The sequence below is a fragment of the Rhipicephalus sanguineus genome, unplaced genomic scaffold (assembly GCF_013339695.2).
Source record: "Rhipicephalus sanguineus isolate Rsan-2018 unplaced genomic scaffold, BIME_Rsan_1.4 Seq272, whole genome shotgun sequence".
Lineage (NCBI taxonomy): Eukaryota > Metazoa > Arthropoda > Arachnida > Ixodida > Ixodidae > Rhipicephalus > Rhipicephalus sanguineus.
In genome coordinates this window covers 1-60,001 of record NW_023614914.1, presented here as the reverse complement: position 1 = coordinate 60,001, position 60,001 = coordinate 1, and the positions used below count along the sequence as shown (strand labels likewise).

Genomic DNA, 60,001 nt, shown 5'->3' with positions numbered 1-60,001 from the left:
ATACGTTCCTGCGTTCTCTTTCCCACATTATTTTACTGCGTTCTTTATTTATCACATGATGTGTTCATTTTCCTGCGTTATTTATGTCCTGCATTAATGCGTTCTCGTACTTTCGTTATTTTCCGGCGTTCTTTATTTCCAACAATGTAAAGCGGTCTTCTGTGAGTTGTTTATTGTTGCTTGAAGCAACATTGAACAGACGCTGTCTAATGATACAAACCTAAGCAAATGGGACGCAGTCACATTAGTAAGCCTTAATTAATGAGATTTCAGTGCCCGAAAACAGAATAACAAATGCTCAGCTTGTAAGGACCTTATCAGTGCACACAGTAATGAATGTTCCGTTTAAACCGCTTCTCATTATGTTGCGGTACTTAGTGTGAGAAAAAAGCTTTTATACACAGCACCGTGCAACTAAAATTATGAGCAAGATCGAGAATGTGTCAACAGATATGTTTATTTATTGAACTCAGTGCTTATGAACATCGCGCTAAACTTGTGTTTTGCTGCTGAAGGTTCATTTATTTTGGTGACTCGTTTCGCCAGCTGCTTTCCGCTTTCATGTAATATATTTCAAAACCGCCTAGTCCAATGCCTTAAACTACTGAGTTTCGAGACCGCGTCACTGCATGTGGGCTTTGCTGTGAACACATAGAAAAGACATGCATCAGCGTTCGTTCACCGCGTATTCCACTTTTATAAGTGCAACAAAAGGAAAAAAAAAGTCACAGTTTCGCCATAACGGCGAAGCAATGAATGCGATAGCAACAATTAGAATGTCACACGAAGAACGGCAAGCAGCTCGATACTTGCAACGCGCCGCTCGAGCGCAAAGGACTGGCGAAAAGAACACACAAAGGACGGCCGCGAACTAACAACGGTGACATCTCGACACTTGTAGCGCACTGCTCAAACACAAGGAAGGACACTCGAAAAGAACGCGCATGTACACACAGCACTAGCGCGAACTGACTGTTACGGTTGTTACTTGGTGTTTGAGCAGCGCGCTACAACCCAACGCTCTTAGACTTCTTTTTCATTGAAACTGCGGCGCGCGGAGTGACCCCTCTGCGTCTCCTGCCGCGCGCGGCGGCGTTCGACGCATCGTTTACTCGGTATTCCACAAAGGGTACAGAAATGGGCCACCTTTTGGTGCGCGTCTGAAGAAAAATGTAGAAGCGTTGTTTAAAGCGCACCCTTCGGGCAACCTTGCGGTTGGTACTACACACATTGAGGCACCTCCGAGCTCTGCGTGCCGTTGGCGTCAAATGGTGCATATAAATAGCTCGCCGTTGTGAAGCGAAACTGCCGGTGACGCGTGGCCGAGTTGTCTAAAGGAGTCCTGACACAAAAATTTTCTCCCCGCGTTTTTTTGTTGCAATGTGTTGCTGGGGGCCTGTTATTCATTACACGGCACATCGTTTGCTGCAGCGCGACAGATAATTAATTACAAGCTCCTCATTACCGACACAGCCGCAGTTTCGATTTGACAGAGCTCCAAAAACGACAAGCCGCCGGGTGCAACTATCACCACCTAGCGAGTGAAACGCTCGGTCACGTGAGCACACAGAACAGTGACGCATATCCGTGCGGTCTGTCGTCGTCGGGCTCATCGTCGTCTGATGGCGACGATTTTCTTGCGGCGGGGATGGAAGGAACTTTCGACGTGGCGAATCACTTCAGGTTTGACCCGCTGGCGAGGAGCAATTCGTCGGGAAGCGCGTCAAAACAGAAATGGCGGCTATGACATCACCATAACTTGTACCGGCTGCAGCGGTTACGTAGGGGAAGTAGGGGGGTCACCTCGGGTCACCTCCGAGGGTGTCAATGCACTAGGTACGGCCTATAATGCTGGATCGCGCTCACGAACTTCAAAATTCATATAAAATACCTTCCAAGCTTTATTCGCTGTCAATATTTTGCAGATGGTACAAGCACGTACACGGGAATCGATCCAGCAGGCTATCCCGGCCGCGAAATCTTATGTCAGTACACCTTTAAAGGAGCGCGCTGCGGAGCGAGGGGTCGACGTTTCTAGTTTCTAATCCCGGTGGCGCATTCGGATTTATTTTTCTTCTGATTTATTTGTCTTTATGCCTCTTATTTATGTATACATGCATATACATATCCGGGGCATCACGGCGACCGCAGCAGCGACGGCAAAAACCAGCCGAGAGTGTCCTTATAAATGCTATCCCAATGAAATATGTAGGTACTAAGTCATGAGTTTCCTCGTAAATGAGCACACACCAGTAGCACGAGCTTACCATCAAAATGAAGTTATTCTAGCGTAGCCGCACCCCGCAAATAACAAAAGGAGAATCCCACAGCTCAAGTCACCGGATGGACAGATACTGTGAGCATCACCTTTAAAACGGGCCATTGTTCTTTCAGTCGCCAAGATCAATTTTCATTTCGGCATAATGGCTTGCCTGCCAGAATGAAATATATTTTTCTAAAGAAAAAAAAACAAGGCCTCAATTCATAGCTAAAAATTTACTATAGAGTGAAACTTGTTTTCAAGAAACCTTGTTTTCCGCCCTTACTCGCCGCATTTTCACCACCAATACTCTAACCGCGATTTACTGATTTCTGCCGCAGGCACGTTCACATTCACCACGCGATCGATGACACCCAGGACCTCATGTAGGCTAGTGCCCTCACATAATTGCCGGTGGATATATTCACATTCACTTAAAGCCTGCTGCATCGTTCCCCAGCTTTCTGACAGCAGGCGCCAGTCTGAAAATTGGAGCATCTTACTTGATACTATTGTCTAAGGCAAGTCGAGCTTCCTTTGGACAGTTCAACGTTTTCGTTTGAATTGTCATGGAATACTTTTCCCTGATTTCCCCTCTATGCTTATGTAAATAGGTCGAGCTGGTTTGGTTTTCCATCCCTATACTGGCTAATGTTCCCTTCTCTGACTTTACGCTTAAGAATTTTTGATGCACCGGTTGCACTGCCGGCCGTGTAATTGCTGGTGAGCATCTTCGTTCTTTTGCTGCGCTCTATGTCAACGATCCTCTTATACAAATGCGTGAACATTCGCGCTAATTCTCTGCTCTCCTCCAGATTCATTACTCGCCCTACAAACGAAACTTCGTTCTGAGCATCTTTCACCAGAAAGCCAGTCTAACCCATTTCGACATTTCAGCCTTCTTTGTGCATTTCCCATGAGCGTTGAAGGTGATGTGTTCCATAGTTGTTTCGTTCACATTGAGTCCATATACCACCTCTAAATTCATGAACACCACTGTGTTCCCGAACGCAAGTCACGGGACTATGACACTTTGACACTTGTCCCGTTAATGGGGATGGCAATCGCCGGGCGGATTCCAAGGGCTGGCGTCTCGGCCCTCCGAAAACGCACCACGCAAGCTCGGACAATATAGAATTGGTCTTTTTAGTGCGCCAGCGAACGCCGGTTGGGGTCAAAATACCGAGTCCGAGCTGAGAGTCGATGACACAAACGAAATATATTCTCAGTTAAGGCAGCACAAACATCACAAACACGTCCACACTCGGCTGGTACCAGTTACAACTTCACGATCTAACACAGATGGTGTCAACACAACGGGAACTAAACGAACAGGTCAGGCGCTGCAAATGCAATCTCATGCATTACAACTATTCAAGAACAGTTAAAATCCTGAATATTCAACGGCGTGCCCAGTCCACAATTCTTGGACAGTACTTCAATGCTTCTAGGAAGCACTCACGCCAACTCCAGCGCTGTCTGTCGTTGCGTTCTTCCCATCGTCGTAACTTGTCACGGCTGACACGGCGTCGTCATCCGATTCTTCCAGCTCGACAATCGACTGACCGCACAACCTCATAAACACGTCTACTTTGGCTGACGGAGCCACACTCAGCATAACTTCACCATCTCCTGACCAACTGACTGATTCCATGCTCGCTGGTCGTCGTTGCACGCTTTTATCTCCTCTCCCCCGGGTTCTAGAAGCGTCGGGAGTGTTCTCCGGCGTGTAGCGCAGCCAAGGCTAGTGAAGGATCGAGATTTCTTTCGCCGGTTCTACTCGCGGCGGCGTCGCGTCACGCTTTCCCTCTAGAAACCTCTAGCATTTGCCGGGCGTTTGATCTGGTTGTCTGCGTCTGGCTCGAGTGGGTGAGGGGGAGCGCCGCGCCGGCGTCTTTTAATACTTGTTTTTTCGTTGTTCGCACTTCTTGGGCGAGCGGCAGGCGCCGTGCTATCTCGCTGCCGTTTGAAAGCGGCCGCGCGCGTGCTTTATTGACGCGCTCGTTTGTGACACACTTTGGGAGAGAATGCAGTGCACGCCATGCCTATTACAACCACGTAGCGCTCAATCCTCCATTATGTAAGCGTTCCTCTTTCCTTTTGTTCGCATGGTTTTTTTCGTGTACTTAACGTATGGCGACGAAATGCTGCAGACTCGTGTACTTAGATATAGGAGCACGTTAAAGAACGCCACTTGGTCAATATTTCCGGAGCCCTCCACTACGGCGTCCCTCAACCTAATCGTGGTTTGGAACGTAAAACCCAGATTATTATTATTATTATTATTATTATTATTATTATTATTATTATTATTATTATTATTATTATTATTATTATTATTATTCAACTTATCGATTCCCCATTTCACTCAAAGTTCAAAATACTTGCACTTTGCCTCTCTATTTCATTCCTGGGCGCTATGCTGGAAATCCTGTGTTTACCGAAACTCGTAATCATCACGAGCTCACGCGAAACCCCACGATGAAAGGCCTAATGATACCTACACACTATTCCTACATCGGTACGCCTCTAGTTTCCATCGTTCATCGAGACCATCTTTGGGGCGGTGATTGTCTTATGGGCAGTCGACAAATTGTCATCACGTGGGAAAATCGTCGGCGCCTTCTTTCATTTGTCGTTCCACCGAGTGGAATACCTGGAAAAATTAAAGTACTGTATGCTACTGCTAACATTAAATGCGAAGCATTTCGTAGCGAACCTTTGGCACTTTGAGCGTTTCTATCTATCTATCTATCTATCTATCTATCTATCTATCTGGCCGCCTACGTCTGGGCGCTCTCAGGATCGCCTCCGTAACGTGGTGTAGACCAAAATTGGCATGGGAGCGTAAGGGAACTTGACAAATAGGACTTTCGGTTCATGACATGAATAGCGTGAAAATTCTGTTGCGTACGTCGTCAAATTCTTTCCTCCAGACACGTGTGGCACATACAATTTACCACTAGCCGTGGTGTACGGGTATGCGCCACAGGTGATTGACAGTTTATATCTACTCAGGAGCGGCGAGAACAGACATTGGTAACTTAAATGCGAGAGCGTGAAGAAAAAGCGACATCGGCAGTGTCGACCCGACCAATGTAAAGAATGAAAATTAGTATCCCAGCAGGAATCGAACCCAAGCATTCTGCGTGGAAATCAAGTATTCTACCACAGAGCCACGCCAGGTGTATAAAGTGGTTTGGAAAAACAGCCTATGCAGGCGTTATGTCGGTGCAACATCAATTGTAGTTATGGTGCTGGGTATGTAATTTTGCTGGAAAGCAATAAACATTATATGATACTCGTACGATGTGTACACTTACGATACAGACGTCATATCAGATTAACGTTTGTGGTTCCAGTGTTGGCTCCGCTTTTATAGCAGTAACATTACACTTGTATTCCTATGATTCAGCAAGCTATATTGAAGCATTGCTTGACCACGGAGAAATACGTTAATGAAAGTTACGTATGATATTCACATCGTGACACCTTAAGGCGCACTTAGTCCGCCAGAACGATGCCGTGTCCCCTTCATTCCTTACGAGGCTGGGCGATGGCCTCATGGTGACCGAGGATGATGCCAAATTGATTGGCAGCCGCTCTGTAGGCTACACTACGTAGGCCACATACGCCCAGGTAGTGCACGAATACGACAAGAGCCATGTACTGATGTTGGTTTAAATAGCACTATCCAGGCTTTCCAGTTTCGACGGCCTATGCCTCACCAACATGAAGGGTGACTTCATGTTCCGCAATGTCGCCGACTCTATCCACAGGCAATTTGTCAACGAAATGACGGAGGCATCCACGATTTCCAACAGCTGAACTCTACCTCATAATTCACTACACATGGACGCCTCGTCACCGCGATCACGCCCGAATCCAATAACAAGTCATGATCATAGGCGTGCGCACGGGGGGGCAGGGGGGTCAGCCGCCCCCCCTAGTAACCTAAGAGGGGGGGGCTCACAATCTACTTCATACATTTACCCCCCTAGTCACCTAAGAGAGGGTGGAGCGCAAAATCTCCCTTGTTTATTGAATTAGTAGAGGGGGCGCTGCGATGAACCTTCGCCCACCATGATGGGGAACCCTGCGCACGCCTTTGGTCATGACCAGCTGCTGGTGCTCACTAAGCACGGTGATGATGACCTTGTTCAAGAACTGTCAAAAAACTCTTCGACACAGGCACGCGTGTTCGTGAAACGTGCGTGCATTCTCCATCATAAGGGACAAGTATAAGCACTACATATCAGCTTACGCTTCTGGTGTTGGTAAGACTCACGTTGCCGTTGGCAGCGTTACCCAATTGTATGCACTGGTTATATCACACATATGCGGCTCTTCAGCATATATGTGTAAAATTTATACAAATATTTAGCGTAATTTTGTAACGTTTCGCTCAGTAAAAAAATTACGCCACAGTCACCTCTAGCCGCATGCTTCGCATAACATCGATTCCCACGGTACGTAGCATCTGCCGAATTTTTTTCTAGGATATTTTTATAACTAATTTTAAGGCAGTTTTTCAAGTCTTCAGATCGCGCAAGATGTTCCCGCGATGTGGTTGTGAAGTAATCGTAATTTTATTTATTTATTTACATATACTGCCAGCTTGCATAGCAAGATATTGTATGAGTGAGTATACATGTATACATAAACTAGAAATACAATATGAAAAAAAAAATGTACACAGTGAAAAAAGAAAACTACATCAGGAAATATTCGTACATTTTCTATGAACCACGAGGAAACGCTGTCGTCGTAAAGAGTGCTAATGCGGGCTTGTTGGTGCATACTGAACTACGGGTTAACAATGCTACAACGGGACAAAGAAGATACACGACCAAACGCCTCCTTCGCCTGGCTAAAGTGGCAGGAAACAAAATATACTGCAAGAAGCAAACGAGACTATACCCCAACATAGCCTGTTTTAATCCGGCTGGCGGATTTGTCTTATTGCGAATGGTGACCTTATACCTAGCTAAAACTGGGAAAATTTCTTACGATTGTAGAACTTGAACAATTGTAGAACTTGAAAAATTTGTTAGGTCTTCCGATGGCAAAATAAAATCTATTCTTGCAACCTTCTCGGTTGCTTCGTGGGACATCCGTGAGTGCGTCAACTGTGCGGGGATGAAAATGCGGCGGGTTTTCCACATACTTCGTGCAAAAGGGGCACAACATGTCTACTTCTGTTGCGAGTGCAAGCAGCGCTTGCACTCGCACTTGCACTCGGCTTGCAGTTATCGAATGCAACTTGACGTGTTGATGCTGCCTTCATGCAGCCTTATGAATTTGCCTCCTTGAGTGAAGCTGCAAGTTTGCGGTGTTGCTTTCTTTGTCTTCTTCTGCGCTTAGTGAAACTTGATAAAATGATTCAGGCATAAAAACATACAAAGGTGCACTGTTTATCCTCGTCGTTCGTATTCCTTTGCGTCTTCTTGTCAATAACTTTCACTCAGCGAAGAAGAAGACAGATTTTCAGGCTAATCATGCCGCAATTCTTCTAGTTGGTTCATACTGAGTTGGTAGTCTGTTCTCTTTCCTGTCTCCCTCCTTTCCTGCTGGTTTCGCAGCAAGTCAAGTTTAAAATTTACAAATTGCAGGCTGATGAAAATGCATTAGGTAAATTATGTAGTGATACCTCTGATGTACGATAATTTCATTGTGTTTCGTAGTTTTTCTATCTAAAAGTAATTTTCGGCTATTACATTTACTTCATTTCTTGTACTTTTTCTGCCACTCAAGCTTTCGTAAAATGAAGGTGCGGATTGCCTCGTAGCAGCATGTGACAACCACTGGGATGTAGCATCAAAGCCTCGTACAAAGCAGTGAGGGTATCGGCATGACTACCAATTAGTAATAACAGCCGATGTGCTACTTTCGATGCCAAGCCACAAGCGCCGCGAATTCATCCAAACGGTGAGGGACGTACAAATTTAATATATTCAAGCGATAGCGTTAAAGAGCTCGTTTCGCAGAAGTTCCGGTGTCGGCGACGGCGTCTTTGGTTGTGAAGGAAAAACTGGCGTTGTCCGTGAGAGGAAATGAGAGGGAGATGGACATAAGTAAATAATATAAAACATGGTTGGTCCCTGCATCATGCGATCGGTATCACACGAAAGTAAAGCCTAATCGCAATGCCTATAGAGTGTCACTCCACCAAGCGGATTGCAGGAGGGTTAGCATACGAGAAACCGAAAGCCGCGATTGTCATCGCGTTGTTTGAAAATTAACATTACGACTTCGCATGCTTCGTGAATTCGTGAACAAAGCGGGCCGTCCGTAACATCAGCATCATCATCAGCCTGTCTACGCCCACTGCAGGGCAAAGGCCTCTCCCATGTTCCGCCAATCAACCCGGTCCTGTGCTTTCTGCTGCCACGTTATACCTACAAACTTCTTAATCTCATCTACCCACCTAATTTTCTGTCTCCCCCTCACGCGTTTGCCATCTCTTGGAATCCAGTCAGTTACCCTTAATGACCACCGGTTGTCCTGCCGACGAGCTACGTGCCCGGCCCATATCCATTTATTCTTCTTGATTTCAACTGTCATGTCCTTAAACCCCGTTTGTTACCTGACCCACTCTGCTCTCTTCCTGTATCTTAAGGTTACACCTATCATTTTCCTTTTCATCGTTCGCTGCGTCGTCCTCAATTTAAGTTGAACCCTCCTTGTAAGTCACCAGATTTCTGCTCCGTAGGTAAGTACCGGTAAGATGCAGCTGTTATATACCTTCCTCTTGAGGGATAGTGGTAGACTACCATTTATGATTTGATAATGCTTGCCGAATGAGCCCTATCCCATCCTTATTCTTCTACTTATTTCACTCTCATGGTTCGACTCTGCGGTTACTACCTGTCCTAAGTAGACGTACTCCTTTACAACTTCCAGTGTCTCGCCACCTGTCGCAAAGCGCTGTTCTCTGCCAAGATTGTTCCACATTACTTTAATTTTATACATATTAATTTTCAGACCTACTCTTCTACTTTCCGTATCCAGTTCAGTAATCATGAGCTGTAATTCGTCTCCCGCGTTACTAATCAATGCAATATCATCAGCGAATCGCAGGTTACTGAGATACTCTCCATTAACTCTTATCCCTAATTCTTCCCCATCTAGGGCCCTAAAAACCTCTTGTAAGCACGCGGTGAATAACATTGGAGAGATCGTGTCTCCCTGCCGTACGCCCTTCTTTTTTTTTTTACGGACGTACGCCAAACAAGGGCGTACGTCCGTAACAAGATAAATTTAAGTCTTTCTTGCGACACGTGATGTTTTCGTGAAAATACGTGGTGAAGCACCCTGGCCAAGTCGTACTGCCAATGATGGCACACAGCGTACACATTTCAGCTCCGCGAAGTTTTCTGTGGCCACGCAGGTTAGTGAAATGTTAGTGCATGACTTTTTTTGTCAAAACTCCCGCTATTTCGCTTGTATATAACATCTGTCGGTGTTTTTGTACTTTATGAAACCCATAACAATATACGCGGGGTGTCGAGTGAGCGTGCGATGTCATCTTCCATAACTGAATACTACCAGGGCCTTCGCGATAAATAAGTAATACACTAAACTAAAACACGCGTACCTTACAATTTGTCAGAAAAGAGCTGTATGAATCTTGCGAGTGACCAGCCATTCGGGGCTGCGCTCGCTCCACGCCTACGGTGAACTAGGACCAAGTACCGGCCGCGTTGCGGGCTCAATCTAGTCCTCAGCTGACGTATTCCGACGTAAGTTAAACGTGATTGATAGATAGATAGATTGATTGATTGATTGATTGATTGATTGATTGATTGGTTGATTGATTGATTGATTGTTTGACTGACTGACTGACTGACTGACTGACTGACTGACTGACTGACTGACTGACTGACTGAGTGACTGACTGACTGACTGACTGACTGACTGACTGACTGACTGATTGATTCATTCATTGATTGACTGATTGACGCAATGTGTCTATATCCACGTTAGTGGACCCCAGCTGCCAAAATTTGATCGGCAGCCCCGCTCTCAACCCCGTCCTTCACCCATGTGTCGGTTTCATAGCCATGGGTACGATGGCGGAACGATGCTGTTTCCTTACGATTCCTTTACTTTTCGTGATTGGCGAGTGGTCAGAGCGACGGTCCGTCCGCTTTATCAACGCAATCAGCCAGCGAGTAGTGGATAATAAGAATAGCATATAATATGGCATAACGCCTCGCTCCGCGAAAGCCCCTTTCAACATTGCACTGCATGTTTGTTACTTTTTTATTGACATGATGTAAGGACATGTTGGCGCACAAATAAGGCGCCGGCTATTCTTTAGCTCTTGGAGTACATAAGGTCCATAAACATAAAGTACATAGGGTCCAAATTTCTAATCACAATTAACCCGCAGTACATACAATATACAAGTTTGCGTAACAGTCAAAACATAACATAACAGTGAAACAACATATTCAACAATCACATATATGTGTACGCACGGCGATGTTAAAAAAAGAACAGCAACTGTTGCATAACATAACCAAGACAAAAATAGCCAACACACATAAATATACACTCTGCCGTTAGTACAAAACAAAGCTTAAATGCGCTAGTAATAGCCAAGGATGCCACTCTCTTCAAGAAAAATTTTCAATGCTTTTATAGCATACTTCTGTAAACCTCTTCTTGGCCACGGGCCCAAAAATTTCCTTAAACTTAGTGGTCTGCGGTCTAATGTTATTAACGATGATTTAATCCGCGGACCATCCATCTATCGAATGAGCTTGATGGGTCTCTGCGCAGACTCTAACTCGGCGTCTTGGTGCGTCGTGCTGTGGGCATTCTAGAAGTAGGTGATATATGTCTTCATCTATGAATCCACAATCACACTGAAGGGTTTCAGCGCGGCCAATTTTGTGTAAAATATGATTGGTGTAGGCAGTTCCTAGCCTTAATCGGTGAATAAGGGTTTCCACACTTCTGTCTAAAGATAACGGAATTTCAAATTCGATAAGTGGATCTACATGACATAAATCACAGCTTCTAGAATTTTGGTGGAACCATGTATTCCTACACATATTGAAAGTTTGTGTATTTAAAATGCTTCGCTATTCATTTTTCGATATTGGGATAGAAACAGTATCGTTTTTGCGGAGTGCTTGTCGTGCTGCTTCATCAGCTGCTGTATTGCCAGAAATATTGCAATGTCCCGGTATCCACTGGAACATTATTTCATGATGCTTTTGATCGGCCTTGGTGAGCTCTTAAGTGTCTCGTAGGTTAGACTATTCTTAATTCTTTCTGGTTTTGTGCTACAGAGTGATGCTAGTGCCGCCTGCGAATAACTGAAAATTACCCATCTCTGAGCATCTCTTACAGAATTGATAAATTTTATAGCACTTACAATAGCGAATAGTTCAGCTGTTGTAGACGATGTAACGCGAGATAACTTAAATGAATCTTGTACCTAGAGGTGCGGTATAATAAATGCTAAAGTTGAAGATTTTGGTACACTGGAGCCATCTGTACAGACATGTACGTAGTCCGGATATCATATATATATCTGGTAAACCGCTAGTTGTTGTTAGCCTAAGTAGCCAGGGAGGATAATCAACGTCAGAGTTAACAAATTCATTTCTTGGCAATATACTGGCTATTTCGTTAATTTCATTATGAACATGGCTTCTATTCCTTTGCAATATCTCCAGAGCCAATGGGTGGTTTTTATGTTGCGTCTGAAGACGAAAAAAATGCCGACATGTTTCTATACTTCTCATGACTGTGAAGGGAGATTGTCGAGTCTCTGCTATTACAAGGGAACTAGAAGTCGCTCGTGGAACTCCTAGACATATGCGTAATCACCTAGCTAAAAGTCTTTGAAGTCTCTGCTCCGACGTGGGTGAAAGGCCGCGTAAGATTGCCGCGGAGTACGCATTTATTTGTCTTATTAAAGCATTGTGAAGTGTTAGTAGGGACGACACTGATCCACCCCACGACGTACCAGCAATTCTGCGAAGCATATTTACTGTTGCATTAGCATCATTTTCGAGTTTTGTTTATGTGTGGTGTCCAGGATAGCTGCGATTAAGTACTATACCAAGAAATCGATGCTGTGTCACAATCAATAAAGGTCGTCCTTCCAGACTAAGGTTGAAATTCTTTAACTTCTTACGGCTGAAGGGCAACACAGCTGTCTTCGCATGCGACAGAGCCATCCCTCTCTCTATTAAAAAGTTGTTGATGGTATTTATGCCCTCTTGTAGTGCCGTCTGAATCGTTGATGAGTGGCAGCACACTGCATGCAAAGTGTTCTCTGAGCCCAGAACACGAAGATGGCGAGGCGGCTCTCGGGGGAGGAAATTCTTTATATTTTTTTTACCATGATGTTCAAAGAGACCGTGCACCTTGATGACGAGGATTTTTCACTGGACATTGAAGGCTGTTAAAGCACCAAAAGCGACAGCGTCGGTGAAGATGCTGCAGAAGCGATTTTTTTTCTGGTTAGCCATTTGCACGGCAAGCTTTTCACAATCGTAAATATATTCGCAGAGCAAACAAAACCAAGGTATTGCTTCGCAAGCTTTATATAACCGGGTACCAGTACGTCGATCTTTTATGAACCAACTTGAATAAGTTATGCTGTTTTTGGCAAATAAAATGTATATCCATATTACCTCCGAAGCCCAGAGTACTACACTGCAAACAGCTTTAGACAAGTCTGAGTAGCTTGCAGGTATTGTTTGGTGCCCCTATGGAATGGGTAGATCCCACTGTTCCATAGTAGATGAAGATATCACAATTATTTAGCAATGCGCACCGCTCTATTCTGCTTCATTGCTCTTTACTATTGGCTCTTGTAAATCTTCCTACAAACTGATAAATGCGCTGCGGGTACGTCTCGCATCGTATACTGGTCGGACATCCAATCAAGATGTATTTCGTAGTAGCGAGCTAGCGCTGGAGTGCGCGGACGTAAGCACTCAAAATGTTCCACCATTCATAAGAATACCATCGAAACAGGCGTAAACATCGCACTTTTTATATACAGTTTGCTTGTAACATGGGTAAAAGCTGCTACTGAATCAATGGATATCATAGGCTTGTATTTGTGCGCTGCATGCGCTTAATTTTTGACGAGCGATTGTCTATTGGCAAATGCTGCAGGTCGTTCTATGGCCGTCCGGCTGTTCTACAGCAGCAACGATTATCCAGCTGCATTTTGCATGCACCTGCACGTGTGAGCTCAAACAAGAGGTTATTGCATTTCAGAGATACCTGCCTGGCTGGCAAAGCATGGATCACAGGCACCAACAAAATACAGCAAAGAGAGAGAATAAGAATAAAAGAAAGGCGGGGAGGTTAACCAGGGCTGAGATAGTATTTGACATCTGTCCGTCATGGCCACGCGAGCCATTGTCGTGTTTTGCAGAGCACCTGCTCTTAATATGCAATCAGATCTGTGCTACGGATCGACGTCACACCGTTGCCCTCTGGTTTACAGGTGGACTTGACACAGACTAGTCTCCCTACAGCACATCGATGTAAACTTTCTGCAGTGTCCATGAAAGTCGGTTGCTGGAAGGCATTCAAGCCGTGTTGCCTATTTCTTGCGATCCAAACTGAAGGTACGTTTTCAGCGTGGTGTATTTTATCGAAGCGGTGACACACGCCTTCATAAGGTATTGCTTCTTGTGCACAATACTGTCACGGAATAATTATCCAGGCTCGTCGCCCAGGAGGCCACAAAATGGATACCGTGATGTCAAGCATTTTGAGTTCATTTATGGTATTATATGTACCTTGTTACGAACGTTATAAATGCATTTGCTTTTTATTTTTAGTGGCAATATTGCGACGGAAGCCATCAGTTAATCGAAGGAACCAATGCTGTGCAGTGCTGTGATTTTGCACATTATTATAGCATTAGTTCTTTTTTCGTTCCCGGGCAACCTGCTCTTCGTTGCGCAGTGTTGATTTTGTCCCACAATGACTCTTCATCATATGCTTTTTTTAAGAACAAATATAGGAGCTTTTTACACAAGAACTGCAATCACGATGGTCGATAACCGTTTCCCAGGAAGCGTCAGTATCTGCAGTATTGCGAAAGAGTTACAGGCGTACATAGATGAAACACCTCTCGCAGAGACATAGAAAGTAAACCACTCGTCATATTCTGTAGGCGGCGCATCACAATCAGTTCGAAGCTGTTGTATGTCATAATGTAGAGGTGCTTTTCTGCCCCTGAGGACTACGAGTTTTCAGCGTGTCGTGAGGCGGCAATACCTAGAATGCTTTCATGCATGAATATTTTTTTTTATGATTCGTCGCGCTCAATGTAAAATAAGCTACGTCATAGAGACAATTATGCGGAAGTTGGCACTGGTCCGCGTCCATTACATTGCACCGCTTAAATTTTCAGCAAAATAAATAAGTAAATAACAATAAATAAATAAATACATACATAAATTGGCGTAGCTTCCACTGCAGGAGCAATGCTAAATAGACAGCCGAGTTGACTGGCACCTATGTAGTCCTGCCTTTTGCTGTTTTGCTAAGTTTTGAAACTTTGCTCTTTCCTTATTCCCTATTTCTTTTTTTCTTCTCTATTCTCTGTTTTTTTTTCTGTCTGTTTTCTCTTCTTATTTCTATTTGTTCATTGCTGAAGGCCTTCAGTATGAGAGAGGAACACCTAATTTCATATTTATTTGCGCTGAAACACCCCCTCCATCAAAATTTTGGAGAGGGGGAGCCCCTTTCGGCACAAGGGCGAAGGAATGAATGCTATTGCAAGAAAATGGAATGTAACGCGACGAACCGAAGTCTATATTGGTTGTGTGTATGTGTGTTTGGGTATTTGTTTATTTCTGCATATGCTATGGATACCGAGTCTTCTACACTGATTAAATTCGAATATCGATAGATCATGGTGCAAGCACACCTAATTTTAACGCGATAGCGTTAGAGAGCTCGTGTCGCAGAAATTCCGGTGTCGGCGTCGGCACCGTTGGTTGTGAGCGGAAAATCGTCCGTGACCGAAAAATCGAGAAAGAAGCAAAGAAAATAAAGAATAATATGTTCGGTCCCATTGAGGATCGAACCCGGGCCGTTCGCGTGGCAAGCAGGTACCCTACCACAAGCCACGATGTTACTTACACCTACTTCGGAAAAAAACACTACATAAATGCCCTTTAGTGAAAGGAGTCCACTTAACGCATTTTGTTCGGCAGGTGTCACGACGAAAACGAGCTCATTCGGCGATTTGTAGGCGCATTCGCGAGGCCATCAAACTACGTCGAAAAAGGCCGGGATAGTGCAGCCATCGCCGCTAAATACACGCACGAACTTTCAAACAGCTCTAAAAATGGACAACTATGTCCATCTAGCGGAAAGCATATCAAGCCAACAACAGCAAACGTTAGATAATGTGCTTCCATCTGTGAGGCATTGTGAGAAATGTGTCTCGACTCTTTATAGCCTCCGAGATGGCGGGTGTGCAGCGTGTATCTTGGAGGCCACGCGACCCTTGCTTTAGATCAAAAACCTGTACAATTCGCGCGCGCGCGTGCGTGTCTGTGTGCGTGTGTATGTAACAATGCACATTAATAAGTATGCACTTAGTGGTTGAAGTGCGCACTAGGGGACGGATGTCGCTATCGCGTTCAACTCTTAAAGGCGAAGCTTAAGGGTCTGCCTTTTTTTGTTTTTTAACCACCAGAAATAGCTGCAAAAACTGATCCAGTTATTGGAGTAAATAAATACTGCTACATCAGCCACAAGAAACTGTAGACCAAGGAATAACTCTCAGAAATCAACGGGAATACTTTGAAAATGCAGTAAAAAATTACTCTTACTGTACTCGCTGAAAACCTCAGCGGGGTAAATATTTACAACCGTTTCTACGTTCAGAAACTCCGTTAGTATAAGAGTAAATTTTTACCTCGACTGGTACATAGAAAAAAAAAGCCAAAAAAGGGAATGCGCTAGAGGACAGGCAGTTTACTCCCTTTTCTGCTTATTTTTCTTTAGTGTGAACGTCGTCTAGTTGTAGTGCAGGGGCCAAGAGAATCTGTGTGACCCTTCCCAGCAGTTTTACAATGTTCAGACAATACTGCGCGCACAACGCAAGTAAAGAGCTTATTCTAGAACGAAAGTTTACAAGACCATATGTTTAACCACTGATCGAAACAACAACAACCGACGACCGTACTCGCCGCTATCATTGCTCTGCAAGCGTTACTTGCTTGTATTTTTACTGTTTTTAATGCGATAGCAATTATATGGACAGTCTCGGCTGGAAAATGTCCGTCCCCGTCATTCACCGTATATGTATAAGTATGTATATATACAGAAAAGCCACAAAGCATAATAATTCAGAAATTCTTTCCGACGCGGGGAATCGAACGGGCGAGCTCTCGCTTTGCAGCCCGCCGCGTTAGACATTAGGCCACGACAGCACCGTCTTTCTGCCTGCTAACGGCGAGCTATTTATATACACCATGTAATTCAGCATGCTTTCTTAGTGGCCACATAGATGGCGCGAAGTGCGCGCGTGTCGCCCCGCTCCTGCGAACGTTGTTGCTCTTTGCTCGACAGGGCGTGGTCGCTTTCGTGCGCTTATCTCGAGGAAAGAAGGGGCGGCTGTTGGGGTGCTTCGCTTCGCTCGCTGCAGCGGCCGCGTTTGCGAAAGGAGCGCGCTGTTTAAACAGAAATAAGTAACAGCTGTGACAATTAGTTCGCGCTCGTCTTGTGTGTACCTGTTCGTTCGTATCGTGCGTCCTGCTTTATGTTTGAGCAGTGTGCTTCAAGTGTCGAGCTGTGACGCATTAGTTCGCGCTCGTCCTGTGTGCGTTCTTTTCGTGCGTCCTTTGGGCTCGAGCGACGCGCTGGCAATTTTGAGCCGCTTTCCGTTCTTCGCGTTACATTACAATTTATTGCTATCGCATTCATTGCTTCGCCGTTGCGGCGAAACTGTGACTTTTTTATTCAGGACGCAAGTTCCGGTTCTTATGCATGACCAGGTCTTACGCTGGTCTACCGCAGCTGTACACCTCACTGAAGTTTTTGTCATCGGTAGTACAGCGTTCAAATCCACCTAATGGTTCAATTTCTTTTCGAAATCTCAGGCTACCCCCGACGTGCACATGACGGCGTTAGAGTGGCCGGTACTTCTCATTGCCGTCATTATCATCGGGATGCTGTGGATGTTGCCATGGCGGTTTAGGAGGACGCCAAGGCCGCCGCCAGGTTCACGGCTACCGCCAATGCCTCCAGCATCCTCTATCATCGGCCATCTTGAACTCTTGGATCCTCGCTTGTACAAGAAAGCTATGCTGTTGTCAAAGGAGTATGGTCCAGTGTTTAGGTGCGTTCTTTGAATATACCCCATAGATCGCCTGAATAAGGGTCACAGAGACGGCCTCAAGGAATTAATGCAGACTTGATAAAGTACGCTTAAAGCAATACAAGCTAATTTAATGCGAGCTGAAACAGTTTGGACTAAATAGATCCCACTGGAACTATTCATGCACTCGTGGTGACTGAGCCTTTTACCACAAGATTAAAAACATCCTGTTTCTTCTAGCTTTATTTAATCAGAGTGGTCCCTAGGGCAATAAAGTTTGTGCAATGCTGTTATAGAACAAAATATGGTCAGGTTTTACCTGATTTAACTTATTTCTGTGTTTGCCATAAAAGCAATGGTGGATGCGTAATACATACTACCTAAAAAATCACAGCATATTCACGAAGTGAATGATGACGAGTGGGTGAAGCTACGGGGGATCATTAACCGTGAATCCCCCTGTACATTGCCCACTAGATCATGCAAAGCTGGGCAGTCTTCTTTGTTTCTCTTCCGTTCTCTCTTTCTTTCCTCCTCTCTTTTTCCTTTTTCGTTTTTTTCTCTTTATTTATCTTCATTTCTATTTTTGCTCCTACATTTTTATTTCTTTCTCTCTATTTCTCGCTTTTTTTCCGTTTTTCAATTCTTATATGTGGTTTTATAAGTGGCTATTATCATCATCAAGGCGCGCGAAGCACAAGAGGAAGAAGACTTCTCTTTGGCGCGAGCACCAGAGTGAGCACTTCCAGTATACTAGCGTGGCTACAACGCACAACCTCGACCCTAAGGAGCTTCGCCCCTAAAATCGCCAGGCCTGGGCACAACACGCAGCACAGTCACAACGAAAGCTGGAAGAGCGGTCTTTTTAGAGCCCGTTGAAGGGTGTCTCGGGGCAACTAATACAAGTACACATGCAAGGCACCCACTACGTCATAAATCATCCTAATATTTAAGTAGTAAGGAGGCCCCCACTATGGCATTATTCATGATTGTGCGGAGAAGCGTGGTACCTGCTACGCACCTGTGAGGCAGTATGTTCACTTTTTGCTGTGGCTGATGACAATGAATAATTCCGGCTGAGCCCTTTGTAATGGGTTGGAAGCATTCAGCGACCCACTCTTTGCGCAATTCGCATTCCTCATTTCATTTTTTTATTTTGCGTGATAGCGGTTACGAACACTGGCGGCGGCGGACAACTATGGCACCATAACCGGCTGTTGTTGTGACCTCATAATAGTTTTCTGTAAAAGTCGATGCGAATTAAGAAGCAGCTCGCACTAGAAACGTCGCAGCAGACAGCTGCGTGTGCTCTCACAGCAGCACAGTCAGTCATGCCACCACGAGAAATGAGTACACTGACTGCGGAATGTTTAACGAGGAATGAAGAATTTACAAATAAAACAAACGCTATAAAATCTGCATTACAAAAGCAAATACGTTTGCTCCTTCGCAACAGCAAAGCGATACATTGAGAGAGATGGACTGAGAGAGATACAGCTCAAAATGCGGTGGGCGAAGGTACGGGGGATCATTAACCGTGAATTCCCCCGTACATAGCCCACTCGATCATGCAAAGCTAGGCAGCCTTCTTTCTTTCTCTTGCGTTTTCTCTTTCTTTTCTCCTCTCTTTTTTCCTTTTCGTTTTTTTTCTCTTTATTTCTATTTTCGTTCCTATTTTCTTATTTCTTCCTCTCGATTTCCCGCTTGTTTCCTGTTTTTCAATTTTTATACGTTGTTTGATATGTGGCTGCTATCATCATCAAGGCGCGCGAAAGACAAGAGGAAGAAGACTTCTCTTTGGCGTGAGCGCGAGAGTGAGCGCTACCAGTATACTAGCGTGGCTACAACGGACAAGCCTCGACCATAAGGAGCTTCGCCCCTAAAATTTGTGCCTGCAGACACTTGAAGTCATTTACCTCTATAGTGACCGTATTCATCTCTTCCCTTGTAATGTGCCATGTAGGTCACGGTTTACGAAAATGGTGGACCGGGTGCATTTCATTCTTTGTTACGTGCAGCGTCGCGTAGAACGCATTGCTAAGGGGATACCATGCAGGATCTTTACCTTGGGGGGCCAAGACGTCAGCTTAAAGAACAAAAGGAAGGAAGAGAGCGTCTTCGGAAGAGGGACCGACAAAATTGCACCATCTCCATCTAAAGGGAGCCATGTGTGGATGCGAAGCAACGGGGAAATGGTCAGCTTGAGCGGGAGAAGGTGTAATATTATTGAGAGGACGAAGGAGAATGTATAAAAAAGAGACAACGCCGCTCGACATTGACGTTTCGATTCGGCTACGCGTTGCCGCGCCGCCTCGTCATGTTTTGATTCAGATTCCCGAGCACGGAATTCAGGGTCCGCTTGCCGCCGTTCACGTTTCCTTTCGGCTTCGCGAGCCCGAAGTTTGGGATCGCCACGTTGCCGCTCCCGTTTCGCGGCAGCGGCCCGAGCGCTCATCGCGGCGCTGCACAGGAGAGAGAATGAGGCGCGCGCGCTCCGTCGTTTTCATACCGCGGAACTACCGTGGCGCCCCCAGCGGAGTATGCAGCTGTCGCACCACCTGTCGTGCGCGCCGCTCCGCAGAGTAGAGGATTCCTAAATGAGAGGGCGGGGGGAGCATAGGAGAGGACAGAGTGGGGAGGGACGCGCGCGCCGCTCCGTATTCCTAGAGGAGAGAGAGGGGGGAGCGTAGGAAAGGACAGAGAGGGGGAGGGGATGCGCATGCGCAGTGGGGGGTGGACGCCGCGGGAGGCGGGAGTGAGGAACAAAGCCTCCGCCATAAGCTGCTTCGCATGTAAAAACATATAACAATATGATAACTGCATAAAGAAAGGCTCATGAAGGCTTAACGTAGGCGGTGTGAATTTACTCCAAATCCGCCGCGGTTGCTTAGCACATAGGGTGTCGCGCTGCTAAGCTGCAGATCGCGGCTTCCGTTCCCGGCCATGGCAGCCGCATTTAGATGGGGGCGAAATGCAAATACGCGTGCACTTAGATTTAACAGCACGTTGAAGAACCCCAGGTGGTCGAAATTAATCCGCATTCCTTCACTACGGCGTGCATCCTAATCACAACATGGTCTTGCATGTAAAATTCCAGCAATTATTATTATTGATATTATTATTACATTTAATCCAAAATAATTTAATCGTCGTAGTATGCATAGTTTAAGAAGCCGCGATCGATTGGTCCCGTAAACAATGGTTAAAGTTGGGGCATAGGCAGTTGGGTTACAGTTGGGTCCGGGACCCAACGGCCGCTCTTCCATTCCTGATAAGTGACCGGTCGTATGAGATTCTTTCATGCTCTCCGCTTCCCACTATCTCCAACTTTGCGAGAAGAAAAAAATTGACAGTGCAATATGCATGACGTACAAGGCCGCTATGTGCCTTTCGTATTACGAAGTTACAGAGAAGGTCACTCGTGGTTTATAACAAAATATATGAAATTTTACCAGACGATGAAACATTAAGAATGAGATTGGTGTTTAATCGGAAAGGGGTTGACAAATCCTAGAAAGTTGAAAGGGAATAACGAGCACTCTGAAAAGGACAAAGTGGAGACGGCGGACACGGCGCTAAGAGTCAATGCTTGTCAGAGTTTATTGCAAATCAACGGTCAATTCTAGAAACCAGACACCAAAGCGAAAACAGAATGTGCACATGCATCTAGAACAAGCCATACAACAGTGATAACAATCTTGATTACCTTCTCAGGAAGCTGCCGTGCTACTTTAAGGCGATAGTGTTAGAGGGCCTCTCTCCAGCAACGTGTAGCGTCCGTTTCAGCGGCGTTTGTTGTGAGCGAAAAATCGGTGTTCCTAAGGGAGCAAGACTTCGCGATTGATGCAAATGATAAAGCTCATGCGTTCCCTTCTGATTTTAACCTAGACATTCTACTTGGTAATTGGTGCGCCACCAAAGAGCCACGCCAGTGCTTGAAACAGCTCCGGGCTAAAAAAAAAAAAAACAAACTGGAGTCATGTATTCTGAGGAGTCGTGTTAACACTTGTAGAATAGCATGGTAGTCGCACCAGGCGTCGGGCTATGCCCATCGTGCGACGAGCGGGCGGTTTAAAGGCCTGTCAATGTGGCATTTTTGGGCTAATTAGTCACTCATTACAATGATACATTGGTTTTGATGGGGATTCCAAGGCCCACGCGTTACAAAGCACTCAGGCATAATTAATCGTCATCATCAGCAAACGCATCAACAATGTGTGCAGCTGCGTAGGTGGACCTTTTGCCTTACGGTCGCAATTTTACTAGTGCTAGGTATGCATTCTAGAACAGCTTGACAGGCCCAGATTACGAGCACAGGCGTTCTTTTTCTCGCGGCTTGGTTGAGGTCCGCGCTGGGAAGCGAAACCTGGCGCACGAATGAGAAGGCGATGCGAACAGGGCCTGATTGCGCATTGAGTTCCAATCTTGAAGGCAAAACTCAAGCGTCCTTGAAGCTTTCCATTAGGAGACAGGTGTGATAACAAATTGAAGGCACGCTTACACAAAAATCACAGTGTTGTTGTGTGTGGAATGCTTTGCTTATCTAGTGCATACATGCTGCCCAATACAGCGGTCTATGACCAAGCGAAAAATTGGCTAACATTCGCAGTTTTTACAATGATCAGTGAAATCGCTCGGGACAAAGCCTTTGATGGAGTAAGCGCGGTCTCCTAAAGAGCGATTTACGCATTGTCTGTTTCGCCGATACACAAGCGGTCACACGTAAGCGCAATCTTACGCATAGTCGCACGTATAGTCTCTACAACGCGATTTGCATGTTTCTTCACACAGGCTTGCTTTTCGGGGACTACATTGTTCACCACACTGCCTAGAGCAGAGGGCTTGCAGAACGCGCTGAACGCATCCTGTACGCACATTTTGTAGCTAATTGATTTCGCATAGGCGAACCTTATACACGTAGGGAATTACAGCAGCGCTGGAATGAGGCCTCTGTTGTTGGCTATTAATGCGTCGGTCAACTTCCTACATCACGATACCTTCCACCTGTTGATGGAGTGAGCGTGTTAAAGCTGCCTTTAGGCAGGACTGCGCAATGCTTCGCGGACGTCAAAAGGCGGACATTTTTTTAGACCGAGGCTCGTAACGCCAACGAACATGGTCAGGTCTAAAATGAATTTCGTCGTAAAAAAAAGCGTAGCTTCTTGTCACAAGCAAACTCAGAAGTTAATATGCGAAGCTTCATTTTATACAGAAAAACGTCCAACACTTCACTTTCGGTTAGCCGTGGGTTAGTTTGATAAACACGATACAAAAACTAATGAGCAGTGAACAAAGCGATATATAAACTGTGCTTGTCTCGTGAAGGCTAGCTATGAGACTTCTGTCACATGGCGCGAGTAAAAACTCACTAAGTACAGGTGCCAAGCATTAACAAATGTACACTCCTTATCGCTGGATGTACAGTACGGTCCACTGTTAAAGGGAACACTTGAATGAGCACCTTTCATATTGCTGGCCCTCTAGCAGCTAGTGGATAGGGGAACATCGTTCATACACTGAACTAGTCTGGTAAAAGAACTCAGAACTGTCATCCACCAGGAACCTTATGGAAATCTAAGCCACTATGCTTTTGCAAGAGAACGAAATCCAAACATGCCATGCGCGCAAGTGTTCCCTTTAACAGTGGACCCCTCGGTACATAGGCGATGCTAAGAAACGTGAACCACCGCCACCGCACATATATTTTCGTCGTGTTCTTACATTGGTGGCAATAAAGATAGAACAGAAACGACTTTCATGGAGGTAACCAATAAGACCCATAGATATTCCTCCGCTAGGAAGACCATGGCCATCTGGTCGGCGAATGCAGCCGAAGCCAACCACACACGCCAGTGCGGAGATGGGGGTTCAGGATAATGAGCGCATTGAAGGGATGCGAGGCGTGAGACCAGCTCGGCTCTCACCCATCCCTGCGCCACTAGCGCAAGCCGCTGCAATTTTTCTCACCCGCGAGCTTAAGTTAGCGAGTAGTCGTTTGCTGTGAGATTCATTCTCGCAACTCAAGTGCGATATATAGGTAAGGTAATTGCCGCGTGCTAGCAATTATGATGACTTATACGCAGCCAAAAGTATATAAAAAAACTTGGAGGACGCTTGTGCTTCGCCTTCGAGAGTAGAACGCGATAGCGTAATCGGGCCCTGTTCGCATCGCCTTCTCAATTGATAGCCTCGCTTCGCTACTCGGGAGACGCCTATACCGCGCCGCAAGGGAAGGGCCGTCTGTGCGCCTTTAAAGTGCCCCTTTCAAACTATCCTAGAATACCTGCTGCAAGTACACTTGCGAAGTGCCCTCCACGACCTAATTATTCCTTTTGCGAGTTGGCGAGGTACCCACTCCGAGCCCGTAGGGCAACATGCGGACCTGCGCAGCTGCGCACGTTGTTGATGCTTTTGTTGATAATGATAATTTATTATGCCAGTGTGCTTTAAACCAACCGTTCATTGCGCAATTCAGACATTTTGATGCCTCGTGCGATTCTGCGCTTCTTCCGCGCTATATTTGCGTGTGTTAATGAGAGCCCTCGCAATACATAACATTCATGTAGTGTTTTTTTTTTTTTTTGGAGAAACTTCGAGCACGGGCGTGGCTCTGTTGTAGAACGCCAGGTTGCCACGCAGAAGTCCACGGTTCGGTTCCTACTCGAACCAAATATTTTTAGTATTCCTTCATTTGCATCTATCTCGAATTTTCGCTCACGCACAACGCTGACATTTTGCTCACAGCCACTGACCGACGCCGACGCGGACACCGGGATTACTGCGAGACGAGCTCTTCAATGCTATCGTGCTAAAAAAGTATCCGCAGCCCAGCTCTGGGTTTTTTCCAATTGTAATGTTGATTTTCTCTCATTTTTTTTATCTCGTTGGTTTATGGCCTAGGCATACGAAATATGTGCATTTCTATATTTATTGAAGGAAAAAAGAGAAGCAAAATAAAATGTGAGGACTCTCATAAATTATTTTGTATGAGTGCGACGTTATAATATTATCATTTCAGGCTGCAGCTATTTTCAAGGGAAGTAGTGATTGTCAACGACCATGAAAACCTTAAAGCGTTCGCCACCGCGAAGGAGCTACTGAACCGCCCACAGGAAATGACCAGGGGCAGCGACTATTACAACGGTGAGTTCGAGTAACAAGCGCCGAAGTTACTTCTCCAGCAATATGCCTCCATTTAAAATTCGGAAGAGTGGAAAACCATTAGATCTACTAAACATAACTTAAAAAATTTGCCTACATTTCACACACATTTTTTAGAGCTTTATCTCAATGTTGAAAATGACGCGCAACTCTGTATTTTCGCTGGAGAAGTACAATATTACCAGTCTGTGATTAATGCCATTAAAGCTACTAAGCTATGTCTCGTTCTTAAATTTACGTTTGTAAACTTCTTAAAGCACGCTTACAGAATAACCGGGGAAAAATTGTCTGGCGTTTTGCTGCAGATACTATAATTAGCGTGAACTCTTTTCATGGCAAATATTAAACAAGCATACCGATAATAGACGATGACATTTCGCGCTAGGTGCGCTAGTAGCGCTGAAAGAGCCCTACGAGAAAGCTAAGCAGGGGCAAAGCCGCAGTGACCCTCTTTTAGAGCGCAGCTGTTAAGCGCCCATTGCTGCTTTGAGCGGCGTCGTCGTCGCCATCGGTGGCGTAACCGATAGACATGACGAAGTTATAGATAGACATGAAAAAATGAAATGAGAAAAAAAACGCAGGTGCTTGAAACTCATTCGCAAAAAAGACCCTATGCAGGCGTCATGTCGGGCAAGTAATCGCGTTAACCTACGCAACATAACGTGGCAGAAGAGCAAGATAACAACCAGTCGTCACACAATGCTAATTGCGCAACGAGCGTGTGGGTTAATGCTTCCCACCCACTGCAAAGTGCTCAGCCATAATGCTTCATCGTCATCAGCCACACGAAGCATCAAAAAAGTTCACATAATACATTCTAAAAAGACAGGGCGTGCAAACAAGGACACAAGAAAGAAGTCAGGACACCACAAATGCCGACTAACAACTGAGGAGACGCACAACGGCTGAAATGAAAGAAGGCACGAAAACTTATCTGCGCATGCCCATGCAACAGGCGAACCTATCAATCCGGCAAGCGTGGCGGTCTACGTGGAAGATAACTGTTAAGGCATTTGATTTCATCTTTATGGAAGTTAATCGACGGTTGGCTCACGCATGCGCTACCACTATTCTCGATATGCCATGCTTCAATCATCAGGCGCGTTTCTTCATTTCTATGCCGGTACAACACTGCGCATTCATCAAATTTTGGCGTGCACTTACAATCTCCACGTTTGTGGTGTCCTGACTTCTTTCTTGTGTCCGTGTTTGCACGCCCTGTCTTTTTAGAATGAATACTTGCCAACTAGCTCAGCTCTCTGTTATTCTAAGTCACATAATACCTCACAGATGTGTAGCGGTTACCTCGCTTTTCCACACAAAGACGAATATTGGTGTAGTGGGTGCTGTCCTACTTCAGAAAAAGTATCATTTATGGCCTAGTCGATACCTTGCGGAAATCCAAAATTTCAAAAAACTGCAGGCCCGCGCTGAAACCGCAGCACAGTGACAGCGAAACTGGAAGAGCGGCGTTTCTAGAGCCCGTGGTAAGCTATCTTGGGGCTACTAATACAGAACACTAGCAAGGTACCCAATACGCCATATGTCACAATTTTTGTGAAGTTGGAAAGCACCTAGTAAGCCATTATTACGGGTGAGAAACAGCGCTAAAAAGACGGGACAAGAAAGGACACGAGACGACGGCGCTGACTAACAACCAAATGTGCTTTATTCCTTCGGTCAGCATAAATATACTTCACCACTAACGTAATGAAAAAACAGAAAACTCAGCCTGCGCAGAGGCAGTAAGGCGATCAACGAGACAAGAATTCTATCTCCTTCGGAAGGAGGGAAATCGAGGGGAAGCTTACAAATGCCTCGCCGCTATTGTAGATGTGATAAGCTTCTGAAATGAGGCGCGCGCGCTCGTCATGGCATTTTGACAAGAAAGCGGTATCGTTAAAAGATGGATGGCAACCGCAACTGTTACAGTGAAGAGATAACTGACTATCTGTAGCTTGTTTTTGAACCTTGTTCAAATGCTCGCGCATGCGGTCATTAGCGCACCGCCCCGTTTGCCCGACATAGTAACGCCCGCAAGAAAGTGGAATCTTGTATACAACTTCTTGACAACATTCAACAAACTTCTGCCTGTGCTTCTTAGTGCATCTTCTCTTCTTCTCGGTTGACTTGCTGGCACAGGCTACCAACCTTATTTTGGGCAGAAAACGTTTCATTACGTTAGTGGTGAAGTATATTTATGCTGACTGAAGGAATAAAGCACATTTGGTTGTTAGTCAGCGCCGTCGTCTCGTGTCCTTTCTTGTCCCGTCTTTTTAGCGCTGTTTCTCACCCGTAATCATGAACCAACCAGCCCAAATGCGTACCCTTCTACAAGCCATTATTCGTCATTCTGCGGGGAAGCGAGGCACCAGCTACACGCCTGTAAAGCATTATGTGCACTTTGTTGACGCGACAATTGATGACGATGAAGAATTATGGCTCAGCCCTTTGTAATGGGTTGGAAGCTTTAAACGGCCCACCAGTTATTTCCCTCTCCCGCCATGCTGTATAACATACGTTGACGTGGGAGAGAGGAGGGGGGGGGGGGGGCGAAGAACCTTATTGAGACCCCAAGGAAATGGATCATGCGCTTATGTGCTTCCTTGGCAACCAATACAAGTGCACATGCGAAGAACCCACTACGCCATAAATCATTGCAATTTTTGAGAAGCAGGGAAGCAGGCACTATGCCATTTTTCTTCATTCTACGGACAGCCGTGGTACCTTCTAAACGCATGTAAGGCATTATGCGCACATTGTTGATGCTGTGCCTGATGACGATGAAAAATTATGGCGGAGCCCTTTGTAATGGGTTGGAAGCATTCAACGATCTACTCGTTGCGCAATTCGCATTGTGTGACGCCTGGTTACAGAATTCGCGTTGTGCGACGCTTGATGCTTATTTTACTCTTTTACCACGCTGAAACATTGGCTGAACTTCACTTCTAATGTTGATGATGCTGTCAGTAAGCCATCTGAATCAAACTAAAGACAGGGACATCCCTTAATCTCTCCGCCTAAGTCCTCCAAGTTCAACATGCACATTATGCCATGCTTCGTCATGGCTAAAAAGAGTGGAAATTGAAAGAAAATGAATAATATATCACAGTAATGAAATAGCGGTGTCTTGAGGTACAGAAAAAATTGTGTCGTAGGAATCGCTCATAAGCCCTGACAAAGACCGGTCCACCGGTCGAAACCGTTGCAAATAAAATTACGATAACTACTTAGTTGTCTCTTCTCTTCCCAAGTACGTTTGGCCCATGAGAAAAGCTGCTCCAGTACATATATATATATATATGTGTGTGTGTGTGTGTGTGTGTGTGTGTGTGTGTGTGTGTGTGTGTGTGTGTGTGTGTGTGTGTGTGTGTGCGTGTGGTGTATGTTTACAGTACATACATTACGATACGCCATAATCAAAACTGATGGTACGTGCACTTTGAGGCATCAGGCATTGATGGTATTCTAAATACCGTTATTGCGCTAAATTAATACAACATTCCAAATGCGTAAGTATATGTAAGTCTATACTTAACCTCTGATCCGGCAGTTTTCGAATAGATCGCCGTTTATGTTCTATTCACGGCACTGTTTGCCTTATTCACGCAGGTGTGATGACGTTAAATGGGGAGCTATGGTCGGCGAACAGACGCTTTTGTATGACTATGCTTCGAGACCTCGGTTTTGCGAACTGCAAAATGGAGGAGAAAATGATGGTGAGAATGGCAAAATTTTCCATATACCGAAGGATTTTTGTGATACAATTTCAGTTCATGTCAAATTGTGTGGAATACTTAATACGTGAAATGAACTCGGCTAAAACACGTCTTGAGGCTGGTTGGTTAGCATGTCCTTATCTGTTTCTACGTGTTTGTCACGTCGCGCTTACTCACTCTACCTCATGAAATTAAATTATGAAAGCACGAGAACATAAATCATACCAATCATTATGGTAACACGTCGTGCTCTAATTCATCGCAGAGTAATTATGGTAAATTCTTCGTACGTTGCCAATGCGCTGCAATGATTGCTTTGTCGTGCTACTGCTGCCAACGGAATATATAACGCGTTGTTGCCGGACTGATCTGTTTCTCTTAGACACGAAACCAACCTCTCTTTTAAGACGCAAGAAAAAAAAAAACTCACTTGCATCACATACTAACATGTATTCGTGCGCCACTCGTCGCGCCCAAGAAAATCTAGTCGTATGAACATTTTGACTGGGTTATTGTTTTTAAGCACAAAATTCTATTAGCTCCATTTGTCGGCGCCTTTCAGATGGACTTCAGCCAAATGCCAGAGCCGCTATCCGGGCTCTCAAGCGAAAACATTGGGGCAGCGTGACGTGAACATAACGAGAACGTCCTCGCAACGAGTGAACATTTGCGGAAACTCGGCCTCCAGTCCCAGCGTTTGGACAAAAGCTCAACAGATACGCTAGTTCTGCCCGAACAAGTTACACAAAATATTTCTTCCGAATCAATACAGTTTTTTTTTATGATATCACTAAATCTGTAAATTCTGTAGTAGGCGGAAGTTTAATTTGTGATTTCCAATAGAGCCGTCACAAGGAAAGATACGGCCAACCATACACTTCACTTCCATGTTTTGGGGCTGAGATAGGGTTGCCTGTGCTCGCCACAATTTCACCGGTCTGTGAGTTTAGTGATGCATTTTCGCGCCGCCTCCTTCGGGAGATTACCCCACGATCCGTGAGCAGCCTTGCAGCGCGCAGTGTGTTGTGCTGTGGTAGAGCGGGTGGCGAACAACATGCTCAATACCCTTTTTAATAGTATGGGTAGTATCTCCTCGAACTAGCAGCCTTTGCCGGCAGCAATTTCATGCTTAGAACTACTCTTGCTTGCGAGATATTCAGAGATTTGTTACTTAATATAATGTCACGTGAAAGCATTAGTTTAGGGAGGCTGACAACACAAGTAGCTCGGTATTATTACCTTTAAAAATAGTGGCGATAGAATAGTTAATAGAAGAAAATGCAACGCTATGGAAACAGATATACTGATTTCTAATGGGCTAAACTATGGAACATTTGAATAAATTGAGTAAACAAGATCGACTCAACTTGCACACTAACAAGGATTCAATATTCTCAGCAGATGGTAGTTAACACTGCCTGTCACAATGTCCCTGTAATAACGAGGTTTCACTTCAGGGACCGATGGTTTTACTCAATGCAGGTGTTTCGCTGCCGCTGACTTCACTTTTTGAACTATCCCACGTCACCAGTGCTCAGACTACATCAATTGCAACAGTTCCTGTCTAACGAATCTTTCTACTATATATATATATATATATATTAAACGCCCCCACGTTTAATCTACATATATACCCTATAAAAAAGTGGACGGGGGGGGGGGGGGATGGCCGCCGCGGTAGCTCAGTTGGTAGGGCATCGAACGCGTTATTCGAAGGTCGCAGGATCGGTCCCTGCCCGCGGCAAGTTATCTTTTCGTCCACTTTTCTTTCTTGACATTTACCCTACATTTAACACTAATAACATCCCCTATGCTTCCTTGGCATTATTGTCTGTTAGTGCTCATTAATATTGTATGTAACAAAGAAAAACGAGCCCTTAAAATTAACACTTCTTTCCTATATATGTATATCGAACAGTAGGGTAAGGCGGGGTAAAACGAGACGCGGGGCAAAACGCGACATTTTGACTTTGATGCCCTCTATAGCTAATACAAAAAGTACCTTTTTCAGCGATAGGTGCCGGTAGTTTTCGACATTTTATGTGTAAAAGTTGATGATTGCTCACAGCGTTCACGCGGTAAAAATTGCGCGGTTGAGGTCAGTGTGTTTCTGACCCGCCAAAAAGGGGCGAAATTCTGCTCGGCCAAATTTTCGGATCCATGCGTGAAGTTACACCGGCATCAGTACAACAATGTAAATATTTATGTTGTTACTTTATACCGCTAGCTACAGGCCACCAAAAGTTTAGTTCATTTGGTGCAGTGGGCCAAAGGTGAAATTTTTTTTAACCCTTTGCGGTCCGTTGTCGGGCAGCGCCCGACAACGCAACACGGCCGTAGCGGTCCGCTGTCGGGCCCCGCCCGACAAGGGTGTTCGTGGTTTAAATTTTGCTGTTTTCTCACCGCGAGTCGCGCGCATTTTTTGTATACATGAAGGGCCATCTCTTGAGGAATAAGTGAGCTTTGTTTGTTGAGGTTTTACTTTTTTGACACTAGGGTGCAGCACTATGATCAGCACGGGGCCTAGAGCGTACCCACTCGCGCGCGCGGTTCGCTGAGAAGCATGGCCAGGTTTTCACCGCGTGCGTTTTACGGCGGTGCTTTTAGCGAAAGCGAGGATGACTTTAGTGAGGAAGAGAATTACGTGCCTCCACCAGACAGTGATGACAGTGATTCGACAGAAGTGAGTGACGAAGACGACGACGGCGGCGGTGGAAACCTGCAGTAATAACCCTGGCCTGCACACAGGGGAATGCTTTGAGCGGTATCATACGTTGCCCAAATATCACTAAAAGAGTTGCCTGCAGAATGCAGGAGCAAAAATAAATATCCTGTGCGTTTCTCTTCCACAGCTTGTGTTTTTATTCGCGGCGCCAGAAACTGGCGAAATAGTTTCGGACCACTAGAGCCGGAAAGTGGGTAAAGGTTTTGGACCGCAAAGGGTTAATTCGGGCATTTGTTTCAAGGAATTTGAGAGGGTATTTGAGAGGGTCAAAACGCGACGAAAAGGCATTGAATTGCCTTAGAGAGTTTCTAGTTAAGTGAACCATTTATTTACGCTCATTATAGCACATATTGTTTTGTTAAGTATCGTGCGGACGTACAAGAAAATATCATCTAGAGTTTCCTGGGAGGAAAACGACATGAAAAAAGCACTGAACGCTTCTCAGGAGTTTCAGAGCAGCACAGCGCCGGGTTCTGTGTGGATTCAATGCGTGGAGTGCAAAGACTGGGCGCATGAAGACTGCGTGGCTGCCCACGGAGTGAATTCGAAGTGCTTGTACTGCAAGAACTGAAAGGATCAAATTTTTCACGCTGTCTCGTTTCACCTCACGCCGCGTCTAGTTGGCAAAATGAGACATGTGGTGCATTTTTTGTTTCTTTTTTAAATAATACATTGATTCGTCGCAGCATGGCCATATTTATGTAGCACATACCTTGTACCCCCCCCCCCAAAAAATGTTAATGTGTTGTCATGTTATGGTAAAGAGTGAAATACAAAAACATATTCACTATTTTAAAATTTTGTCGCGTTTTTCCCCGCCTTACCCTAATCGTGGAGGAAGGGATTGTACATAAAGCGAAAGGCTTGCCGTTCTACGATATTTGTGGCAGATAATCTCAAGTGCACTGGCACGCGATATTTCACGGCAAACATAAATGCCTAGCTATGTGAGAGTGGAAAAACACTGAGACAATAAGTGAGGTACATGCTGTGAGCACACCAGTAGCATAACGTGAAACCCTGCTCCCTCTAGGGCTTCAGAAAACACCACCATTGTTCCCTGAGAAACAATCACCTCAAAGTGTGTTCAGCAACAAAAAATGACAAAGAAATTATGGTTGCGAGTTTCTGTGACTGCTTACTTCGATAAGCCGGTTCATGGGATGGTAACCAAGGGGCTTTTTTTTCTGTAACCGTAGCAGAATTAGCTATGGATCATCACCAGGTCAAAAATGTTATATTCACTTACTTTGTAATGTCGATGCACCGTTTGAAACATGCACTTGTCTACCTCGATCCATAAGCTCCCCGTTATCTCTTTCTTGTGCCTTCATTGAGCACAAGCTTATTCACTTCCTATCGCTATTGACGCTGGGGCAGTGGAAGTGACATAACGATGAACATGCTCCTAAAGAACCCACTCGCTGTGCTAAAGAAGCCTAGTGTAATTGCGACACGTTGGCTCTGGCGACAGTTTCTGTTACGGACTTCATAATAACCTGAAGGCACGCAACTTTTCTTTAACATGCCGCCGTGAAAGTCACTGGTACCTACATGATGATGAACGTGCATGGTAGCTCCTTTTACAGTTACCTTGATATTTCTGAAATACCAGGTAGACAATGCAGTTTTGGCTCGTGTTGCCGGTGCAGCAAGATTGTACAACATGCTCGAACGTAAGAAAAAAGGCGAACTGCTTTTTATGACGCAATTTCTATCTCACTCATGGTTCACAGCGTAAAGGACAGGGGAACAAAACGGACGATGCATCGTTCTCGGTTTCTTGCTTAAGTCTGACACCGACTTTAACACAGGTCACCCATTTTTCTACCGTTATTCAGAATGCAGTGAGTCTTATTCTTCATATTTCTCAGCACCCCGCCTTCTTTGCGTAGTTACTGTACGAGCATTCAGGCTACAGCACTAGAAGGTTGGGCGCGGTGGTCTTGACTCATGACGTGAAAAGGCGCATAAAAGACGGTGACACAGAATTAAAAAAAATACAAAAAGAACAGGACGACCCCTTTTTCTATTCTGTGTGATCGACTCTTTTCCTCCTTTCCACGTCGTTCCGTGTTTTTTTGTTGGGCATCTTCAGCACGCATCATTATTTTTTTTTGTTTCTCACACACCTTCCGACGCGTTTCATGTTCCCGTATTTAATCCACCAGACGGAATTCAAGCTCCTCAAGGAAAAGATAGACAAAACAAACGGGGAGCCGATGCCAATAGGTCGATATATTCCGGAATGCCTGACATGCAACATCGCAGCTTTCTTCCATGGCAGCTGTATCCCCAACAACTCCACCCTACGACTCCAGTTCAAGAGCTTGGTTAGCAGGCTCCTCAAGGTATTCGGCGTTGCAGATATTCTCGTGTTCGCGCCGCCATTCATCCAACGGCTGCTCCGATACGTGCCCTACACGAGTATCGGCAAAGGACATGCTCTCATGGAGGAATTAGACCAGTTTATAATGTAAGTAGCACCACTCAACTGCCATAGAAAAGCGCACACATTCACGATATGCAGCAAGGACCTAGACTTTCTAGGGCTAAAGCCTTAGGTCTTTCTATATCAAGGTCGCTTATGAGGTGCAGAAAAGATCACGTGAGCCGCAAGATGCGCGTACACTTCGTCTTTGCAGCGTTCGCTTGACAAGCAGCGCTGTGGGGGCATTGAGGGCAAGCGAGGAGGTGGCGCTGGGGACGAGGATAAAATGTCAGCAGTGGTGTACGTAGAACGTTCTGGAAACAGTGGCACCACGCTCGCAGCCCGCATGCGCAACCTGTGTAAGTTGCCGCGTGGGCTTGCGGTACCGTGGCCCATAGATTTGGGTCCAACTACGCTATCGACTGCCCATACTTAGAAATTTATGAGCATATCCCGTAATTAGTTTTCCAGCATTTGTCTGTGTGCTGGAGAGCTTAAGGTTTCACCGCTCAGTTAACATTTGCGGAAGCTGAATGATTCTGCTTCGCTAAGAATATTTAGGTGGTGAATTACTGCTTCAATTACAGCTGCAACTCGTAGGCTTCTTGTAAAGTTTATAAAACATCGGCTTCCGCCGAATTCCTAAATAAGCTGAGAAAGAGTCCACTGGCACTGTTGCATTTTATATGTTGTTGAATGCGTACACATCAGTATAAAATTGTCCGTATAGTATTATTAAATTCAAATAATTTCTTAGGGTACCTTCATCACTTTGACTATCTATCTATCTATCTATCTATCTATCTATCTATCTATCTATCTATCTATCTATCTATCTATCTATCTATCTATCTATCTATCTATCTATCTATCTATCTATCTATCTATCTATCTATCTATCTATCTATCTATCTATCTATCGACCGACCGACCGACCGACCGACCGATGATACAAACATCACCACCATTGCACTACAAGTTTTACTTGCTTGTCATTCTTTCGCCCAAGCCCACCCAATAGATAACGCAATCTTTATTGTCTGACTGGTTAGTTCTTCAGCATCACAACCACGTGATGATATGTCTGTTCAAGTTTGTCTCGAAATTATTTGCCTTCCTATGACCATGTGCCATTCTGTATGATGAGCCGCTTGATATATATGGCTTGTCACTTCAATGTAATGTGCGAACTCAATTATATAAAGACCGCCCAAAGCGATGTTCATTTACACAGTGGAGGATTATGACATCGCTGTAAACAAGACGTTATATTCGAAGCAGTAAGTGAGAACTATGTTGAAACAATTGCTGAACACTGATGTATTTTCTTTTTCGAAGCGACGAAATTTTGACAACACCGTCTACGAACATCGACGACAGAAAGCGAAATTTCGTCCGACGTTATATCGAGAAAGTTGAAGAATCAAAAGAAGATACGAATTCCAAGTTTAAATGTGAGTAAATGTGTAATGCTCTCGGACGAAATATTAATGAGTGTCTGTAGAAAGTAACAATGCCTAAATTGTTTCGGTGAGGAATTAAGAACGCCATTTATTTAGTATAATTTACGAAATGTGCATCTCAAAAACGTTTCGGGCACTTCACATAGCAAAGTGGGTTACAGTGATAAATAACAAGTTTTGTAATAGTAATACAGTTATAAATGGCTGAAGGAGGCATTAGACTTGCACGGCGCTTCCGTTTTATTGAAATTGTAAAACTGGCATTCTTTCCATTAGACTGCGTTTTTTTCTGTCAGTATACTTGGCAACTTGTCTTAATTTCGCAAATATTTCTTTTGCAACACGAGTGAGAATTCGGCTGTGTAATAAATGAATGAAAACGTTAGGCCGGAATATTGGAAGCATCGAGAACGCCGGAAATCTGACCAGTGGCATGTCTCTATTCATCACATGCACTGGTATTGAACGAAGCCTACCCAAGACAAAATGCCAAGGAAATCATGAACCACAATTGATACCTACAATCGGCGTTGACCGTTTTGACAAACGCAGTAAAGACTCCGGACGTAATGCGAAAGACTGGTGCGATAGAAATATGTAATTTAGTCTATTCGTGTGCGAGCGCTACAGCGTAACAGATTTTCTTGCAAGAGTTCCTTTGCGTCCAAGGATACAGTGTTGAAACAAGATACAAAATTCTCGTGGCATATAGCGGCGGAAATGTATTGTGGCCTTTAAATTATAGCGAGCTGTTCTGCTTCCTCGATTATACGAAGGAAGGGCTCTTACACTGTGGCGATCAAGCTATACGTATACGCAGCCCTCGTTTCGCTTTCGTTGGTATAGTTTTAATCCACATTCGAAGAAATATGTGCTGTGCAGCTAATCTGTTAAAAATACCTCAATAAACACTTTTCGTAAAAGAGTGCCCTTCACGCGAACTACCAGAAGCCGCCATGTTTAGATCGCCGCGGCGGACGACACTCTGCGAGACTCCAACTCCTGGTGCGCGACGTTTCGCTAGCGCGGCAGCCAGCTCACCTGTTGGGAATCGTGCCGGAAATGTATTGCTAAAGATAACTGATACGATGTGTTCCATTGTATCACCAACGAGGCTACCACGACGAGAACAAAAAAAAGTAAGCCACGGACATTAGAATATTATCAGTGTAAACAAATGGGCGCGCTGCAGCTCGGCACAATTCGCTGCCATTATGGTCGTGGAAGCGCTAGGCTGTGTACGTAGGCATGTTATGGATTTGTACGTAAAATGCTTGTCCGCGCGATGGAGAACGTGGTATGGACCATCGTAAGCGCGTTGCAGTGGCTTCCGACATCGACCGTTCTGCGAGAATATGGGCTCTAGGTAGTACGTTTGCTGACAGCGCGGTTCCGGGGCACCAAATGTGCGCGATTAATCTCGCAGTCTGTCGGTGTAGTCGGCGGGGTAAGGGCATGTTGATGAAGCAGTAGGGCAGTAATGACGCCAAGCCATGGTAACAAATATATTGTGCCGAACAGAAGGACGAGGCTCACGTCCCAGTTGTCGTGAAGCCTCGGCGGACCTGACTGCACTCCATTTAACGCATCAAGTGCAACGCTGTTAAAGCTATGCAAGAAGTTCGGACACCGGAAAGTATAACTCCGCGCGTCTGTTTTCGTCGGTTTTCGCGGTTGTGAATGCGTGTGTAGGTGTAGCACGAGCCTGGGCCTGAGGCATCGCGACCGGCTTATCTTCATGCATTCTCAGCCTAAAAATTAAAAAAAGAAATCACATTCCAGCAAGGTGCCCAAACGAAAACGAACCGTTTTTTATGCAAGAATTTGAAGTTAACGTACTCATGAAAAAAAAAACATTTCATTTCTGATATAATTACTTGCCCTCCTCTTGAGAAAATTGACAGGTGTAAAACACGTTCTTCCCACGTTCTTCAGAGGAGCGGAAGTAACTGTACCACGAATTCCTACCAACTAGCACAAACCGCGTACCCTTCAAAGTCATATTATTTATTTTGTCAAAAGTCAATTAGGATTTCTTTAGCGGGCTGAGGGCGTTGTGTGTAGGGATTAAGCACGATCTCAGCAGCAGCACGTCATTGAGTGTACCCTCTGATGTCCGAAACCGTTGTTATGATAAAAAAAAATATCCAGGCCTTCGCTGAACACGCAGGCACAGTCATAGCGAAAGCTGAAAGAGCGACCTTTCAGAACCCGTTGTAGACTTTCATGGGGCAACTAGTACAAGTAAACATGCAAGGCACCCACTACGCCATAAATCACCGTAATTTTTCTGAACTACACATATAGCAAAGCACCCACTATGCCATTTTTCGTCATTCTTCAGACAATCGCTGTACCCGTTACACATCTGTTAGGCATTAAGTGAACTTTGTACTGTACTTGATGACGATGAAGAATTATGGCTGAGCCCTTCGTAACGGGTTGGAAGCACTCAACGACCGACTCGTCGCGCAATTCGCATTGTGTGACGCCAAGTTGTTATATTACTCTTCTGCCACGCTATATTACATATGTTAACGCGGTTCCTTGCCCGACGTTACGCCTGTATAGAGTATATTTGCGAAGTAGTTACAAGCACCAGCGTGACACTGTGGTGGGATACTCGACTGTCAGGCAGAGGGCGCGCATAAAAATCCCATGCGATCATGGAAACTTGTTTCTCAATTCATCTTTTTTTTGTAAGTTCCCGACACTGGGGGCGGCGGCGGGCAATTATTGCGGCAAAATTGTCTGTCGTATCTCATAACAGCTTTCGCTGTAACAAACTTCAACGCTGCCAATGCCCTGTAAACGCTGGCCTGCGTGACAGGCGCGCGGTCTATACTTGCGTTAAGAGACAAACATCTCTGGTTGCCACTGTTTTCGTTTTTCGCGCAATTTGAACATATCTTTGCTTTGGAATTCCTGCCTGAGGTACGCGCTATGACTGTACCCTGAGATATGCATATATGCTCACGTTGCATGATCTCAGTTGTTCCGGATTGCTAAGTTTTCTAGTGAACCGAATACGATTTTAAAAAATTTGGTTTCGCTCCGGAACAAAGTAATAAAGTTTCGGTTACGTTTTCGTTCCGGTCAAGAATATTGTTTTTTTTTTTGTCGTTCCGTTCCGACATACTGCATTCGGGGCCGTAAAAAGTTGAACCTTTTTTCACTCCAAGTCTCACTGGCCTACACAGTGTTGCACCTGAGGTATGAGACGGAGTATACACGAAAGTGGTCGGCACTGTCCGCTCGAGACTTCCTGCCTCGTGCGCCAGCCTCGTTTCTCAGGCGGACACCATTCTCTTCTTCGTGAGCGATGCTGCTACAACGACGACGTAATTCCGTCAGCAGCTTGTAGCTCCGACGAGCATTTTTCCTTATCTCGAGGCGGATGCCAGCCGATGCATGGTTTGGAGTTCAACACCCGCGCCAAATCTTTCGTCCATCTAGTCTACGGGCCGTTTTTACGACACCGAAGTCAGCTGTACAGCCTTTGCGAAGCAAGGCACAGTGGCATTTTTCTCAGGGATATCGGAGACTGAGATATAGCCGGCGGCCACCACGCACGGACATTCTACACGGGCGCACGTATACGGACACACACCCTTGCCCTAAACATGGCGATTTATATCGTGGAATACTTTGCAAAATCGAAATGGACGAAAAGCCCACCGCCCGGTGGCGTATTTGTGAAAGGAGTCTATTTTAGGTAAGTCATAAATGCAGGAAGGAAGAAAAGATACCTGAATTTTCCAAACCTGATACTTTTGGAAAGGTTTAAAAGGTTGTTCTGACGGCAGCCATGGTCTCCGGAGTACCACTGACACGCCATACAGATCTACATCGGTCGCAGGTCGACGTTCTCTGTGTTTATGAAAGTTCACTCCGCTTCTGCCGCTGTTATTTTCCAGCTAACATTAAAAGAAATGCCGGGATGTATACTGTGATAAAGTTCTGCACTTGTACGCCATGTTTTCAGGTAGATCGTTTTTTGAATATGAGAAAGTATGCGAATTTTCACCTTCGTCATCAGAAAGAAAATAACGTGCATCGCCATTTATTGGCCAGTGATAGGGACTACATGAGCGCTTATATCCTGCATGCGGCTAAAGGATATGCTAGGATTAGTATCCTTAAATAGAACGAAAAGGGCGTGGGGAGCGTTTCACAATTGGCCACGCCCTTATTTCCAGAGTGGTTGTATGGAATTGTGTAGATGATTCAACGATAGGAATTCGGAGCGCATGACAGTGTTACATTCTCTTTCCGCCAAATCCGCCTATCGATTTGAATAAGTGAATTAGGCGTCATACGTGAGAGCATTTGTGTGATGCGATTTAGCAAGTGCGATTTTCAAATCAGTGCACGCCTGCTGTTGCCTAATAAAGCTGATTCTCTATTCAAATAGTTTCAACTTCCATCCCCGCGTTCTTTTGCAGACCGTCACCTTGTGGGAACGTCAAGGGGTTCATCGGCGCTGGCATATTAGGCGCCACTGCATCTGTTCTCTTCAACTTAGCCAATTTCGCGGCGAACCCAGACACCCTACAGCTGCGAGTCCAGCGAGAGATCGACGACGTACTCGGTCCGGACAGGGAGCCCACATGGGAGGATCGAAAACGAATGCCGTTTACATTCGCCTGTGTCGTAGAAGCTGAACGCTGTAAGGCGTCGGTGCCTCTGGGTCTTCCTAGACTGTGAGTGTCCTGCTATGCTGTTCACTTGCACGTTCTGTTTTTACATTTCAGCTGTATGAGGCTAAGGCATTCTCCTCGAACGAAAAAAAAAGCTTTAAAAGAGTATACACTATCTTCAAAATGGAGGTTCTGAGCAGATATTTCGGATTTATTTCGTGGACGTGGGATCAGCTACGGCTCGAATATCTGTGCCACGTCTGCGTCGTGTGCTGAACACCCCCGCTGGTCATCCTCCTTCTCACAGTGGAATGAGTGTTTTATTTTTCTCATGATGTTTCTGATACACCTCGCATGTGCGCATATTTTCGAGTCAGAGTCTCAGTCATAGAACAGGCCTCCTGTGGTGACTGTTAAGCAGTGCATGGAAACACTCGTAACTGTGTTCTGCCGTAAGTTACAACATTTTTCGATCGGATCTATAAAAGAGCAGGGTAAATTTCGGTGGGAACGTGCAAAGTCACACACAACACTGGCGCTGGACACAGTGCCTGTATTGTGCGTGTAGCTTGGTTGTGTGTGAAATTTTCATTTTCACTGCAAGTGTTCCTGCTTACTTATTGCACAGCCTTGTAGCCAGATCGTTGCAGAAAATAGCGCACACAACTTGGAATATTTGTATTCCAAGTTGTCTATCGTCAGGCCGCTACCTCGGCCTGACGATAGACAATCGCCTCCGATGGTTCCCGGCGGTGCGGCGTGTACGCCAGACGACGCGTCGCGTGGAATTGGCCGTGCGCCAACTAATCGCAGGCGGCAACAGCTGCCCCGCTGCCTTCGCCTGCACCATCTACGAGGAGATGGCTCTATCTGCCATCCATTACACACTGCCGATCTGCAAACTCCAGGCGCCACAATGGCGACTGATCGACCAGGACCACCGCCGAGTCACCCGCATGTGTCACGGAATGCCTCGTGGCTCTTGTGTGGCCGATACCCTCGTGAAAGCTCGTGCGTGGCCTGCGTCACCCACGGCGAACCTGCGCGCATTGTGCCACTTGCAGCGTCTCCACCGAGCGCCTGATGCAGGTCCCCTCCTCTCGCGGTTACGTGCTGTGGCCAAACTCACGTGTCAGCCAACTTATCGGCGTGTACGACGGTGTTGTGGCTGACGATCCCGCACGCCTTTCGCGTTGGCCACCCCCTCACCGTCGAGTGCCCCTTCGAGTGAACTTGCACCTGCCAGGCATTGGATGCAAACGCCACAGCCCCCTCAGTGCCATTGCACAGGAGGCCGCGGCGCGGATGTATGAGGACCTGGCCGGGAGGCCGCAAGTGTTCACCGATGGGTCCGTCCTGCAGGATCGCTCAGCCGCGGCCGCCTGCATAGCCCCTCAGCTCAGCTCGGAACGACAGTGCCGCTTACGATACTGTGCGTCCTCAACAACAGCTGAGCTAGTCGGTCTCCAGCTGGCTGCAGACCAGACCTCCTGCGCAATTCGCCAGCCGTCACTAGCGCAGCAATCTTCTGCGACTCGAAACCTGCCCTGCGCCAGCTCTCGAGGGAAGAACGAGGCCCCCTTCTTGCTCAGCGCGCCGCTCTCAGCCTGCTGGCCCTCCAGGAACGCGGCTGTGATGTGGTCCTACAATGGCTCCCTTCACACGTCGGCATCGCGGGCAACGAGGTTGCAGACAAGCTCGCAAAACGAGCACACTCCGCCGAGACTTCGCTGACGGATTACGCCAGCTCGTTCGACTCGGCACGGAACAACCATCGCCGGGAGCTGGTGCGCCAGCATCCCGACGCACGGGTCGCCGCCGGACATCCCCTCCTCCCATCCCAGCCACTGGTTTCACTCGCCGCGAGCGCGCGCTTCTCCTTGCCCTGAGGACCGGCTCTGTGTGGCCCGCGGAAGGCAGGCATCGTCTACGCGGCGCCGCTGCACGCAACTGCACCGATTGCGACGCGATCGAAACCCTGTGCCACCTTCACTGCCCTTCTCTCAACAATACGCGGAAGCGGGTCGTCATGAAGTACCACCTCGTCGGACTGCAGTGTACGACACTTCAGGACTTGCTCCATCCCAGCGGCCGCGTGCACCGTCGCCGATCAGCCCTTGCGGCCCTACTCGCTTTTCTCGAGGATGCCGGCCTAGTCGAACGAATTTTTCAGCCACTCACCACGGTGACTCGGACGCCCGTTCTCCTGCCCTCCCCCCTCACTTTTTTCCACTCATACCTTTCTTTTTCTTCTTTTACCATTCTCTTTTCACTCTCACTGTCCCTTCATTTCCCCAATCCCCCGTGAGTGTATCGGTTGAGGTGTCCTCACTTGAGAGACAGTTATCGTGCACTCCACACCGAATTTTTACATGCGAAGTATCTTAAAGGCCAACTCCGGCGATTTTTTGGCCATGTCAAAGTAATGGTGCTTTTATGTTCCCGAGACACTCCTGTTACGGGCCCGATAGCAGAAATACTCGGCAAATTGGAGAATAATTTTAAATAAGCAAAAAAGCGCAACACCGAAACCGAAACCCAACCGAGTGCACTCTCTACGTATGACGTAGAAGTTGTTACGAACGAACCGGAAGTCGTGCAATGCATGCCGGTCACGCCGGCGCGGAGTATGAAAACTGTGACAGCCGGGACGAGCAGGCGCACAGTAGAGAGGTGAGCACGCCGCGCATCAGCTGGAATGTCTGCGACTGACAGTGCCGCGTCTGATACAGACAGTGTCCTCGGAACTGTCGGACAGCTGTGATTCAGAGACGTATGACACAGTTGATTCGCCGTTCTTGTTCGACCCGCCGCCACGACGGCCAGTCGCCGAACGTCAAGCCCTGGCGTTGCAGTATCGCGACGAGGGGTAAGTGTTCGCTGTGGATAATTAGCCCTGTTTTGTTATTTACACGTGGAATCATGATGCTGTTACACAGGTGCACTTGTGGCGAATGTCGGCCTGCGCACAGGGATGAAAATGTGTGTTGCCGCCAGGTCCCGGCTGTTCGGGGCCTAATGAATGGACTGGGCAGCAACTGTATCACGCACCACACGCTTTTCCCACTCCTTTGCTTGGTCGGCGATTTATTGGAAATAAACAGGCGGCAACTGGAGTTCTACAACCCCACTTATCTCGAGCACGCCGACAGGAATAGGTGAGTAATTAGAATTATTGGGTGGATATACGGCACGATAATACGACACCATAACAAGGCGTGCTGCCGGCTTCTGGGCTACCAGACTGCCGAGCGCCGACGCATTTCGCGCGCGGCATATGCATTCTTTAGCGCTCATTCCTCGCGTGAGAACGCATGTGCTGGGATGGCAACGGTAACAGGGCTAGTATTCAAATGTTTTGATGTGCCACATTATATTTCCATAAACACAAATGGACAACCGAGTTACTGCTTGTACTTCAATATGAGCGCGTAAATGAGATCTCCGCTGTGCTTAGTTTTAGCGTGATCGTTCCACGCGGAAGTGCAGCAAACTAGGCTAGTGCTTTCATCTGCATGTGTGTGTGTGTGAATAAGTTACGTGCAGCATCTTCCACTCTTCATGCGCCAACAATAAGCGCCCAATGTACGAGTGCCATTCCTTCATCCTGAATTCCAATGTCATCGTAGTATGCAAGTAATACATTGAACAAATTAAGATAAAATGTAGAAGTGAAGCCACCACTGCTCACAGGCATGAGCACTGAAGCGTGATATTTACCACACAAGGAACTAGGAAGGGCCACATGAGCTGAGCACAACTTTTGCCAGAACTATCTCGTGCCTAATGCTTCTGTTTCTTCCACCTGCTTCAGAGCTCTGAGATACACCGCCTACCGTTTGTTTGTTTGGTGGGTCTGGGGCCGCCTTGGCAGAGGAAATCGCCAACCCCTGCCCGGTTGTGTGCTGCACAGGATAAGGAGCACATTCCCATCAGCTAATTATGAGCTGTTTCCTGGGTGTAGGTGAGTAGTATAGATGATAGGAAAGCACATGCATGCCTATTTGTCCAAGAAAATGGACTATTCAGTGCATCTTTATTATACTGGTGAGAATGGCAGACTTGACCACAGTGTCATCGTGAATTTTTAAATATCGCTTCTGTTTGTGTTTAAAACACTTTGTTGTCTGGATACTGCAAAAGCATTCAATTTCACTTGAATGAAAACACACTCAGGGCATCTTAAAGGTTTGTTTTATTTCAGTTGAAAGAAAAGACAAGTTGCCTAGTGTACTGGTGGAAAGGGGAAAAAAAAGCTTGTGTGCCTGCACCCCATGGAAAACCCTAATATGGCCACTGCATTGCACAGTTGGAAAATCGCAGTCCTAACAGATGCCATCTCCTACAGAATCGACTCTGTACTGCCGCAACATGGCAGGCCTGCTCTCACAATCGCGCAGCAGCAGTATGCATTAATAGAAAAAGCTGCCGGTGGTTTTGTTAGCATGTGAAAAGATTCCATCCACTACTGTGGCCTCGTGTAATCGGTTGATAAGCCACTAATTGGTGTTCAGAATAAGAACTAAAGCAAACTGTCGCCAAGTATCTAGAAACTTTTTTGACATCACTATCACCTACGTATCAGACAAGCAAATTACAGCAGCGGATACATTGTCACGAGTGCCAGATTTACGTAGCCAGATGCAAACAGTGATTCATAATCAACTTCTAGTATAAACTTTAATTAGTGCAACTCCATGAAGACTTCATGCAACTGCAGAGTTGACCATGCCAAATCCCACACTGAAATTCTTGGCTTGTAAGGATGCTGGCGTGTCTTCATTCAGAATGAAGACACGCCAGCATCCTTGACTTGACAACAGAAAGAGTCTGTTGTCATGTTGAACCTTGGAATATTAAGAGCGGCAGTGGAAGGTCTTCACTATTTTGACGAACAGCAACCAGACCTCCACCAGTTGCTGCTTTTAGTTTTATGCATATGAGCTAACCGACCTGCCCAGGTTGGGCCAGCGTGGTCAACACAGACAGTGCACCAATGACGGTGGACGTGATGGCCGTCGAGGCCTCCACTCATTTGCTGTGAGGCAGTCGACGATGTCACATGGCCAGTCACAATACTGGACGAAGCACATTAACAATGCAACCACACGGTCCGATGTCTTGGTACTGGCATCAGAGGTAGGTGTGGCCAGCTTCCACAGTGGTAACAGAGTGGGCAGTAGTTGGGAGTGGCGATGACTGGATGAGGCCGTGTAGAAGCATCGTCCCTAGCACACTAAACAACATACACTAGAAGAGAGAGATCCAAACATGGGCAGCAGGATCACAGATCAACCAATGATCTATGTGTGAGGTGCAAAGCGTGAATATCGCCTCTTCCTTGCATCTTCCATCGATGGCTTTGGACCATACTTGGCTGAGAGTGTGTCATGATGGCTTCGCACAACTGAGTTTTCAGCAGCTGAAAATGATGGCCACTTCTCGAGGCATTGCATGACATGGCTTAGCAATGCAGGCACATACTCTGAAATAAAAAAAAAAACCCACTGTGAGTACATGTAGAAAATGTTTGTAAGTGTATCGCTACTGGGTGTGTCGAGATAAGATCGAACACGAGGTCCCTGTCACCATTCCAGATTTTGATGAAATTTACTGCAGGCACAGGTATTAAGCCCAGAACAATGGTTTCAAAGTTAGTTTTGTGAAAAAAATTTTGTTCACTTGAAAAAAATATATATAAATTTGGCCGCAAACATCACTTTTCTGCCAATTTCGCGATTCGTTAACTTTGAGCGCACCTAGGAAAAAAACGGTGCACTTTTTGGTCATTATACTTATTCTCATCAAAGAACAAGTGACGTACAATTTTATTAGTATATAATTTTCCTTACCTGTCAAAGGACTTTTGAGGTAAAACATCGCAAACCACACAAAACACCGGTACTTCAAAAATTTATTGCTGAAAAGTTAAACGGAGAATAAAACTCTGTATACATTAACTTTGACATTTGTGCTCTCTTTTAAGTAACTTTTGTGGTTTCGTCGCTCTCTGTTTTACTTTAGAATTGGGCTGAAACGTAAGTGGTTTACCAAAAACGCCGAAGTTTGAAAATAGTTTTCTCAAAAAGGCCATTTTTAATTTTTTTCGATATCCCTCTGATTGAAGTCAAGGATCTCATCTACCATTCTGCATAAAAAAATGTTGCATTATTTTGGTTGCTAACAAGTTCTAATGAATCGCATGTGACCAAGTCAGCCTGGCGGCCACACCGTTCGTTACATGCGGAAGATCAGATCATGCGAACAAATTTTTTTTTTCGCAAAATAACTCCGAACCATTGTTCTGGGCCTAATACCTGTGTCTATAGTAAATTTCATCAAAATCGGGAACGGTGACCGGGACCTCGTGTTCGATCTTATCTGGACACACCTACTCTTTAAAAGTTGGGAAGCACCTACTAAGCCATTATTCGTTATTCTGCGGAGAAACGAGGCCCCAGCTACACGTCTGTAAGGCATTATGTGCACTTTGTTGAGGCGACGACTGATGACGATGAAGAATTGAGGCTCAGCCCTTGTAATGGGTTGGAAGCTTTAAATGGCCCACCAGTTATGTAATTTGCATTGGGTGATGCCCTGTCGCTATTTCCCTCTCCCGTCATGCTGTATAACATACGTTGACGTGGGAGAGAGACGGGGGGCGGGCGAAGAACTTTACTGAGACCCTGAGGAAATGGATCATGCGCTTATGGGCTTCCTTGGCAACCAATACAAGTGCACTCGCGAGGAACCCACTACGCTATAAATCATTGTAGTTTTACTGAGACCCCAAGGAAGTGGATCATGCGCTTATGGGCTTCCTTGGCAACCAATACAAGTGCACTTGCGAGGAACCCACTACGCTATAAATCATTGTAATTTTTGAGAAGTAGGGCAGCAGGCACGGTGCCATTTTTCGTCATTCTACGGAGAGCGTTGGTACCTGCTAAACCCATGTAAGGCATTATGCGCACTTTGTTGATGCTGTGCCTGATGACGATGAAGAATTATGGCAGAGTCCTTTGTAATGGGTTGGAAGCATTCAACAACCTACTCGTTGCGCAATTCGCATTGTGTGACGCCTGGTTACAGAATTCACGTTGTGCGACACTTTGTGCTTACTTTACTCTTCTACCACGCTATATTGCATATGCTAATGTGGTTCCTTCCCGACATGAAGCCTGTATAGGACCTTTTTGCAACGCAGTTTCAAGCACCGGCATGGCTCAGAGGTTGAATACTGGGCTCACACGCAGAGGGCCCAGGTTCGAACCTCGTTCCATCCTGGAATTTTTTTCTTATTTCGTTTTTTTTCTTATTTCGAGCGATACTGGTTACGGACACCGGCGGCGGCGGCGGCGGACAACTACGGCGCCAAAAACGGCCGTGAAATGATCTCATAACACTTATTCAATGTATATTCTTGATGTCCTGGCTTTCAGTGCACAGTATTACAGCATTGTTTCATTGAAACTGCCATCCTTGTGCTATAGGTTTGTCCTTCTCTTTTCAGCTTCAAGGCATCTCACAGAAAGTTGCTGCAGGAGAAGCTGAAGTGTTCACCTTCATGAATTTGAAGCCAGGCAAAGTGCAATATTTGTGCAGTGTTAACAATAAAAGTTGATGTACTAGCAGTTGCATTAACATCACTCTGGTTGCTATTACAGCAAGACAATTTTCAACCCTTTGAGGTCTGTTGTACAGCACTGCTGGACAAGCTGTTTCGGTTTAGATTCACGCAACTTTTTGCAATATTTGAGCATGAACTGAGGTGTGGTAAGCACAAAATAAATCGTAAACAGAAATTGATTTGATGGCGCAAATGCTGGGACAGGGACCAAGAACACGGGACGTGGACAAGTGTGCTCCGCGTCCTGTGACGTGGAGTGCGCTTCTCTGTATCCTTGTTCTTCGTCCTAGTCCAAGCATTTGCGCCATCAATTCAACTTCAGCCATGTACCAACTAGCCCGACAGCCAACGCTACTGAACTCAGGGGAAACGGAACAATTCCTGTCTCAGCGATGTGCTTTCAGTAACAAGCGACGTGAGAAACTGCTGACTTACTGTGTCTCGAGCCTCTAAGCACAATCACAGAACATAAAAATTCATTCGAAGAAATTGGGAAGTGCGCATTCCAATTGCTGACCTAAAAGAGCTATTCAAATAAATAGTGGAAGGAGATGATAACGAAACCGGTGCGTTTTCATCCGGGTTCTTTCATCAACCATCGCTAGGGCTCACATAATTTGGAAACTGGTCAATTATTAGCCATAGTGTGTGTGATGTATGTGCACATGCGCAAAGCATTCTTGGAATGAATAGCAGATGACTGTGAAGGCAGTTGGCAGTGCAGAGGAGTACACTGTTTGGGATCCAATGTTCAGCACTAAATACTGCATTTGTTAGAATTCATATTTCGTGTGAATGGGAGCAAGTGATGTTGCGCTATTTGCAGCATGTACCTCAATCTTGTCAATGTCAATTGCATTCAGCCATGGCAAGGCCTAGCACAACGGCCGAATGACAGGAGTGACTCAAATGAATTGCCATATCCTGTACATGGTAACAAAATTGCCATATTTGGGCTTAAACAGTACTGCTTACCATAAGTTGCTCTCTCTTTCACTGGAGCCACAGTCCATTCTTTCTCGCCGCGGGAGAATCTCTGCGAAAATCTTTCCACACCTGCAGCGTCTGTCAGTGTTCCTCTGCAGCTGTTTTCATTATAATGCAGAGTGCAATTCGTGTTCTGCAATAAATAGAATGATGAAATAGGAACGGTGCTGCTTTTCCTTTTTAATGCAAATAAATATCTGAAATTCAATTCACTAATAGCCAATGAATGTAATCTTAAAAACATGAGTGACACGATGTGACACTGCAAATACAGCTTCGCACTAGAAAGTCATCATCAAATTATATAACGTCTAATCTGCATGATGAAAAACCCTCGCGCTTTTCTCCAGTGATCCATGTTTCGTGCCACTTGGAGCCACTGTTTATTCATCAACACTTGAATGTATCGCTCAGTAAAGGCAGAGAGAAGTGTCTTGAATATGTGCAGTACTGCTGCATATGCAAGCCGACTATAATGCAAGCTAATTTTTTTTTTTTTTTGGGGGGGGAGTGAGAAATGTTGCAGGCATAGGTCAGTAAAAAATGTGGAGCTCACTCAGACTCACTCAAAAAATATATTTTGCGTTTAGGGCACACTTAGACTCAGACTCGCCAAAATTTCCTTCCGCTGGACTCACTTGGACTCGCTCACTAAAATTTTTCTCAGCCCGACTCGCTCGTAATCAGACTCGCCAAATATTTCCTCAGCTGGGACCCACTCGGTCTCAGGTGCATCAAAACATTACTTCTCAGGTGCATCAAAACATTACTAAACCGGTTCAATTTAGACTGACTCACAGCCCGATCTGAGTCTGAGTGAGTCAAATCATGAATGAGTTGAAGTTGAATTTATTTGCATCATCATAATGCGGGAATGCTCAGGCAAAAAGTGAAAATCAATTCACTTGAGAAGCGCCCGAGCCCCCATATACAAGGCACACAAAAAGGGCTACAATATACACTCACAAGAAATTTTAACCGTTTCACATTGCAGGTCAACCTCTAATGTTATATAATATAATATAATACGAACAGCTTGATAATAATAACAAATACACAAAAACACTAACACCACTTGAAAAACAAAGCACTAACATCATGGAATGAAACTCGTATATTACGTATGCTGCACTTTTCCACATGAATATCTTGGAAAACCAGTTTGTTCAACAGAACTGCAAGTGCATGACGTAACATTTGCTGTCCATGCTGAGTACAACAAAATGGAACGTACCAACTCTCTTTGCTGCGAAATGGATATACAGAGGTATTCGTTTTCAGCGATGATATGCTAAGAAATGCATGCTCGCAGTTATACACAGAGTTTTTGTAGCGCATACATAAAAAGAACTCGTAAAGTTTGGGCACGGGAACAATTTTAAACTGGCGAAACAGTTCAGCAGTGTGTGCTTTGTAATCAGCATTGGCAATATGACGTAACGCCTTCTTTTGTAGCACATGCAGTTTGCTAATGTTAGACGATGTGGTATTTCCCAAACCAGAAAACAATAGTTAAGGTGCGATAAGAATATATTGTGTTATAGATTAACAATTTTATGGATACGGGAAGGTATGAGCGAAATTTCGCTAGAACACCTACACACCTATTTAGGCGAGATATAACTGAGCTAACATGCGGATCCCAGCTCATGTTTTTATTGAAAAGTATTCCTAGCGTTTTTACAGTATCCACTATTTTAATGTTACCGTTGTCGAACTTTATCATTGGTTCTAAAATAAGCAGGCTTTGACGCGCATGGAACAGCACAGCTTTTGTTTTTTTGGAATTTATTAACAAACAGTTTGCAGCGCTCCATGTACTAAGCTTTTCCCTTGTTTCGTTGATCACCAAGGTGAGGTGCTGTATGTCGCTGCTTTTAAATAGGAGGCTTGTGTCATCCGCGTAAAAAATATAACTTGCTGACCTATGGTTGCCGAATGTATGCTGACCTATGGTTGCATGGCGCATAGCTACCATGAAAGAGGGAATTGAATGACAAACTAGGCAGTAAAATGGGGAAAAAAATTAATTGGAATTAAGTAGTTACAGCAGTATGGAGAGCTAGACTAGTTGGTATAGATTCAAATGCAAATACACAAAATACCGAGAAGAAGGAACACGCGCATTTTGTATGCGAGTCTTCTGTGTCTTTGTGCTTCCATAGTGTGGAGAAGTTATCATACTATTACACTTATGTGACAACTAGTCAAACGCTATGTCGTGGTTCAACTCGTCCAACTCTGTTGCAGACAGTTTACTTGAATTCAGTGGCACAATGTGCTGTCCGGATTGACAGTTGAGTAGCAGCACGCAAGCCATTAAGAACAAGCAACTGAAAACACAGATCACCACAGAGATGCAATGCAATTTAGAATGGTGTTACCTTGCCAGAATTCCTTCATAGGTGAAGCGGCTGCTCTTTAGGGCAAAGTGGATTAGCAGGCTGTGGAATCCTTCCAGACCAAATGTCTGGGCCTTGTGTGATGCCCGTGGAAGGTCACGAAGAAGATGTGGTGCTGCCAAAATACCCCTCAGGCGCAGGAAGGACTCCGACCCTTTGAAAATAAAGTAGCTTAGTTGCAATGGAGCTTGGAAACAAAGTAGCTGGAACCATGTATCTGTCTGACAGTAAGAAAGAATGCAACTGATCGACACTGTAAGTTAGCAGTAGCATGCAAAGGGCACTCAATATAAAATACCACTTAGGAAGACAGTAAATGTTAACTATGTACATCAGTTTCAACAATATGATGACAATAATGTTATGGTGCACACAGTGTTATGTCTGAAAAGTAAAATGTAGCCTTAAAGTTTGAAATAGAACCAACTCTGCTATACATGCTTAAAATGTGAGCGATATTGATGGTACAGAGTGTGCAAATATTATTCTGGAAACACTTCATTTAGTGACCCTACATTAATTTGAAAATGTGTAGGAGTGTGCGACTAGTGAAATTTGATCTCGAATCGAATCACATAGTGCCGAATAGTGGCCAAGAATATCAAATAGGTATTGACACGAAATGTGTACCGCCGGTTTCGGCAAGGCTATGGAAAAATCGGGGACGCTAACGACGTGGTGACAGCTTTATTACGCACTTGTTCGGGGGGCTTTTATTTTCAGCTTTTATAGGCATGCAAGCATGTTGACAGAAGAGCCCGCCATTCCAGTCAGCAGCGCCACTTCTAACGACTAACAAAGGGGGGATACGGTAGCTAGAACCCCCCCCCCTCTATAGTCACACAATACGGCGGCTCATCTAATAACAGTAGGGGTGTGCGAATATCAAATTTTTCGAATACGAATCGAATACGAATATCCACCTTCGAATATCGAATATCAAAGGAAAAATGCCTCCACAGTAACAATATTTTATTTAACATGTAGCTATTTGATTAACAGCCTGACTGGCAACACAACATACACTGCTATCTCCAGAACACAATGTCCAGGCTAGCACAATGCACATCACAACACAAGCAAATATCACGGCATAATGAAAGTAATGACTAGATGTTATCATGAAGAAATATGAGTTGCTCCACATGATCAGGCAGCAGGCACTCCCTTGTAAGAGACAACCCCCCCTGCCACTGAAAAGGCACGCTCGCCTGGAACAGAAGTGGCTGGTATAGGGAGGTACATGGGGCAAAGCTTTGCCAGACTGGGGTATCTGAAGGTGCCTACAGTCCGCCACCAGTCACATGGGTCACTGTCTTTCTTCAGAAGTGGTCCCGCATAGTGAACGAGTGGTAGTGCGGCACGTTACGGCCGCATAATATTGCAAATGCACGGTTACATGATCGCCAACAGCGCTGAACGTCGGAGATGCACCACCAATAAATCATATGTATTGGGGCGCTAGTCGCAGGCAGATATTGTGCCTCCGTGTACTTACGATCTTTATTGCTCTTCTCGGCAACGTTTTTAGCGATACGAATGCAGCAGAAATGTGGAGGATGAGTTATTTTATGCATGATAATGGAATCGCATATTCGAATTTTTCAAATATTCGAAACCTTCCGAATACACAATTTTCGAATCGAATACGAATATTTCGAATGTAATATTCGACGAATATTCGAAACTTTCGAATATTCGCACACCCCTAAATATCAGTAATGTGCTTCATCGCCATGGGTGCTCTTGACCCAAAACACAGCAATTCACAGCAGTGTTTTAACTGAGCGCCGCAAGGATGAGTTTCTGAACGAGTGATGCGGTGCGGCACTGGCAAGTGCGCAGCGTGAACAAATTTTCACATGTGAAGCCAATCACCAAGGGTTTCACGAGCCAAAGTCATGACTACACAAAGTACGTGAGTACACGGTCTTACGGCACTTGTGGAATACACAACCGAACTACGCGAGATGTAGGTACCTTTGTTTCGGAAGCGGAGTTGTGAATGGCTGACGGTGCGGAGATGACAGCCTCCTTTAAGGTAAACATGCGCTCGCTTCTGAACCAAGCTATGGGGGAAAGCTTTAATAAAAGGCCTACTGTAACGACGTTAGCGTTAGTTTTAGCCATCCGACCCTAACCAAGTTGCACCATTGGTTTTTGTCGCGTTTTAGATATTCGTCCTGTTAAAGTATTCGAAACTTCAGTACTAGCTAATCAAAAGTCTAATTGAATTATTCGATGTACTATTTTATTCGAATTCGAAACTCAAATATTCACAGACCCCTAAAAATGTCTTGCGGGACCCCATTCCCTAACCTTATTGTGCAACTGACAAGTCACTGAGAAGGAACACCACTTGGCACAAGCCTTACAATGTCTCCTTTCATCATTTACTGCTATAATGACTACAAGAAAGAGAAGTTAGCTTTATTAAAAAATCAATATTACTGGGCGCTCTTCTTTGTCAATGATGAACTAGAATGCAATGATAAATGCTGTGCTTCTCTAAAAAGAACAGCTCACAGACATAAATCCCACATTTACTATCTTTATCTACAGTCAAATATTATCCATGTTATACTTTGAATCGTAGCTATAGCGGAGGTTGTCTTTAATTTTAAACAAACCTGCATGCTAATGATGGTCATTGAACCTTAACATGACTTATAGTGCAGTGAATAAAACCATATAAACATAATAAGTTTGTATGTGTTAACGACAATGCCATGTATAATAAGACTAAGTACACAACCCCACGCTTTGAAAGCCTGATGCAATGGGGCCAAATCCTCTGTAAAGGCATGACAATTTGTGAAAGTTTTTTTACCTGATTCAAACCAAACCGTTGTACACAGACAGTCAAGTTAACACTTAAGGAGAGTGCTTTACTTTTTTACTCGTTAAGTCTGACCACTGCAGGTTACACTTCAACTTATTTAGGTGTACAAATTTCTCTTCGTCTCCTAGTAGTACCTACCTTCGACCAACCAGTCACGTTCTGGCAGCTCGCCGTGAAAGCATGAAGGGTGCAGAGGGTCAGGGTGACTATGTACGTTGACAATGTGTCGGAGAATGGACAGCCACCTCGCCAAGAACAACGCCTCATTGCCCTTACTGTTGATAGCACACCAATAAAGATGGCGAATGATGGTCTTTCGCCACCCAAGCACGGATTCATGCTGCCTTGTCCTCCCCAAGGCAACAATCTTCTTCTTCAAGCCTATGTGAAACAAGTAATGCAAATTTCTATAACAAAGAAAAAGACTGCAATGATAACGCATATATTACAAAGCTGTGTTCACATTCACATTTGAGCAACATTGAAAACACAGATGGGTTTACCTTTTCCAATGTGCCACAAGTCAAACAGGTGGCATATTGCTGGATAATACTGCTTCATGAAGGCTTTAATTTCGGAGTGGCGATCAGTGACGAGAGACTCAATCTGCAGGCCAAGACGGATCAGCTCGTGAAGTGCTCTCTGCAGTCCTTCTCTTTCCATTCGGTTGCTGGAAGCAACTTCTGTTGACTGCAACATAATACAGAAGCCATTTGTGATGTCGCAGAGAGGTTTCAAAATGCATTACCTGAACATAAGCCACATCATATAGTCCTACCTTGTATACATCATGAAGTTTACTCTGTGACTAACTTCCCTTCATAACTTGGCATCAGAAAACGATAACTTGATTGCCAATCATTTGATTCCTTACGGTAATCAGTAGATGTTTACAAACAGTAATGACACACAGATACACACCTTTGGCTAATTTATAGCCGAATTTGTGGCACATAATTTCACAATGTCAGTGCTTCAGAGGGAGCAACACAGAGGGCAGTACTTTTCGTCACAATACCTTGCTGTGATACAACGTTCATGCTTCTGAGCTTTAGGAAAGGACCGACCATGACGACACCACATAGATACAGGGCGAGGAAAAAATTATGCAGCTTTTAACATGGTAGTGAGAGAGACGTAACGAAAATGACCGAGGGGTTATAGTTGAGGAGCACTTCTGAGTGACACAATCCTGGTAGCCGAGCATTTTGTACCAAACTATTAAATTCTGTATCGAGAGTTCAGACATTTTCACATTGGTATCTGCTTAGGGCATGTAGCCACTGTCCGCCAATCTCAACGTTCTCTTTGCTACTCATTCCTTCCCATTCTATGCAAACTGTATTTCCTCGGTATATCTCCCTCAAAAGCTGTATACAGTCGTCGCCTATGCCCATTCCTTTCAATATATGCCACACAATTTCCTGATTAACGTTCTCGTACGCCCCAGTGATGTCTAGGAAAGCCACGTACAAGGGCCTATTTTCTATTTTAGATATTTCTATACACTGAGTGAGAACAAACAGGTTATCGTCTAACCGCCTGTCGACTCGAAATCCATTCTGGAGTTCTCCCAAAATATCGTTGTGTTCTGCCCACGTTTGTATTTTCATTTTTACTGCTTGCATCGCCAACCTGTATAGTACCGATGTAATGGTTAGTGGTCTATACGAGCGAATATTATCCTTTTCTCCCTTGCCTTTATAGATTAACTTCATTCTACTTTTTCGCCAACTATCCGGTATTTGCCTGTCCTTTAAGTTTTTCTACAGTTTTCAGCAGTGCTTCTTTAGCGCTATTTCCTAGTTCGTTAATGAGGCTAACGGGAATCCCATCTAAACCCGCGGCAGTGCGCTTTGAAATTTTTCCTTCGGCCTTTTTCCAGTTCAAATTCTCCAGTTCTAGCTCTTCCTCGGTTGCTCTCTTTGCCACCCTTTTACTCACCGGGGAAATCCTCTGGACGCTCTTTTTAAACGAATCAGCTGTTACCTTTCGGATGTAACCTAGCGCTTCATACCCTTCCAATTGATTTCCTCTTTCATCTACAATATGTTGTTGCGTTGTGACAGACTTCCAACCTAGCGCCTTTATGTGGCTCCTAAATATCCTAGGTGCGGCCTCCTTTTTTTCATGAATCTCTGTCACTCAGCGTTCACTTTCACCTTTAATTTTTGCCTCGACCAATTTCTGTACAATGGATTTTTTCTCTAGATATATTTCCCATATTTCGTTGACTTCGTCGTGCGGTCGCTTGTGCTTTTATGCCCTTCTATGATTCCGTGATGCTTCACGCCGCTTCTCAATCGCTTCCCAGATTTCTTTGTTCCACCAACTTTTTGGCTTCCTCTTTCCTTTCCAGCAAATAGTTTTCTTCTCTCTCCCTATCTCTTTCGTCACTAGATCTAACAGCTCACTGTACTCCCAGTCCTTGCCTGGTAGTTCGTCTACTTTTTCCTCGACTCTTGCAGCTATATTTGTTATTTGTTTGTCATTTAGATACAAGCTGCCAAACTTTCATTCTATATGTTCTTATTTTCAGTTTTATATCCCATTTGTAATATTATGCGTTTATGATCACTACCCAAGCTGTTAATGCCTTCCTCGTCTATTCTCATCTCTCTAAGTTTGTCATATATTCCTTCTGTCATGAGACAATAATCAATGTTCGATTGCCGGTTTCCGACTTCCCACGTGATCTGCCCCTCACACTTAGGCTCCACGTTAACTATCTCAAGACTATGTTGCTCGCAGAGATCTAGCAATAACTTGCCATTGGTGTCTGAATATCCGTCAAGGTCATGAATGTGAGCGTTCATGCCCCCTAGAAGGATGATTTCGGCCCCATTATCAAATTCCTTAATATCCTCACTCATGCAATCCACTATCTCGTGATTCTTTTCTCTGCAATTATTTCCCATCCACAAGTAGGCAACCCCTAGCCACGTTTTCTTTCCAGCTACTGCGCCCAAAACCCAGATGTGCTCTGAACACGTCTGTTTCACTCTAACCCATTTGGCGCCACGGTGAATTAGCATTCCTACACTCCCACCTTTCCTTTCTGATATGATCCTGTTGCACCCTTCCCAAATTCGGGGCATGGCCCTCCTCCATCTGGGAGGGCCATGCCCCGAGTGCCACCTTCTGGCTACACCACTGCCATCTGGTGTTCTGACATCGCACAGTATACATGGGCCTCTAGCATTCGCTGCCATTGAAATGCGACCACAGCGGCTGGGATCAAACCCGTGACTTTTGGTTCATCAACAAGCCCGCATTGTTTTAGTGATTTATGGGAAAATTTTCCCCGCTTCTCATAAAGCCAGTTCCCCTTGCCTTGTGTGTCACGAGGTTTTTCGTCACGTGAAAGTTTTTCTTCTTGCCTGGTGTACTCTCCTGAGCAGCGTTTTGTTGTGCCCTCATGATTGTTACGACATTCAAAGGGTGAAAATCTTTCACTTCAATGCATTGTTATTGGTCTCACCTTTTTTTCTCGGACGGAGGGGGGTGTGCGGCACCATGTTATTTGTAACTGTGGTAAATGCGTGATCACCCTGCTGGGTGGAACAGGCAACAATGGCATGTAATCTTCCCCTACGTAGGACCTTTCAGCTCGTTTCATTGGTGGCATTTTGCACCGTCAGTGGCGAGTGAAATGAGGTCATGTGACACTACGAAAATCAAGTTGAGGGTGGGCATTTTTTTTCTTATATGTCAAATTTTCTAGGCTGAATAACTTCAGATTATGTGCCGCTGTCACTGCCGCTCTTGCTGCATTAATCTTTGCATCCTTCAGTCTACGCAACCCGTGAGTAAAAAATGGGGGCTTCAATAGTGTTAGAGGGCCCCTTTCACATTCCTGCTGGCAGGCATGCCAGCTAAGTGTTACTGTAGTAGGACATTGCTTAGCGTTAGAACGCTTCCAAATCCAACACCATTTTGAACATGCTTTCTGCGAGGTATTGAAAAATGGCTAATCGCACTGCTTGGTTATGTAGCTTTAGACAATGCTTGTAATATTCAGTTACTTGGCTTGGTACAGTGGCTATGCCTGGCTCACAGATGGATAGCCATAACTGAATCCCACAAGGGCCAGGAAATTTTGATATGAGAAGTGCATTTTAGGCAACGTGGCCACCAAAACACAAACATGGCCAGCAGCATTCATACACTCATGTGCAACACAATGAAACATAAGAAACCACGACATACCTTGACAAGCTCAATGTGCAAGATTTTGTTGAGGTCAGTATCAAGCAATGTGTACGTCCCGAAGTCTGCTGAATGGCCCGGCGTGTCACACCTGCCATCACCTGCTAGTGAGCGTGGCTGGTGCTTGGCCTCTTCAATTAAGGTCCTCTGGTGGGAGTGCCATGCCTGCACAAAAAGAAGGGAATTTAAAAGCAGGTGTTCCTGCACAGAAATGCACAATAAAGTGGATGGGAGGATGACCGCTGCCGTAGTTTAGCTGGCAGAGGATCTGGCGCATTATCTAAAGGTTGCAGGTTCAGTCCCTACTGGCAGCAAGACCACTTCATTTTCTTCATGTTTATATCACAATTACAACAATGCAGTTAAGAAAGTACAAATAACGTCTCCTATACTTCCCCTGGTTTCGTTGTCTGAGGTTTTCATTAAGGTGATGACTTAGGATGTGTAATAAAATATGGTGCTCCAATGTAATTCTACTTTCACTGCAGACTTGCCGTCAAGTTGCCTGCCAAAACCTTCTGCATAATCTCCTTAGGTTTGAAACATCTTATCTACAAGAACTTAAACAAGAGCTGCATGCTCTGGTGTATAGCTCAGCCTGCTGCTAAAAGAAACAAGCACTTTTGTTGCGGTCTTGAATTATCTGCTCTGGCAAGCATCAAAATGTATGGAGCCGCAGCAAAGAACACGTGGCAGGCTCCTGTGTTTCCTCGCACTATGCCTGCAATGTGCATCTGTGCTGCTCCAGCCAACAGCTCGTGACTGCCACGGTTTGTGCCAGTTGCAAAAATAAAAAATCAAGGACTTTCAAAGCCCTGTCAAATGAATCCCGGATGAGTACCTTACTACAATGTTTCCAAAGTGTTCTGGATACTTTCATTGCGCTAATGTTAACCAGTTACAATTTTATCACAACTAGCCGGCTTTCATACCTTCAAGATAAGAAAATTAGTTTCACAACACAGAACAAAGGTGCACAGCATTAATGCTGCAAAAGTCTCTTTTGATGTCTAACTACAGAGAGACAAAGTTTAAAGTCAAGTTCAAGAATAAAATAGGTAACAGAAACACTGATACCCACACTAAAGTAAAATTAGAGTACACTTCACTATGATACTTTGATCAAGCTCCTGCCTGTTATGAACAGGACACGGAGTTTGTACAAACATGCTGGAGTGTTGATGGTTTGGCTCAGTTTAAAACATGGGACAAGATATCTAACTTGTGCAACAATGAAAAATTGCTGCAAGTACATTTAATGTTAAAAACTGCTTATTACCTGTGCTGTAACCATTCTGCATTTGCAATTTATGAACGTCTTTCAAAATGTGCTACTACAGTTACAAACTACCGCAGCACTGGCTCTACCGAGGTGTTAGAGGCTTCACTAAGTACCAATACCAAGGCTTTCAAGGCCCTGTATGGACCCTGAGAGTCTTAAAATTGAGAGCTATTTATTAGTTGTCGCACTAACAGTAAGTCAATTGAACTTAGACATGAGCTCAACCTTGATACGAACGCCGTTCATGACAGTGGCAGAAGTGAGAAGATTCAAAACCAAAAAGCAACACCTCTGATACTAATTGACATTACATTACTGGAATTACAAGACAATGTCGAGCCAACTAGCCCCTGTTGCAACCTTATTAGCACTGGTACTAACCTGTTCAACTGCTGGAAGTAGATAGCACCTCTGGTACTGAAAGTACTGTGTCTTCTGCAGCGACTGCACCCCCATTACAGAGAGCAGGCGTATGACCTTAGTTGGGCTGCTCCCAGTAAACAGTATAGCACAGCTCAACAGCAAATTGCCAAGCGGCTTTCCTTTAGCCATTGGCTGGCTACACCACTTTGTCACATGGTTTCCTGAACATTTCGTGGTCGTTGAAATCATCGTTCCACTTGCCACAATGTCGACCGTGCTTCCCGATGCTCCACAAATCTTGCAATGGTGCAAGAGTTCCATCAAGCACGACTGAAAGACGATGTATTTTTTTTCAGCCACTCCGTCTTCACCCAATCCTTGCGCAGGCAGCCTGCAAAGATAACGTAAAATGCTCATTCATTAGCAGCTTCACTCACTGCGCAAGAACATGCAGGAAATAAATTGTATTTTAAGGAAGAATCCTCCATGCTAGCAGTAAGAACAGTCTCTAGAATTGATGTTAGTGAAGATTTTTCACCTAGCGTATGACTTGCATGAAAAG

The 60,001-nt window shown here is 45.1% G+C and overlaps 2 protein-coding genes across 2 annotated transcripts; one reads left to right on the top strand and one right to left on the bottom strand.

Annotated features, from left to right (window-relative positions):
* The first annotated feature begins 13,736 nt into the window (after window positions 1–13,736).
* On the top strand, window positions 13,737–44,923 carry LOC119376907 (cytochrome P450 2G1). The gene is made up of 9 exons (XM_037646576.1): window positions 13,737–13,869; window positions 17,368–17,606; window positions 24,604–24,728; window positions 28,359–28,465; window positions 33,362–33,666; window positions 34,960–35,075; window positions 42,461–42,593; window positions 42,697–42,882; window positions 44,686–44,923. Exons 2-9 carry the CDS (start codon window positions 17,386–17,388, stop codon window positions 44,921–44,923), a joined length of 1,431 nt encoding a protein of 476 aa, XP_037502504.1. The 5' UTR covers window positions 13,737–13,869; window positions 17,368–17,385.
* A 5,621-nt stretch (window positions 44,924–50,544) lies between these two features.
* Window positions 50,545–59,830, bottom strand: LOC119376908 (uncharacterized; the record flags this gene model as incomplete). Its single annotated transcript, XM_037646577.1, has 6 exons — window positions 50,545–50,674; window positions 50,726–50,897; window positions 53,724–53,966; window positions 54,089–54,275; window positions 57,795–57,959; window positions 59,458–59,830. Coding segments are annotated over 6 exons (1,270 nt in total), but the record flags the coding sequence as incomplete, so codon positions are not given.
* Window positions 59,831–60,001: the final 171 nt, after the last annotated feature.

What these genes read in the sequence shown, in the direction of transcription:
- LOC119376907 (XM_037646576.1), top strand. Translation starts at nt 17,386, where the DNA reads ATGACGGCGTTAGAGTGGCCGGTACTTCTCATTGCCGTCATTATCATC. An exon ending in TACGAATTCCAAGTTTAAAT is followed by an intron (nt 35,076 to 42,460) that starts GTGAGTAAATGT and finishes TGATACAGACAG; the next exon opens with TGTCCTCGGAACTGTCGGAC. An exon ending in TTGCAGTATCGCGACGAGGG is followed by an intron (nt 42,594 to 42,696) that starts GTAAGTGTTCGC and finishes GCCTGCGCACAG; the next exon opens with GGATGAAAATGTGTGTTGCC.